A 71883-nucleotide genomic window follows, 5' to 3' on the forward strand; every position below is an offset into this window, starting at 1 on the left:
ATAAATCATTCTTTCCTATTCCAGAATTTTATGCAAACACAGTATGCATTGTTTAGTATAGGTGTCTTTCGTTAAACATAATGTTTTTGAAATTCATCCATGTTATAGTGTGTGTCAATAGTTTGTTCCTTTTAGAAAAAAATATTTTTACTGCAAAGATTTTCTAATTTCTTTTACTTTTTTTTCATGTAATTTCTATGTGAAAAATTCTAGCTTACCATGTGATTTTTTACAATTCTCATCCAATTTCTAATTCCTTTAATATTTGGTATAATTTTAAGTCTGTCCAGTTTTGGATCTCTGACTTTTCGGTTATTCCTGACTTTTGTCATTCGCATGTAGTTGCCTTCTAAAGTCCCCTGCAGATTGTACTATAGTTAAAGGTTATTTTCTTCTTTATTTCAAAGCTCACATACATTGTCATCTTTTTTACTAACTTGCTTATTTAAGTATTTACCCAAACATCCTACCTGAGATTATAGTCTTGCTATTGAGTTATTCAAATATGCACTTAGTTTAGAATACCTACTAGTTTCTGGAAATTTTGCCAGAATTATTCATAGTATTTGGGGAAACACTCTAGATATAGAAGAAGCTCAATTCCCTCTGATCTTTTTTCTTTTCTTTTCTTTCTTTTTTATTTTTTCAGGTGCATTTGACTTTGCAGATGACTTGGAAGCATTAGTTGCAAAGGTATACATTTACCTCTCTGGTTACTGAAAAGAATAGAAATGTACTGGATGAGCTTGTGCTGCCCCAGGGAATAACTTTCAAACAATCTGCAGATTCTAGTTCTGTCAGAAAGGTGGTACTCCCTCTCCACCCCCACTGCTGCCAGGAATTGAAGCCGCTGAAGAGGAGTGAGTTTTTGGTGCAGTGTCCCTACCTTTCTTACTTCCTTTACTTTGAACTCTCAGTTTCTGTCTTTATTGGCCTTTTATTTTCCCTGAATACACCCTGCCTTGGGTAGAATTGTCAAATCAACTCTTTTTGCTGCTCTTCTACCTTTATTCCTTCTGCAAGCCTCTCCCTGCCTATACCCCTAACCCCAGTCAGGGTTCAACCAGAGAAACAATGAATAGTTCATATATACTAAGACATTAATGCACAGAATTAACTTAGGACTATGGTGGCTGGCAAGGCACACTGCTAGGGTAGGCCATCAAGAAGGGCATGCTGAGGGGCGCCTGGGTGGCTCAATCCATTAAACATCCAGTTTTGGCTCAGGTCATGATCTCATGGTTCGTGGGTTCAAGCCCTGCTGACAGCTAGCTCAGCACAGAGCCTGGAGCCTGCTTCGGATTCTGTATCTCCCTCTATCTCTGACCCTTCCCTTCTTGCATTGTCTCTCTCTGTCTCTCAAAAATAAATTTAAAAAACATCTAAAAATTTTTTTAAAAAAATTAAAAAAGAAGGGCATTCTGAGATGCCTGGGCACCTGCTGAAGCTTTTATGTACAGAGGAATTTCTTCTTTAGAGGAACCTCAGTTTTTCTCTTAAAGTCCTGTAGCTGATTGAGTAAGGCTCACCTAGATTATGTACAATAATGTCTCTTATTTAAAATCTACTAGATTATAGCAGTACCTGTGTGGTGCAGTCAGTTAAATATATGACTCTGGATCTTGACTAAGGTCATGATCTCAGCTCAGGTCATGAGTTTAAGTCCCACACTGGGTTCTGACCTGATGGGGTAAAGCCTGCTTGGGATTCTGTTTCTCCTTCGATTTGCTCCTTTCTTACTTGTGCGTGTGCTCTCTCTCTTTCTCTCTTTCTCAAAATAAATAAATAAACTTAGGGGAGCCTGGGTGGTTCAGTTGGTTGAGTGTCCTACTTCAGTTCAGGTCATGATCTCACGGTTCCTGGGTTCGAGCCCCATGTCAGGCTCTGTGCTGACAGCTTGCTCAGAGCCTGGGGCCTGTGTCAGATTCTCTGCCACCTTCTCTCTGTGCACCTCTCCCATTTATTCTGTCTCTGTCAAAAATAAATAAATGTAAAAAGAAATTTTTAAAAATAAACTTAAAAACTTTTTTATAAAATCTACTGATTATGATTTTAATTCATATTTACAAAATACCTTCACTGTAGCACCTAAATTAGTGTTTGATTGAGTAACTGGGGAACTACAGTCTAACCAAGTTGACATATAAAACTAACCACCACACCCCATTGCTTTTACCCCTGGTTTAATTGGTAACTAAAATGTTGACCGATGGAAGCTAAATGCTTCCCAGGGCTATTTTCCTTTTATGTAGAAATATCCAAGAACCAAAGGAATAAAACAATAACAAAATAAAAATAGCTAAGTATGTGTGAGGTGAGGTTGGGCAGGGATTGAATAAAAGCCACTGCCTATTCAAAAGAACAAGATTGCTCACAGGCACGGTCACTGCCTCTCATTGTCCTGCATCTGCCCTTCAGCCTCCTGGTAGATCAACCATTTCTAATTCAGCTTTTATGTGTTTGGGCCACGCCTTTCTAGATCCTTTGGCTAGAGAGAGAATTGGATTTCTTTGGCCTTTTTTTTTTTTCTTTTCTGTGTCCACTGGCACAGATTTCTCCAACATCTAGTCTACAGTATCTCTGAAAAGTTTTTAATCAAGGGGCGCCTGGGAGGCTCAGTTCATTAGGCATCTGACTCTTGGGTCCAGGTCAGGTCATGGTCTCATGGTTCCTGGGATGGAGTCCCCCACTTCCAGTTCTGCACTGACAGGGCAGAGCCTGCTTGGGATTTTCTCTCTCCCTCTTTCTCTGCCCCTCCCCTGCTCATTCTCTCTCTCAAAATAAATTAAGCATTTAAATAAATAAAAACAAAAATAAAATAATAAAATAATAAAAAATTTAATCAATTTATTTAGGTATAATTGATATGCAGTATGGTATACTCATTTTAAGGATACAGTTCTGTGAATTTCTTTCTTTTTTTTACATTTATTTATTTTTGAGAGATAGAGAGAGACAGATCGTGAACAAGGGAGGAGCAGAGAGAGAAAGATACACAGAATCTGAAGCAGGCTCCAGGCTCTGAGCTAGGAGTCTGCACAGAGCCCAATGCAGGACTTGAACCCGCAAACCATGAGATCATGATGTGAGCCAAAGCCAATCGCTCAACCGACTGAGCCACCCAGGCACCCCTGTGAATTTCTTTTCAATATTTATTTTTGAGAGAGAGTGCAAGCAGGGGAGGCGCAGAGAGAGGGGGGCAGAGAGAGAGGGACAGAGGCTCTGAAGCAGGCTCTGCACTGACAGCAGAAAGCCCAGTGTGGTGCTTGAACTCATGAACCATGAGATCATGATCTGAGCCAAAATCAGACCCTCAACTGACTGAGCCATTCAGGTTCCAAGTTCTGTGAATTTTGAAAAATGATACTCTCATGTATCATCACAATCAAGATATAGAACTTTTTTATCATCAAAATTGTCTTTGTTTCGTATGTTAGTACAACCCTAAATAATGCACAAATTCAATGAAAGCCCTATCAAAATTTCAACATTTTTTGCATATACTGAAAAATCCATCCTATATGGAACCTCAAGGACACTGATTAGGCTAAAACAATCTTGAAAAAAAGAAGCAAAGTTGGAGGTTGCACAAGTCCCAATTTCAAAACTTACAACAAGGCTACAGTAATCTAAACTATGATTCTGCATAAACACAAACATGAATTAATGGACTAAAATAGAGAGCCCTTAAATGGGCCCTCATATAAATGGTCAAATAATTTTTTTATGGTTTTTATTTATTTTTGAAAGACAGAGGAAGACAGCACCAGCAGGGGAGTATCAGAGAGAGAGGGAGATACAGAATCTGAAGCAGGCTCCAGGCTCTGAGCTAGCTGTCAGCACAGAGCCCAACGTGGGGCTTGAACCCACGAACCGTGAGATCGTAACCTGAGCTGAAGTCAGATGCTTAACCAACTGAGCCACCCAGGTGCCCCGGGTCAAATGATTTTCAAGGACATCAAGATCATTCAATGGGGAAAGGGCAGTCTTTTTAACAAGTGGTATTGGGAAAACTGGATATCCAAGTAAAAAAAAATAAAATTGGACCTTTATTTTACATTACATACAGAAATCAAGTCAATATCGTTCAAAGACCTAAATATAAGAGCTAAAACTATAAAACTCATAGATAAAAACATAGGGGGAAAACTTCATGATACTAGTTTTGGCAATGATTTCTTGGATATGACACCAAATGCATAGGCAACTAGAGGAAAAAATATGTCAGTTCTACTTCATCCAAATTTAAAACTTTTGTGCATCGAAGCACACTATCAATAGTGAAAAAGCAACCCGTGAAATGGGAGAAAATATTTACAAATTATATCTGATAAGGGATTGGTATCCAGAAAATATAAAGGACTCCTACAACCCCAGAACAACAACAAAAAACAAACAAACTGATTAACAATTGGACAAAGGACTTAAATAAACATTTCTCTGAAGAAGATCTATAACTAATAAACAAATGAAAAAATGCTCAACATCATTAATCATTAGGGAAAATCAAATAAAAAACAATAAAATACCACTTCAGATCCATTAGGATGGCTATTATTAAAAAACACAAAACCATGTTGGCAAGGATGTGGAGAAACGAACCCTTGTGCCCTGGTGGTGGGAATGTAAGATGGCCCAGCAGATGTGGAAAATGCTATCGCAGTTCCTCAAAAAACTAAAATTATCACTTTATCCAGCTAAGAATAGCTGATCATGACCTGAGCCAAAATCAAGAGTTGGATGCTCAACCAACTGAGGCACCCAGGAGCCCTTTTATTGGAGGGATAAATGAAGCTTCATGGAAGAGATTAATTCTGACGGTAGTGTTAGGAAAGATTTTGTAAATCAAGTGGTATGTGACTTGGGATGGGGACAGTAAACTGAATTCTGATAAATAAAAAAGGCTAAACAGAGCATCCAGTCAGAACGAACTGTATGTATATCCAAAAACTGACCAGCAGAAAGGGCAGAATGTCAGTGAATGTAGAAGAGCAACAGCCCAGTTAGATTGGGAACAGATTGTGATGGGCCTGGAATGTTCTATTAAGGAATTTTGTTTTGGGGCGCCTGGCTGGCTCAGTCAGAAGAGCATGTGACTCTCGATCTCAGGGTTGTGAGTTCAAACTCCATTTTGACCGTAGAGATTACTTAAATAAATGAATAAATAAAAACCTTTTAAAAAAAAGGAATTTTGTTTTTGATGTATTGGATTTGAGGTAAGAGAGAAGGGATGACCAGCAGGAATACAGAGTCTGAGCTCAGAAGTGAGGTGAGAGCTGGAGAGGTAGATCTGGGTGTCCTTTGCACCTAAGGAACAAAGTGAAATAGACAAGGAAGGAAGTGCAAAGCAGAGGGCTGAGGAGGACACCTAGGCCACATCTTCAGAGGATTGGGGAAGATGTTAGAAAAGGAGTTCATGGAGGAAACTGGGGAGTGATCAGATAGAGATCAGGGAAAGTTGTCATCAGGAATGTCAAGGAATTCATAAATGACCTCAGTTTATTTCCTTGTAATGTCACAATTATTCTTTCATCATTAACCCATTTCCCAGCATTCCTATCTCAGAAGCAAATCCTTTTAAGAATACAATAGTTGTCTAATCTCTTTTGGACTGCTTCAATACATCTCTCCTTTCTCTGTCTTGTGAATCTTGTGAACAGAAACTAACTATAGTAGATGTTGTGGTATGCTTCTCGCTCCCTCCTTCTGGACAGAGATGCTAATTCTCTCAGCTGCTGGGTATGTTGACGGCTGATGGTACACACAGCTGAGGTCCTTGCTGAAGGGCACTAACTTGCCTAGTTATACACCTCTTCCCAGGGGAATGATTAATTGATGCTGGTGTAAAAGGTCCAGCCCATGCCTCTGTTTGAGACAAATCACAGGATCAATTGAAGCCTCTGATGCAACTCCTAAGCAGTTCAACTCATCTTCTTCTAGCCAATCCCTCTACCCTCACTTCTTGACAGGTATTGTTCCTGAATGTACCCTCCAATAACCCTCCTGTAGACAGATCTCTAATCAGAATCTATTTCCTAGGCAGTCCCAGGTAGGAAAGTTGGTGGCCAAGCTGTCCTAGCAATGAAGCCTACTTTAGCAATGAGGATCCATCATTGGCAGTAGGTGAAGTTCTGGTAGTGCCTGGCATGCTGCAGCTGTGTTATTACTAAAACTTTCACTGGTGGTAGTGGTACCTGGGTGGCTCTGCAAGTTAAGCATCATGATCTCATGGTTTGTGGGTTCAAACCCTGCATCGGGCTCTGTGCTGACAGCTAGGAGCTTGGAGCCTGCTTCAGATTCTGTGTCTCTCCCTCTCTCTGCCCTTGTCCACTTGTGCTCTCTTTCTGTCTCTCAAAAACAATAAATAAACATTTAAAGAAAGTTATTTAAAACTTTCACTGGTGGCAAACTGGGATAGGGCTCTAGTAGAAGGGATGCAAGGTGTAATAACTCAGTTCTTTAAGATGTTTGGGAGAAATAGTAATTATAAGGACTATGGAATTTAATGGCTCTTGCTGTATGCTACTGAAGCATTGAAGAAAAAACCCCAACAAAATATTGAGAGCAGTTAACTTTCAATTCAAGATGAAGTATGAAAGCCAGAGGACCTTCTTGGCATCATATAAGCAGACTCTCAAATCCTGCAGCCAGATGGAAGCAAAAGTTGAAGATCAGGTCCAAGACTTTATAAACAGTAGCACAACTCCATAGTGAATTCTCAGCCATGCCAAGTCTGTTACACCAAGGTTAGGGTCTTGAATGGGAAGAAGTGGAACCCTGAAACTTGAGATGGGGATATCTTATCTCTGTTGATGAAGTTGAAAATATGGAATCCTTGGAATTCCCTGGTCCCCCTGGGCCTGAAGCAGTAACCCATTTCTTCCAGTTAAAGGCCACTTATCCTCCGTTACTTGAAGAGGATGTAGAGGCCTTCACCTTATTCTACAGCATGTACTTGCTCCCCACAATCAACCCCCATCTCACCCCCTGGCCATCAGACGAATGACTAGGGTCAAGTAACAATATAACCTAGCACATTCCATAGCTGCTAAGGGAGGAAACAGACCATAGCTAAAGGAGCTGCAGGGTCTAGTCAACATATATTGGCAGGAGCTGAGAGAATGAAGGGGGACTGGATCCTAATAATGTTAGATTAATGGAGGGAAGGTATAATATTGGATAAAGAAGAATTTATGGCTATGAGACTATTCTTCATAGCAGAATAGTATTAATTTGCTGCGGGAATGGGTTTTGAGAAAGCATTGAAAAAGTGAAATAGAAAATTCAGACCACTTTGGAAGATAGTAGAGGATTAAAAACCTTAGCGAAATGTGTGCTCTAAAGTGGAAATATTATATGAGTCTGAAAAACTCACTTGCTGACTATTTTCTGCAGAAGAATCTAGATGATATTCTATTTACTAAAGTGATAAGGAATGTGCTGGTAAAAGGGCACCAGAATCCTTGAGAAAGTCCATGGTGCCTACCTTCTGCAGGCCAGGGCTTCAGCAGTAAGCCCTGTCTTCATACGACTGAGCTACTTGAGAGCCATGGGGATGATAGGATCCTAAAGTAACAGAGGATGAGTGTTAGGACTAAAACCATCAGGAGCAAAGTGGGGACAATTATCCTAAGAAAAAAGTGTGGGGTTATGAAGGAGTTATGAAGATGGTCAGGAGATGTGTGTCTAGGGGTACCAGGCTGGCTGAGTCGGAAGAGCATATGACTCTTGATCTTGGGGTCATGAGTTTGAGCCCCATGTTGGGTGTAGAGAATACTTAAATAAAAACAAACAAACAAATCTCTCTCCCAAAAGAGATGTGTGTCTAGGATCAGGATGAATGGACAGTCAATAGGCTGAGTATTACTGAATCTGTAAAATAAGAAATCAAGAATGGATGATCAGGAGGCTGAGAGCAGCTACCCCCAAAAAGTCAAGATTGCTTGCCCAGTTTCCATATCAGAGTCAGCTTTCAGATCCAGAGCTCAGTGGGTGACGTCTGCTAAAGTCCTTGCCAGAGGAGATTAATATGGTCCCAGGCACAGACTTCTGATATGATGACTGTATCTTTGCCATCCTGGTAAGAAAAGAAAATAAGCAGTTTGTATTCCTGTGGAATGGACACAGCAGTACACATTTATGTTGTTGTCCTAGAGCCATGCTAACTTTTTATCCTCAGCCATAATATAGCACAAAAGGTCCTGGACCACCTGGAAATGCAGAATATCACACTGGTCTATTATATTTACGGATGATTTCATTAGACTAGATGAGTTGTATGTTGGGGCACCTTGGTGACTCAGTTGAACGTCTGACTTTGGCTCAGGTCATGATCTCATGGTTCGTGGGTTCCAGGCCCGCGTTAGGCTCTGTGCTGACAGCTCAGAGCCTAGAGCCTGTCTTCAGATTCTGTGTCTCCCTCTTTCTCTGACCCTCCCCTGCTCACACTGTTGCTCTCGCTCTCTCAAAAATAAATAAAACATTAAAAAAAACTTAAAAAAATAAAAAAGAGGAGTTGTATGTTGGCAAACTTGGAAAGACACCTGTGCTCCAGTCAGTGGGAGATAAAGCCCTATGAAGATTCAATGGCCAAAACATCAGTAAGGTTTTTAGAGATCCAGTGGTCTGGGTAGGTCAGGACATTCTCTTCTAAAGTAAAGGTCACCTTGTTGTAATTGTGTCAGATAGAAGTTAGACTAGAGCAATGAAGGAATGCCCTGAGGGCAGAGTCCCATGTCTTTGAAGGAGAGTGATAGAGACAGTGAGCTGGAGGCAAGGAAGGTGATTAAAAAAAAAAAGTTACACATTAAAAGCCTGGGAGCTCAACATCTTGATCTTGTGGCTTTTAAGATGATGGGCCTCACAGATAAAGAGGCACAGGTGCAGAACGTGCACCCTTCTCTTCCACTTTTGCCCTAGGGTAACCACTAGGTTCTTTATAATGCATCTGCATTGTGGGATCAGGCTCCCCACCCCATTGAGCCCCACCCTTTTACCAGGCTACCATTACAGTTCTGGTACAAACCTTGTAGGGTCAAAAATTCCCCCTCCCAACCTGTGAGAGGAGTGTCTCAAATAATCGGAAGCAGACTCCATTAGAGACCATCCCTGTATCTCACAGTTCCTCCGAGCCCAGAGATACCCAATAATATCCAATTAGAAAACAACCTAGGGTCTGTCCACTCTCCCACCTTGAGAGTATACTTTCACTTTAATAAACTACATCTGCTTGCTACTTTCCTTCTGACTGTATTCTGAGCATGGATCCCCATGAAAATCTTCTCATGGGGAGTCCCAGGACTGAGACCTCTACTCACGCAACACAGACACAGTCTCACCCCTGACAACTGTACCTCCCACCACTAAAAAGGAAGCACAACACCTCATAGATTTCTTTGGGTTTTGGAGACAGCATATTCCACATTCCAACCCACTTACTGAGTAACATGGAAGGCTTCCTGGAGCTGATGGAATAAGCAGCACCGTTGCCTGGAACTTAAGTTCTAGAAGATTTTATGATGTTGGAAGTATGTATGTATGTATGTATTTATATTGAGAGAGAGGCCACAAGTGAACAAGGGCAGAGAGACAAAGAGAGAAAGAGAGAGAGCGAGAGAGAGGGAGAGAGAAATGGGGCTCACCCAATGAGGGGCTCACATTCATCCGAAGCGGGGCATAAGCTCACCTGATGTGGGACTCCAACTCACCTGATGCGGGTTTTGAACTCTCGAACTGTGAGATCATGATCTGAGCTGAGGTCCAATGCTTAACCGACTGAGCCACCCAGGCACACTAATTTTTTTAATTTTATTTATTTATTTTGAGAGAGAGTGTGTGAGCAAGGGAGAGGCAGAGAGAGAGAGAGAGAGAGAGAGAGAGAGAGAGAGAGTGAATCTCAAGCTGACTCCACACTGCCAGTGCAGAGCCTGATATGGGGCTTGAACTCATAAAACAGTGAGATCATGACATGAGCTGAAACCGAGTCAGACTCTCAACTGACTGAACTATGCAGGCACCCCAATGTTGGAGGTATTGATGGTAGGAAAGACTGCCTTGTGTAGTTTATGGCAAATCCCAATAGAAATATTACCATGTAGACTCTGGGTTCTGGAACAAGGTCCATAGTCTGCACAAAACCTAAAACAGTTTTGAAAACCAGCTCCTATTATGCTACTGAGACTTGATAGAAATGGAGCATCTCAGGGCGCCTGGGTGGCTCAGTTGGTTAAGTGGCCGACTTCAGCTCAGGTCATGATCTCATGGTTTGTGGGTTTGAGCCCTGCATCAGGCTCTGTGCTGACAGCTCAGAGCCTGGAGCCTGCTTCTGATTCTGTAGCTCCCTCTCTCTCTGCCCCTCCCCTGCTCGCACTCTGTGTGTGTCTCTCTCTCAAAAATAAATAAACGTTAAAAAAAAAAAAAGAAATGGAGCATCTGGTTATGCAACATCGTGTATCAATATGGCCAGAACTGCTATGAGCTGGGTTCTGGAAGACCCACGAAGTCATAAAACCAAACGAACCTAATAACCAACCATTGTAATCTGGGAGTGGTGCATCTGAACTGGGTATGAGCAGGTCAAAAGGCACAAATTAACTGCATAAGCAGGTAATCCAGACCCCAGTTCCATTTATAAACTTTGCCACTTTTATGGTTTTACCCAAAGTTGCCTGAATGCAAAGACACCAGCAAAACCTTGTCTTAATAAAAGTCTAACTAGAGAAAAAAACAACAACCCTATCCTGAGTATTTGAAACAAAAAATTTAGTACAGGGAGTCATAACATATGGACAAGGAAGCAAACAAAAAATCAATGTGGCAGCGGGACAACTCATAGATTAGCAATGGCTGACAGTTGCTTTCTTCTTGGCTGGAGAGGAGGTGATATTTCTGGAACCCTGGAGGTAGGGTAATTCCACTCCACATTTACCCTTCATTGCCTGTAATTCTCAGATGGCACCCAAGATTTCTACCTCACTGGTATACATACTGTATAATCCCTTCCTCTTAAGTGTGGGTAGGACTGTGATTGTGATGGATTTCATACTCATGATTGGATTACACCAGATGACCAAGGTAAAGGACTTCTGCAAATGTAGTTGATGTCTCAAATCAGGTGACTGAGTTAATCAAAAGGGTGATTTTCCTGGGTGGACATGGCACCAAGGTGGTCCCTAAAAAGGGACTCTATCTCTAAAACAAGAGATTCAAAGTTAAAGAGGTCCTATGAAGGGGGCCACTAGTGGCCTCTAGTTGTTGAGGGTGGTCCCCAGTCAACAGCCAACAAGAAAACAGAGACTTGAGTCCTCCATCTGCTAGGAGCTGGATTCTACTAGCAAGGCCAATGAACTTGGAAGTGGACCATTCCCTCATTGAGCCTCCAAATGAAGAAGCAGCAGCTGAAACCTGGATTTCAGGCTTGTGAGATCCTAAGCAGAGGACCCAGACAAAATGCAGCAGATTCCTAATTCACAGAAGGAGTAAGATGATAAATTCATATTGTATAAGTTACTGACTTTGTGCTAATACATTATGCAGCAGTATAAATATTGCTCCATCTAAGTATTTCTCCTTTGTCAGTTGGCATAATATTAAACTTTGTCAGTAGGAGGCACTGGAAAGACATTTCAGGATGAGTTTAGTCGCCCCCCCCCCCCCCGCCTTTTCCTGATTCCCAGGTGCTGCTCTTACCAGTGCTGCCACAGTTATGCCTCTGCAGTGCCTTCTGCAGCCTGCATGGTGTGTGCGGTGTGCAGCCTCTGCAGTGTCCCCTAGTCAGTACACATGGGACCCCACCCCCTCCTGCAGGCAGTTTCTCCCAGCATTCCCTACAGTGGCTTTGCAGTGAGTTACAAGGTGAGGCATCTGCCTGTAGCTGGCTTCCCTTGGTACCTCAGTAAGTCCTGCTGCCATGGCACCTTGGCAGACCTCTCCACCACCCAGTGAGTCTTGACAGTTCTGTCTCCAGTAAGATCTTTGTGAGGTTGGGAAGGTTTGTACTTGGATTCTCTATCTCAGCCCCAAGGTTGTGACTGTTCCTTATATCTGCTATTTTTAGATTCTTTAGAGTTCCCTTTATTTCTTACTGGCCAATCCTGTATTACTCCAATGTCTGTTATAGTGAATAATTTTTTATACTAAACTTCCCCCATTCCTATTACTATGTACGTTCTCTCTCCTGTAACTGGGCTGTGACTGACATCCCTGATAAAGTTGAAATCATGGTAGGACTGTCCAGTGGGAAACTAGGGCCAGCTAAGGGAGCCAGTCACTACTCAAATTGCTTCCTAAGTCAGAGAGGAAGGAGGGACAAAGACCCTAATTTCTCTTTTACTCTCCCCTTCCATTGCACCAAAAAATTTCTCAAGAATTCTTTCTTGACCGTCATGCTCAACAATCCTGTAATAAAAGTATAAAAGTACCAGAAGTGGAACTTGGTGACAACATGACTAGGTGCAAAGATTTGCATGTGATAAAGGTGTGGAGTGCTGCATTCGGGGTTGGGCGGGCAGTGCCTCACCACCACCTTGTACCCCCGCAGTGTGCCTGAGGCCTTCATGGCTCACTCTCCACTCTTGCCATCACCCACGAAAGGGCATAAATAAACTTTTAAAAAGCTTTAGCCATCTAGACCAATAACCTTAACTTATTTCATCCACCAAAAAACCAAATAACCCCCCCAAGAATTCAGATTCAATCTCTATAACTAGTAAATTTTATACCTATTTCATGGCAGAATTTTCAAACAGAAGCTATAAGGTCAAGGTCTATGTCTATCTTACACATTCACATGTGTCTATATATGTATTGTAACTGAGTTTCTACCTCCGGATGATACTGCTAAAACTAACTTATAAACGGGTTATATTTGTTTGGTTTAAAGACACATGCCTGTAAGGATTGGGCATTCAAAAATTCAAAAAGATAAAAACTAACCTAAGTGCTTTTCAAGTCCATGTGATCTAAAAATTTTTATTTTATATAAAAATTAGTTTGGGATTGATGGTTAATTAAAATAAGCATGTCCTTAGAGTTATCAAGATTAAATATAAAACTTATCTATATGAGTTTACTAGCCAATAATTTTGTTATCTCTTATAAGATCTATCAACAAAAAAGTAATGGCTTAAAATAATGGCAGCCTTGTCTAGTGTTTCATAAAGTTTTTGTAAGTAAGTAATCTAAATATAATTGTTAAAAACAAGTAGATTAAAAATAACGTTTTCGGTAAGGGGTCAAGGGCCCTCCCCAACAATAGTTTCCCCCAATTTTTTGTGACTTAAAATATTAAAGACAAAATACTAGACACTAATTACTAAACATAGATTTATCTGCTTCTTATTAAATAGAAACTAAAATTATTTGGATATGCTGTTACATTAAAATAAATTAATAAATTAACAAGACATATACTTCTAAAAATTTAAGATATTCATTAATTTGTAAATGTAAAAATGACATGACAGTTTATAAATGCTTACTTAGTTTTCACTATGTCAGGGAGGAAGAATTTTCTTTACCTTTCAAGGTCCTTCTATCTGGACTTAGAATCAAATTGACATGTGGGCGCACCTGGGTGGCTCAGTCGATTAAGCATCTGACTTTGGCTCAGGTCATGATCTCACAGTTTGCGAGTTTGAGCCCCGCATGGGGCTCTGTGCTGACAGCTCAGAGCCTGGAGCCTGCTTCAGATTCTGTGTCTCCTTCTCTCTCTGCCCCTCCCCCCTTCTCAAAAATAAACTTTAAAAAGAATCAAATTGACATGTGACAGATAAATAGGAGAAAATCAGATTTAATAGTATATGTACAGGGAATCTACACAGACATGGAAAGTTCAAAGAGAGTGAGGCAAGATGATGCTTATATGAGCTAAGTGAAGGAATAGGAATCTGAAGATACAAAGGGAGAAAGACCTTTGGAAAACAAAGTTTGCCCTATTATGTAGATAAGTTAATTAGGTAAAGAGGAGTCTGTTAATAGCTCTCTTTGTAGCACAAGCCGGCAGGCAGTCGAGGGGGTTATAAAGAGCTTTTCTTGAATCTCTTGAATTTTAATTGCTTTTAACTCAAAATAAAGTTCACGCCAAAGTGGCCCATGTAAAGGCAACACGCCCTTGGCCCTGCAACTAGACACCAAGTTTCTAAGGGCTAAAAATTCTAATATGTAACTAAAACTACTAAAAATAATAAGATAAACATTTCCCTATCCCAGGAAAATGAGATATGTATTCAGTAACAACACCAACAATAATTTTTATTATTTATTAATTATTATTCATTTATTAATAATACATACTACTTATTAATAAAATAATAATTGCTATTTTATCCTAAAGTGAGTCTGGTTTAAAATGAAACCATAATGTAATGCCAGCAAGTCTGCTTGACATCATATTGAAAGTGTTTCCCCCACATGTTGACCCTCACCTCTTCCCATACCTTCCCTTTGTATAAAACCCCACTTTGGGGTGCCTGGGTGGTTCAGTCAAGACTTCGGCTCAGGTCATGATCTCAAAGTTCATGGATTCGAGCCCCACATCAGGCTCTGCGCTGACAGCGCAGAGCCTAGAGCCTGCTTCCAGTCTGTGTCTCCCTTTCTCTCTGCCCCTCCCCCACTCATGCTGTCTCTCTGTGTCTCTCAAAAATAAATAATAAACATTAAAAATTTTTTAAATAAATAAAAAATAAATAATTTAAAAAGCCCTGCTTGGTCCAGGACTTTGGAGATGGTCTTTGACGTTAGTCCCCCATCTTTCTAGGTTTCCAGCTTTTGCCTCTCAAGTATTGACTTTTGAGTGTTAAGCAGTGGAACTTGAGTTTTGATAACAATAGGACAAAATCAGAATATAGGAAAAAATTAGAAGTTTATAAAAAGAGCCTTCAATAAATTTTAATATGTGGTTAATCTATGATTAAAATAAATTTATTAAAAGTAATAAGTTTTAATATAAAAACTAAGCTGGCACAAAGTTAAAATTTGGTCTTCTCTCTGCTAAAAGAACAAAGGTTTTTGGACTTTTAGTCTGCTTTTGATAAGGTGGTGTAAGTTTCCTTATTTTTTAAGTATCAGATTTCATAATGATCCATGATCCTGTTTAGATAACATTCTTTGGACATGTTTGACAAACTCCCAAAACCAAATTCTTCAGAAAAGTCTTTTTGACCTGAAATATTCCAATAGTTGTAAAACTAATTAGGCTTATGTACTATGTAAATTACATAGATAATTTTGTCAAATAATTAGTACTAAGCCTTCTTTAAATTATATTTGTAAGAGGGACACTGGGTGGCTCAGTTGGTTGAGCATCTGAGGGCTCAGGTCATGATCTCGCAGTTCATGGGTACGAGCCCTGTGTCGGGCTCTGTGCTGACAGCTCAGAGCCTGGAGCCTGCTTTGAATTCTGTGTCTCCCTCTCTCTCTGCTCCTCTCCTGTTTGCACTGTCTCTCTCTCTCTCTCAAAAATAAATAAACATTAAAAAATGTTTTTAAATTATATTTGTAAGATTGTGGCACATGTAGATAAAGTCTATCTGCTGTAAAAATGGCCCCTCAATGTCATACTTTTGCCACCTTAATGTCCTTGTGACATGGCAACAGTCTGTGTCTGAAAAAAAATAGTACTAAAATAGACACATAGTGGTTATAAATTCAACAAACAGGACTATGGGAAGCCCAAACAGCTGGTTGCTTCTTCCTGGCTCCTTCACAAAGCCCATGTTTTGGTTTTTGCATTTATTCACCCACTATAATATATTTAAAATGACTCAGATTATAAATAGACATTAGTGTAGAGATTTCTATAAAAGTTTAACACCTGTTAGGGCACCTGGGTGGTTCAGTTGATTAAGTGTCCGACTTTGGCTCAGGTCCTGATCTCGTGGTTTGTGAGTTTGAGCCCTGAGTTGGGCTCTGTGATGATTGCCTGAAGCCTGCTTTGGATTCTTTGCCTCTGTCTCTCTCTGCCCCTCCCCTGCTCGTGCTCTATCTCTGTCTCTTAAAAATAAATAAAAATTTAAAAAAGCAAAAAGAAAACTTTAACACTTGCAACTTTATTTTATTAAGCTGCCACCTAGTAGGAAGTATCAATATGTACTTGTGATATATGTGTTTTCTGGATGGGTTAAAATCTTTCCTTGCTACAAGGCTGATGCCCTCATAATAATGCAACAAAACAAAACAAAATGAAACTGTTAAAAAATAATCATTCTCACCTGGGGTATACTTTCCACTATCTCCAGGGATCAAGACACCCACTTGACTGGACAAATCATAGGAGCCTTAACAAAACCTTACAGAATTTTAGAAATTGTATAATATATAACCTTCTACTGATCACAGTTGTTTTATGCTAATATGATCAGCTACTCTAAGTCTCTAATGTTTTTATGCTCAAGACTGTCATCAGCAGGTTAAGAAGCCTTCTTGGATCCTAATTCAAAGAAACCTGTTTGTCACAGTCTAGAACCTCGTAATTTGGTGTTCTAAAACATCATCAGAGGAAAACAGCCCTCATGCCGTTAAAAGGACTTTACCAAGTGCTCCTGCCCTCTCATGCTGCTACAAAATGAAGAGATGTTAGAGCCCTCTAAATCAGATTGGCCAGGAAGAAAAGTCACTGACATTGAGATAGAGACTGCTTCCTCCCAAGATGCTGGATCAAGACATCACACTTTAAGCATAAAACCCTTTCTCCTTCTCCTGTCCTTTTCTGGCACTTGGCCAAAAGGATGGCACGCTCAGCTGTATCTCCCAGGTCATTGCTAAGGGGAGGGGTGGTGATCTCTTCCCTTTCAAGCTAGGAAAAATTCTAATTGTGCCTCTAATTTTTCACAAGCAAAAGAAGACATCTTATAGTTGAACAAACATGAATTCGCTTCTTTGGTGAGTCATAGATAGAAACTGTATCAGGTGGAGTTGTCACATATAGTAAACTTGATTTTCAGCAAATAAGGAGATCATGGGGATCCCTACATGGAGAGGTGGGCATAAGGTTGAACATGTGCTTAAGGAAACATGCCTCTACATACCCTGTGTGTTGTGTTGAGGTTTATGCTCCTCCACGGGCAGAGATTTTGACTTTAAAATGAGGTGAAGGTGACTGTCATCACTCCATGGCTTACTCCATGGTCCATCTGCACAGGGGAGTTGGGGGTTGAGCTTGAACTGGTCTGGGTGGTCTAGGCCAGCTAGAGGTCTTGTCAGGGCAGTTATTACTGATGTAGAGAACAATGGCGAAAGAAACGTAGATAAAATTAAATTTCCCTATAACCCAAAGCCCACTGACAAATACTTGAGACAGGCTGAGTGTGACTTTGCTCCAGGAACGCCCAGGCTTAATGCCTTGCTAGAGGAAAATACCAACCTTAGCTTGACAATAGCCAGGCCTCCAAGATCCTGTAAGTCTTCTTTAAAATATGAAAATTCTTTTAGAAATTATAATTGTTTTTACCTCCCTGTCCCTGTGCTATATAATGGAAACATCTTTTATGCACCAAAAACATCTCAAGAATTCTTTCTAGGCTGTTGGCTGCTGAACCCTGCTTCAGACCACAGCAGTTATTGCTTAAGGGGTAGTTTCAGTTTCTATCACGAGACGCTTTGAGCCTCAGGTCTCTTGCCTGCATTAAGAGATAAAGGCGGCAAGAAGAGCTTGAGGAAGAATGTGGGACAAAGGTTGGTGAATATAAGCAGGTGGGCAGGAAAGGTCAGGTCTTGGGGGTTAGCTGGTGACAACCTCATTGGTCACTTGTCTAAAATCACATTGTTTAGTTAAAAAGGACACTTCTTTCTGGCATGTTCCTAGTTCCCTGGTTAGGGGAAAATGTAAGTGAAGCTTTGATCCAAAATTTCTTCTTAATTCTTAAAATCCTCACAAAATCTGCTGCTAAAGCAATAGCAGCCAATTAAAAATCTTTAGACTCTCGGGGCCCCTGGGTAACTCAGTTGGTTAAGCATTTGACTCTTGATTTCAGCTCAGGTCATGATCCCAGGGTCATGAGATCAAGCCCCACATTGGGCTCTGTGCTGACAGCATGGAGCCTGCTTGGGATTCTCTCTTCCTCTCTCTCTGTGCCCTCCCCTTAGAAACATTAAAATATATATATGTAGTTTAAAAATATCCTTAGACTCTCTGGTTAGAATTGTCCTTAATAATAGAATAGCTCTTGATTATCTTTCAGGTGATCAAGGAGTTGTCTGTGTGATGTCCAACACCACCTGCTATGCCTGGATTTACTCTCCTAGGGAAGTTAAAACTGCTTGACTTAAAAAAAAGTGAACTCCTTCGACGGGGTCTTTCTTTGGCTTATTTGATTTTGATTGGTTTAGCTACTGGGAACCATGGCTTGTAAGGTGCACTCCAAATATTGGGAATTATCCTGTTTGTAGTGTGGTAGGGTCCCCAATATAAGGAACGTGGCGAGAAGAAACCTTCAAGATAAGGGAAGGCAACCTGGCTGCATGCATACGTGACATCCCTCACAACTCTGTAACATGAAACCATCCAGTCAGACTGTATGTCTATATGTTACCCATATATGGGAGACAAAGAAGTAGAAAATGTATAAAAGGTTACCCCAGTCTGGTGTTCCGGGCTCAGTTTTTTGGGTACAAACCCAACTGAGGCCGTGCTGGCATGAGTAAAGTTGCTTTCTGAAAAGAAAAAAAAACCCGGTGTCACAAGTCTCTGTGTGAGAATCTTGCTACAGTAGTAATCCTGATAATTTCCCCGGCACATTGTATGCTCTCATAAGCCTTAAATATATGTTTATAGCTGCAAACCACCAAGTAAATGATCTCCTTAAGACTGGAACTTCCAAGGAATGAGGAAAATAACCAACTTGAAGCATGTGAACTAGAAACCATGACCTATACCACAGAGGCTAAGTAAAAATGTTAAGAGCTATACACGCCATAGAAAGGAGCAACAGAAATTACGGCCTGCAGGGCAGAAGCTGAGAGAAGCGCTGACGCCTGACAATTTGATCACATCTCTCATTTAAACTGAGAGTCTGATTGAATGGGAAAAGTCGTTAATAATAATAATAATAAAAAGAGTAAATCACAGGCCCCAAATGGTGTCACTTAGAGTTCCCAAACGGGCTTCATACCCAGTCTAAATGCAATTTCAACCTCCCAAAGAAAGGTGGCCTCAGTCAGGAAATGTTTCTTTCCATCAGTGCCCATGAGTCTGTCACCTGGGTCCTCTCTATCCACCAAATAAAGAGGAGGTGATGTGCATGGTAAGATCCCTTGCTTTTCCTCCTAGCAAACAGCTTCCTCTGGGATAATCCTTTTCCTTTGCTACTTTCTTGTAGCTACCCCCCATCTATGAAAACCTTCCATTTTCTGCAACTCCTTGGACCACCTTTCTACCTTCTAGCTGGGATGCTGTCTGATTCATGAGTTGTTTCATCTTCAATTGTTTCATCTTTAGATCTTCAAATTTACTTGGCTGAGTTTTGTTATTTAACAGGTCTGAGGGCAACCAGAGCTGGCAAAATCCTGAAGTAGTGACATTAAGGAATGAATTCCACTAGGTTTAGGATGAAATATAGACAGATTCTATTTATCTCTTTATGTAAATCAGAGTTCCATTTATTCCCCTGAGAATACATAATAGAGACTTTTCCAAAACCTTAAAAAGAAAAATGACATTTTGAAATCTCCAGTCGTGTTAAAAGTTAAACTGAGGCATATTAAACTTTATTTTTAAAGTTCATTTGAGCAAAGATAAATTTGAATTGGGCAGCATCCAGTCTAGCAGACAGAAAGGAGCACCGAGGAGCTGTGCACAGTGGAAGACTTTTATAGGCTTTTATAAAGGAGCAGGCACTAGAAATTTATACTGGCAAGAATCAGATTGCTTATTGCAAAGCTACTTTCCTTTAGGAGATGGCAGGGGTCTCCTGTGTAGATTACCTTACTAGTGCAGATCAGGTGATTTCTTTTTTAGTGGGTTTATTTATTTTTGAGGGGGGAGGGACAGAGAGAGGTCGGGATGCAAAGTAGGTCCTGCACTGACAGCAGAGAGCCCGATGTGAGGCTCCAACTTATGAACCATGAGATCATGACCTGAGCCAAAGCGGGATGCTCAACTGACTGAGCCACCCAGGCGCCCCCAGGTGATTTCTGATTGACTCGTTTCAGATTCCATTTCCAAGAGAGCCAAAAGTTTAAGTCTGTTTTGGTGACATGAGGCTTAGTATAAATAACTCCGTTTGGGGCCTGTTGTCTTGTTTTTAATAGCTGTTTATAAAAATTCATGCTTTTAGAGGCTCTTGGGTGGCTTACTTGGTTAAGGGCCTGAGTCTTGATTTTGGCTCAGGTCATGATCTCAGGGTTCCTGATTTGAAGTCCTGTATCAGAAGCAGAGCCTGCTTGGGATTCTCTCTCTCTTTCTCTCTCACTGCCCCACCCCCACTCATGCTCATGCTCACACTCTCTTTAAATTAATGTTTTAAAATGTGCTCTTTCATTTGAGTACATTAATGAGCAATTTAGAAAAAAATACTTAAAGATGATGGTAAGTGAATAATTAAATTTAAAAATGTCACTTTCATAAAATAATTCAAAATACGTTGACAAGGAATTTATAGGAAGGCCAAAGACTAGGGCAATAATTTAAAAATAACTCCATTCACTGGAATTTTTAAATTGAAAAAGGAATTAGAGATTGAACTCTCTGTGTTATTGACCTCAACACATTACAAAGACATCGAATTTTTATATATCATCTCACCACCTTGTCTGAAGAATCTTTGAAAATTATTCATAAACATTTTGAAGAGAACATTTTGAGTTAGAAAAGGACTTTTATGGAAAGCTAATGCATGTACTACTTTTAGCAATTTTGAATGAAGCGTGATAAATATATCCTAGCTAATTTACATAAATCTACCCTAAAAGGAAAGCTGAGTACTGGAATAATTTATGCTGCCTGTAGTCATTAAAATCCCACTTTATACATCACACAGAAAGAGACTACAGCAAAAAGTATTGGTGTCCACTTTGTTCTTTTTTTTTTTTGAATGTTTTATTTATGTTTGATACAGAGAGAGACAGAGCATGAGAGGGGGAGGGGCAGAGAAAGAAGGAGATACAGAACTGGAAGCAGGCTCCAGGCTCTGAGCTAGTGGTCAGTACAGAGCCCGACGTGGGGCTCGAACCCACGAACGTGAGATCTGACCTGAGCTGAAGTCGGAGGCTTAACCGACTGAGCCACCCAGGCACCCCTCCACTTTGATATCTACACACTAAGATTTAAAAATGAATTTTGGGGGTGCCTGGGTAGTTCAGTTGGTTAAGCCACCAACTCTTGATTCCAGCTCCGGTTATGGTCTCATGGTTTGTGAATTTCAGCATCTCATTGTCAGCACAGAGCCTGCTTGGGATTCTCTCTCCCTCTCTCTCTCTCTGCCCCTCCCTGCTTCTCTCTCTCTCAATATAAATAAATAAACTTAAAAAAATGCCGCCCCTAAAAAAATCCAAATGAATTTTGGGAAACCCCAGAGTAGAAGAATTATTGTCTTTTGAACCATTATAAGCATATGAAAAAAAGAATTTTAAGATGTAAAATTCTTTGAATGAATGAAATTTCTGCCACTAGGTTTACTAATAATAGTCCCAAAGCACTAAAATTTCAAATGATTACCAGTCAATATTATGAATATTCATTTACTCATGAATAACATCATGAGTCAGACATCAGAAAGCTAACAAAAATAGAAGAAGAAAAGAAGACACTTTCCCCTGCCCCACACTAAAATCAGAACATTGAAAGAGCTAAATCCAAAGAAAGCCTTGGCATTTGTGGTATTCTCTACAAGACTTGGTCTTTTAACTCATACCTCTGGAACTTCAGGTGCCACTTAGTCAGTAGACATTTATCCCCCACCCCAAACTCCCTTATTATGTGACATTGATTTATATAAAAGAAGTAAATTTTTAATAAAACATAAATTTGTCAAGCCCTCTGATATTTATGTAAATCATTTAGTCTCTTTTATCTCACCATGGAAGTCTAGTTAAGAAATCAAGTTAAGGGTGGTAAATATATGTAACCAAGGCATTAATAACAGAAATAATACTTCTTCTGGCATATAAATACTTAGTCAAGGGCTGCTATTATTTCCCATAGTGTTTTACGGCTTACAGATCCTTTTGTATGTTTTATTGAGTGTTTGATTCTAACAAAAATTGTATCAAGTAGAGGGTCTGGTATTATCATCTTCCTACCTCTTTTCCTGATAAAACAAACAAACAAATAAACAAACAAAAACCCAGAGGCACAGAGAGATTAAGTGCCTTAATTCACATCTCATAACTGATACAGTTGACATCTGTTGCTTTGGTTGGGCCAATTTCCTTCCTCCTTTTGATAACGGGTCCCTGATTTTCCTTTTAGAACTCCTTGCAGGACTGTCATTCAAGAGGCTCTGCCTCTCTCCAATACATGTCACCCTCATTGGCCTATCAGGATCTTCTATATCCCCTGTAGGTGGAGACTAGTATACAGGTAGGCATTGTGATCTGAGTAATTTAAGGTTTTTGTTTTAAGAGATTGAAGTAAGTGAATGCTAGGAGTGAGTTGGCTTCACTTGAGAGCTGTAAGAAGTATGAAAACCTCAAGCTGGTTTCCAGAGAGAAAGCTGCTGGACTGGAGCCAGTATGGAGGAAAGTCCAGTGGAGAATGAAAGACAGAGAGAGAGAGAGAGAGAGAGAGAGAGAGAGAGAGAGAGAGATTCCTGGTTTCATTTGAGGAAATGGATATAGCTGATGTAGTTTGAGGTGGGGGGTTTGGAGCCAACAGCCAAGAAATCTTCAAACCTTTTCAGTACAAAAAGGGTGTTTTTATTATAGTACAGAGAGAGGACTCAAGAGGAGAAAGAGCTGCTCTGGGGTCCCGAGGAGTGACTGACTTTGGGGCTGGAGGAGGTAAAAATAAAGGAAGCTTCCAAAAGGATTTTCATATGTTAAAGAAGACTTACTGCATCCTCTGGCTACTGTCAAGTTAAGGTTTTCTCCCCCCACCTCCCCACCAGTCTGCCAGCAAAGCCATTACCATTAAGATAGTTGGAAGTTCCTGGAGGAATGTCATACTCTGTCTGTCTCAAGCACTCTATTTGTCAATGGACTGTAGGTTATGTGGAAACTTAATTTCTTCTGCATTTCCTCTTGTCTTCATTCTCCACATCACCGCTATCTCTGAAGGCCAGTTCAACTCCTGGATTTTCAAGTTCAGTGAGTTAATAAATTCCTTGTTTTGCTTAGGCAACTTTGGACTTCTTCATTTGGCAATTAAAAAAAATCCTAGTACAGCTAATAAAAGCCTTAGTTATGGGGTGCCTGGGTGGCTCAGTCAGTTAAGTGTCTGACTTTGGCTCAGGTCATGATTTCACAGCTTGTGAGTTTGAGCCCACATCGGGCTCTGTCTGACAGCTCAGAGCCTGGAGGCTGCTTCAGATTCTGTGTCTCCCTCTTTCTCTGCGCCCCCCTTGCTCATGCTCTGTCTCTCTCTCAAAAATAAATAAACATTAAAGAAATATTTTTAAAAGTCTTAGTTATGGTTGAAACACATGTTTTGACATTAAGTCTTTTGCTATTTCCACTGCTACATATTCCAGAAAGGTTACACTACCTATAAATGCCACAGCTGATTAGGAGCCATTGTGGGAGACTTGAGAACCTGACCTCTTTTCAAGGAGACAACCTGCCTTCTATTCTAGGTTCTGTTCAAAGTTTCATTTTTAAAATAATATCAAGAGAATGAGAAGACAAGCCACAGACTGGGAAGGAGAAAATATTTGCAAAAGACATATCTGACACAGGACTATTATCTAAGATATACAAAGAACTCTTAAAACTCAACAAGAAAACAAACAACCTGATTAAAAAATGGGCAGAAGATCTGAACAGGCATTTCACCAAAGAAGAGAAACAGATGGCAAATAAGCATATGAAAAGATCCACATCATATTTTATCAGGAACTACAAGTTGAAACAACTATGAGATACCACTACACACCTTTTAGAAGGCCAAAATCCAGAACACTGATATCACCAAATATGTGAGGATATGGGACAATAGAAACTCTGATTCATTGCCAGTGGGAGTGCAAAATGGTACAGTCACTTTGGAAGACGATTTGGCAGTTTCTTAAAAAACTAAACATACTCGGGGTACCTCGGTGGCTCAGTTGATTGAGAGTCTGAGTTTTGATTTTGGCTGAGGTCATGGGCAGGGGACCAGCCCACGCACCATCACTAGATCCTATGAGTAGGGGGTTGGTGTTGGCGAAGTATCTATAAGAAAGAACACAGACAATGTGAATGGTGGAAGGGACCACACTTTACTGTGAAACTTAGTGTCTTATATACCATAGGTGATTACATCGTTCTTTTAATGATTACATTATTTGTAACTCTGAGGTTTTAGGTAAGAATCACATGTTCCAAGAAAAGATCATTATTCCCATGGAAAAGAGAACAATAACATAATTTATTACAGAGTTTCAAAAACAGGAATGAAATAAATTAACGAGGGTCTTGTTCTATGCATATAGTATAATATTAACCAAAGCTTAAGAGAAGGCTATTTTTCTTTAAAGGTGAACATGATGACTTATGGGTAAAGTGCCCTTGACCAGGAAAGGAGTTTCAATCTGAAAATTTGCCCACTCACCGAAACTATAATTAGAGGTCATAGAAAAATCACTCCAGTCTCTAATCCATCTTGATCAAGAGGTCATGTGCACATTCTCTAAAACAAAGGAAAGTAGGACCTAACAAGCCATATGACACTGTACTCTCAGTCTCCCAGGAGAGTGACTCAATCCTGATCCTCAACTGAGGGACCCTACTGCACCAGGGGCACACCCACCAGCTATGCTAGGGATATGTGCCTTCCTCCTGGTAGTTCACAGCAGGATCTCAACAGGCCTTTTGGCTGAATAGGCCCCTACAGTCATGATCTCATGGTCTGTGATATCGAGCTCTGTGCCAGGCTCCGCACTGACAGCATGGATCCTGCTTGGGATTGCCCTCCCTCTGCTCCGCCTCTGCTCACGTGCACATGCACACATGTATGCTCTTTCTCCCTCAAAGAAGTCAACTCCAAAAAAACCCCAAAAAAGCAAAACCCTCAAACTAAACATACTCTTACCATGCAATCTTTCTCCTTGGTATTTACCCAAGGGACTTGAAAATTTATGTCTGCACAAAAATCTGAACATGAATAGCAGTTTTATTCATAATTTCCAAAACTTAGAAGCAACCAAGATGTCCTTCATAAACAAACTGTGGTACACCTGAAACTGTTTAAAAGTATAAAGTTGAATAAAAATCAAAATGGTTGCACTAATGCTTCAGCAAAGCTGGGTTTTAAAGTAGATGTTTCCTCTCTTCTGCAACCCTCTGCTCCTCCCATCTTAGATTTTTTGTTTCAGGAACCTGGCGTGACTCCTAAAGATATGACAAAGGAGGGTAGGAGCAGGTATACAATGGTTTCCCTCAGAACCAGATAGATCCTGTATTTTCCTCCAAAAACCTCAGCCCCTTTCTCTATGAGGGCTTGCAGTTTTTGAAAGGCCTTGGCTGCTGCAACCTCCTTTGCCTAGCAAAGAAATAAAGCTATTATTCCTCTTTATCCCAAACTCTGCCTTCGCAGTATATTTTTGGCTCCAAAGCCCAGTGGTTGTTTTTTCACAACACATCTACACAATGGAATATTACTCTCTGTCAAAAAGAAATGAGTCACCAAGCCACGAGAAGACACAGAAGAACCTTCAATGCATCTTACTGAGTGAAAGAATCCAATCTGAAACTGCTACATACTGTATGATTCCAAATATATAAACATTCTGAAAAAGGCAAATTATGGAGTGAAAAGATCAGTGATTGGCAGGGATTAGGGGGATGGATGAACAGGCAGCACATAGAGGATTTTTAGCGCAGGTAAACTACTCTGCGTGATACTAATAGTGGAGGCTACAGGTCATGGTACCTGTGCACTCCCATAGCATATACAACACGAGGAGTGAGCCTTAATGAAAACTATTAGGTGGGGGTAAAAGGGACATAGGAAATCTCTCTACTCTTAATTTTTTTAATGAGATTCATTTTTTTAATTTTTTTTTTTTTTTGAGAGAAAGAGAGACAGAGAGCAAGCAGGGGAGGGGAGAGACAGAGAGAGATTAGGGAGACACAGAATCAGAAACAGGCTCCAGGCTCTGAGCTGTAAGCACAGAGACCCATGCAAGGCTCAAACTCAAGAAGGACAAGATCATGATCTAGGCTGAAGTCAGAAGCTTAACCAACTGAGTCACCCAGGTGCCCTGAGATTCATTTTTTTAAAATGTTTATTTATTTTTGAGAGAGAGAGAGAGAGAGAGAGAATGTAAGCAGGGAGGGGCAGAGAGAGAGGGAGACACAGAATCTGAAGCAGGCTCCAGGCTCTGAGCTGTCAGCACAGAGCCCGATGTGGGGCTTGAACTCACAAACTGTGAGATCATGACCTGAGCTGAAGTCAGATGCTTAATTAACTTAGCCACCCAGTCACCCCATCTCTACTCTTATTTTTGCTATGAACCTAAAACTGCTCTAAAAAATAGTTTAGGGGTGCCTGACTGGCTCTATTGGTGGAGTGTGCAACTCTTGATCTTGGGGTTATGAATTCAAGCCCCAAGGTGTAGAGATTACTTAAAAATAACATCTTAAAAAATAATAAAAATTAAAAATAGTCTATTTAAAAGATTTCAAAAGCCATTGCTTTTGATCTCTGCATATATTTTACAAACCTTTTGGTGGCAAGGTTAAGAAAATGTGAGGGATGCCTGGCTGGCTCAGTCAGTAGAGCATGTGACTCTTGATCTCAGGGTTGTAAATTCGAGACCCATGTTGGGTGTAGAGATTCCTTGAAAAAATAAAATCTTAAAAAGAGAGAGAATGTGTTGGTGAAATAATCCATGTAAAAATATGTTTTGATTTTTTTTTTTTTTGAGAGAGAGCATATGTGTGTGACAGCAGGGGAAGGTCCAAGGAAAGGGGGAGAGAGAGAATCTTAAGCAGGTTCAAAGACCATGAGATTATGACCTGAGCCAAAATTAAGAGTTGGATGCTTAATGACTGAGCGACTCAGGCACCCCAAGATATGTTGTTTTTTTTTTTTTACATAGCGCAAGGAAGGAATTGTTAACCTTAAGAATAAAACTGTCAGATATTTTACCAGCAAGATAGGATTATTTGGAATGGCAAAGAATTGCAATTCAAGGTATACAAGCTTCAGCAAAACCATAGGTAAATCTAATGAAGGAGAAGAATGTTACTTTATGAGAAGGAAGTTAGATGGGGGTATTTTCAATGAAAGTCCATTGAAGGAAAGCAAAACTTCAGTGTGTGATGAGTCACACTGGCTGAATTGCAAAGGTAATTGAGTTCTTATAGGAGATGCAACGTACATCTTTCTCTGTTGGGGTGTCTAACATGATTTTCCTGTTGAAGATTCTTCTGTTGGGGTCTGTAATTGGTAATTCTTCCTGTAATTGAGTGGAACTGTGATACTGTTTCCCCTTCTAGCCTCCTGACCCTACCATAGTGAGGTTTTCCTTTATTAATTTTCACAGAATGATGGAAGGAGTGTTACATTGAGTGAAATTATTTTGGCACTTTGCAAATGTAAAAGAATATTTCTCATGCAAATGTATTAGAGAAAAGTGGTTAAAATTGCTTGAGCAATCCTTTTAGACTGGTATCCATAAGTAAAACCGTAGGCTGTTTTGTCTTAGTACCCCAACTTCTCGGATTTCCTATCTTTACTTCCTTCTTTCCCTTTTTTAATTTTTTAAAATTTTGTTTATTTTTAAGTAATCTCTACACCCAACATGGGGCTCGAACTTATAACCCAGAGGTCAAGAGTTGCATGCTTTACCAACTGAGCCAGCCAGGTCCGCCCCTTCTTTCCTTTTTTAAAGCTTATTTATTTATTTATTTACTTACTTACTTATTTATTCATTTATTTGTTTAAAGATCAAGCAGAAAAAAAGCAGAGAGACAGAAAGGGGACAGAGGATCTGAAGTAGGCTTTGTGCAGACAGCAGAGAGCCCAATGGGGGCCTTAAACTCATGAACTGTGAGATCATGACCTGAGTTGAAGTCAGATCCTTAACTGACTGAGCCACCCAGGAGCCCCCCCCATCTCCCCTTTGCCCCTTTTTTTATTATTTGTGAGCACAACCCTATATGAATGTGTTCAAATTACCAACACTTTAATCCACTAGAAGCTTAGGGTCGTGGGCTGTAATGTCTTTCTCCTGTTCATCTTCCCCCTTTCCATCCCTTCTCTTTACAGTCTCTAGTTCCTCTTTTTTGCTCAAATCATCTTGTCCGTTCTCCCTCATTCTTTCTTCTGTTTTTGGAGAAAGATGGAAAAAATAAAAGGAAGGGTGAAGCAAATCCTGTGAAAAGAGTAGGTCAAACTGCAAGTAGATTTATCAAATCTTAGCACATTCTAAATGTAGGACATCCTGATCAATAAAAGAAAGAGAAAATCTTCTTATGTTAACATTTTTTTCCTTACTTAAAGCCCCTACATACCTACTCATTTTCAGTTAGCACAAATAATGGATACAGGGAAACTTAAGGTAAACTACAAAATTGAGGTGAATAAATGATTTTGGTGTATTTATTACCTTATATTTCCTCCTTCTCTTTTGGAATTCAAGGACCAGTGGACTTGTTTTCCTTTTGCCATGAGTAAATGTAGTGTTTAACTCTTTCTGGACATCGTTTCTTTGCACTAACTTCTTCAGAGCTATGTGACTATCCTTTGTGTTATCTTTTGTCTTAAGTTATTTTGGATGAAAAGACTATAGAACACCTTTTATTTATTTTTAATTTGTTTTATTAAAACTTTTTTTAATGTTTATGCATTATTGAGAGACAGAGCATGAGCAAGGGAGGGGCAGAGAGAGAGGGAGACACAGAATCTGAAGCAGGCTCCAGGCTCTGAGCTGTCAGCACAGAACCCCACGTGGGACTGGAACCCATGAACTATAAGATCATGACCTAAGCCGAAGTCGGACGCCTAACCAACTGAGCCACTCGGGCACCCCAATATCAAACACCTTTTAATTGAATCTGTGTTAGTTTTGTCTTCCCCAAAAGGCAACATCTTGAGGTCCCTGAGTCTGAAGTATTGTTTTGCTACTTGCAGTGTTTTTTTTTTCTTTTTTCCTGTCGGAAGGCTTTCCTACTTTTTCCTCTGCATATTACATTTGACCTGAGCTTCAAGGTTTGGCTTAAGTTCATTTCCTCTATTAAGTTTTTAAAAAATTTCTCCTGTTACTTCCCTATTGTGTACTCTACAACCATGCAATTGTGGTTGGCTGAATAATGGCCCCCGCCCCTAAACATGTCCACTTTCAATTCCCTAGAATCAGTGAATGTTACCTTACATGGCAAACAAAAATACTTTGCAGATGTGGTTAAATTAAGGACCTTGAGAGGGAGGAGTTATCCTGGGTTATGCAGGTGGGCTTAATGTCATCACAAGGGTCCTTATACGAGGGAGGCCAGAGGATCAGAGTAGGAGAGAAGACGATGTTACAGTGGTAATAGAGGGAGAAACAGCAATGTGCTGTGGGCCAGGAGTCAAGTAATGCAGGCTGTCTCTAGAAGCTGGAAATGGCAAGGAAGCAGATTCTTCTTCAGAGCCTTGGAGTAAGCAGCCCTGTCAACACCTTGATTTTAGCCCACCAAGACTGATTTGCAACTTCTGACCCCCAGAACTGCCAGATAATAAATTTGCATTGTTTTAAGCTACCAAGTTTGTGGTGATTTGTTATAGCTCAATAGGAAACTAATATGACATCATTACACCTTTTACAATTCTCTAGGTCTGTTCCACATGATTTAGTATTTTATACTGTCATGTTCTCTAATTCTCCTGCAGATAAGTGGTAGAATACAAATTCTTGGCAGACGGTACCAGAAGTTTTACCACTTTTTAAAAAATAATTTCCTTTATTACTTAATTATTTCATTTTTTAATACAATGCTTTTATTTTTTTAAGTTTATTTATGTATTTTGAGAGAGATACAGAGAGAGAGGGAGAGAAAGAATCCCAGGGAGGCTCTGCACTGTCATGGAGCCCATCGTGGGGCCTGAACTGATGAACCATGAGATCATGACTGGAGGCCAAATCAAGGGCTGGATGCCTTAGCCAACTGAGCCACCCAGGTGCTCCTATTAATTAATTAATTAGAAAGAGAGCATGAGCTGAGGAGAGGGGCAGAAGGAGAGACAAAGAGAGAAAGAGAGAGAGAGAGAGAGAGAGAGAGAGAGAGAGAGAGAGCGAGAGAATCCCAACCTGGCTCCATGATCAGTGCAGAGTCTGACATGGGGTTCGATCCAACGACTCTGGAATCTTGACCAGAGCTGAAATCAGGACTTGGATGCTCAACCCACTGAGCCATCCAGGTGCCCCTTTACCCCTTTACTTCTTCTTCTTCTTCTTCTTTTTTTTTTTGACACCCTACAGTGCCTAGTCCAGTCTTAGGAACTCAAGTATTTGGAATGGATTGATGTGTGAAAGAGAATGACCCCTACCAGTAGGGAAATAAAGTTTTAAAGGGTATTTTGAAAGACATGTGACTCAACGAATTGTGTTTACTTCTTTGGCATCAGATTCCAACCTTGAGTTCTGAGCTCTTTGTCACATGCAGTGTTAGGTGCACAGTACCTGCCTACGGAGGCTGGACCACAGTGAGTCCTCGACAAAGCACTTGATGCACTGAGCTGAAATCTGCAGGGGAAAGAAGGAAAAGGGACAGAGAAAGCAAGATGGGTCTGGCAGAAAATATTCCCTTGTCTATTTAGCTGATACATTTTTTATCACATTAAAATGTAGAAAAAGAACATTCATCAAAATTTCTAATGTGAATTTTTGCTGAAAGCAAAATAGAGGAGAGGACAAGATAAAAATAGGCAGGGCGTGATAGACTAATTTCATCCTATTAAATTCAAATAACCAGTATTTTAAAATCCAAGTAATATGTCTAATACTGTGCATTTACCATAAGAGATAAAGAGCTTACAGACAACACAGAGGACACGGATCTATTCTAAGGAGCTTTGATATCTAGTTGGGATAAATACTAACAAATAACTGGGGTTACCAGGCAGCTTATAAAATGCCATCCTGTGTGATTCAGACTTTGTAGATTATAGGTATTTGGAATTTGGCTCTGGAGAATCAATACTTCATTCATCCAGCAAATATTTATTGAGAGCCCATTATGGTTTTCTGTGAATAAGAGTTTCTGTTTGGAGTTTAAAATCTAATAAAGGAAGTCAAGGGACATAACTAATACAAGAATGGATTAAGTGCTAAATAGCAGGAGGATGCTTTGTAGTTGAGAAAAGATTATTACTATAATTTCTGGAAGTTGAGAGGGGAGGCGGGATTGTGAATCATTTTAAATTAAAGGTATTATGTAGGTCAAGTCTTGGAAGATGAATAGGACTTTGAAAAGAAGGGAATATTCTGAAGCATGAACAAGAGTACTGTATACATCAAAGGGCATAGTTTTAGCCGTATGCGGGGATGCAACAAAGGATGTTTGAAGGGTAGTGCATTACTTTATTGCCATGGTAACAAATTACCACAAACTTAAAACATTACAAATCTATCTTCTTAGAGTTCTGGAGGTCAGAAGTCTAACACAGGTCTCACTGGGATAAAATTAAAGTGTCAGTAGGGCTGATTTCCATTCTAGAGGCTCTATCGGTGAATCCACTTACTTGTTTTTTCCTGCTTCCAGAGGTCACCACAGACCTGGCAAGTGGTCTCCTCTTCTGCACTCAAAGCCTTTCTAACCATTCTTCATAGTCAAATCTCCCTCCCTACTCTCCTCTTCTGCCTCCCTTTTTCAGTTTTGAAGGCATTTGACTGATTGATTGCATTTGAGGATAATCTATTTTATAAAGAGTCAAGTGACTAGCAACCTTAATTATTCTGTGGGTGAAATATTCACAGGTTCTGGGGGTTAAGACCCTGGACATCTTTTTCTTTCTTTCTTTTTTAGGGGGTAGGGTACATTATTCTGCTTACTACAGATAGTAAGGAGCTAGCTAATCTTGAGAGGAAAGGAAGCCAAAAGGGGGTGAATGCATTGATACAGGGCAATGGAGAGCAGGTGCATATTTCTGCGGCTTGACATAAATTCTCACTGTTTTGAAGACAGCTTTGGCTGCCCTATTAAACACTGAACAGGCAATTTTGGAGTGCAACATTAGGATGCCATTATTTCACTCAAGGTGAAAGCATCTAAGGGAGGGAAAAACATATTTTTATTTGGTCTGAGGCCACTTCTGCCCATTTCTTTAAACATTTTTTAAATGTTTATTTATTTTTGAGACCCCCCCCCCCACACACACAGGGCGCAATCGGGGGAGGGGTAGAGAGAGACTGAGACAGAATCTGAAGCAGACTCCAGGCGCTGAGCTGTCAGCATAGCTGACAGGGGCTTGAACTCAGGAACGGTGAGATCCTGACCTGAGCAGAAGTCCGACACTTAACCGACTGAGCCACCCGGCGCCCCTGCATCAGCCCATTTCTAAGCTTTTCATCAAAATCATGACAACCTCCCACAGGATTGCTGCATGGGCAGTTTCCGATAATGTGGCTGAATTTATCCAGTAGATACTTCAACCCAGGCCTTGGAGACTGGAATCCTGGCAAATCCCCAATGAGTAAGGCTGAACCTCAAAGAGCTAAACGATATTTTTTAAAAATGTTATTTATTTATTTATTTTTATTTTTGAGAGACAGAGGAGAGATAGAGCGAGCAGGGGAGGGTCAGAGGGAGAGGGAGATACAGAATCCCAAGACGGGCTCCAGGCTCTGAGCTAGCTGCCAGCACAGAGCCCGACGAGAGGCTGGAATCCACGAACCTTGAGAGCAGGACCTGAGCTGAAGTCGGACGCTTAACTGACTGAGCCACTCAGGCGCCCTTGTTTGTTTGTTGAATAGTCCAAACCGAAGGGAAAGCACGCAGTCCTTGTTCTTAAAGTGTTTCCTTAATACGGACAAGAAACTGAAAACCTGTGCCTGGCTTCGGTGAACAAATTCTGACTGCACTGTCACGTTCAACACAATCGCAACCCACCAGGGAGCGCCCTCTTCTCCACCCTCTCCCTGACAATCGCTCTCCGGAAGTCCCGCACAGCTGCCTCTACGGACGCCACGCCCTCCACCCGGCCATGACGTCAGCGCGGAGTCCCGGGAGCGCGTGGGTGTAGTGGTCCGAGATGTGAAGGCGGAGGCAAAAAGGGAGCGGTGGTTCGGCGGTCACACCGTCTTCCGCTTCCGTCATTTCCGGGTGTGACCGCCGCTTCTGTCCGGCGTGGCGCTGGACGCGTAAGGTACCCCCTTACTGCCTCTGACCGTTTGCACAACTGCCCCTTTCCTGTTCCCAGCGGGAAGGACATGAGTGTTCCTGGGCCGACGTCCCCGGACGGGGTCCTGGCAGGGCCACCCCACGGCCTGGGGCCCGGGGAGCCGACGCCGGGTACGTGCTGTGGGGCGGGGCGGAAGGCCGGGACCCGGGCCGCTCCGCCGGAGAGAGCAGCTTGGCCCCGAGGTTCTGGCCCCGCGCGGAAGTGGGGTGCGCGCCGGCCCCGGTGCCCCGCTGAAGGAGTGGGAAACGAAGTTCGGAGGGGAGGCGGTGTTTGGGTGGCAATTGATGGTGAAGTCATTCTGCGACTGTCTTGACTCCACATTGTTCGCTATGGTACGATAGTGGCTGAAGATGAATTTCTCAGAAAGACGATCAGTTTGTAATTCAGAGAATTGACGTATTCAAGTATTATTGACCACTCGCTCATGAAATGCCCTTTTACTAATTGACAGTCCTCCAGCAGTTTTCTCATCCCGAGTTCCAAGAGAGATTTAAGTCCTAAGACCCTAAGACGTCCATTGAATGCAATGAATTGACTTGCAAGGCATCCTGAACAGTACTATTTATGTACTGTCCTTGGGAGAATTGAGAAAACAGCCCAAGAAAATAGTTTCTGTGTCGTCTGGTTCATGTGGGGAACCCCACATGAGAAAAGCTGCAGGGCTTTCGATGTATCGTTTCTACCTCCTGTTCTAGGAATATAGGGGTTACTTAACAATAGTGCTTTCAGCCCTTTCTTGATCATTCTTTTCCTTAGTGATCGCCCCGTTTTTACACTTGCATAAGCTGCTTCTATAAATACGACTTCCTTGTATATGTGCAGCTTGGGTCCTTGTCCACTTGCCTTTCAGTTTGCTTGCTGGATACTTTGACATGGTTGTTTTGTACCAACCTCACATACGGCGTGTGCATGAATAAAAGTAGATGTCTGATTCCGTTAGTATCAAGTCACCCTCAGTTGAAACTGACTTACTCTTGATTTCCTTCTCACTTGCCTCCTACTTCTATTTTGGTCTAGGGGATTCCACTATGCGATTGCCATCTCCTCTGTAGTTTCGCTCTTCCAAGAACAGTTGTAAGGGTGTCCCACCTCCAGTCTCTTACTCTTCTGTTGTGTGTATCCCACTGTTGTCATATCACTGCCCCAAGATAAAGCTCCAGTCACGTCATTTTCTTGTTGGGAAACCGTAAAATGGCTCCTTACTACTTACTACCCAAAAGGGCAAACTCCTTAGCTTAACACTCAGCAATCCTCAGAGGCTGGCCACATGGCCTTGGTGCTCCGTGTTGAGTGCTATGCTCCAGACCCCCCAAACTACCTTGTCTTTCCAGAGCAATCCTATAGTCCCACTTCTCCTTATACTGCCTTTTTTTTTTTTTTAAACCCATATCTTATTCCTCCCACTCCTTTAGAGTTCTTACCCATTTGGAAATAGTGGCCCTCAAAGGTTGTTCTGGGAGTGTAAATTGGTGCCATCTCTTAGGAAGGCAGTTTTGCTGTGTCTGTTTAAGAAATGCATAAACTCTGTCCCATGATTCTAAGAATTTATCCTACAGAGACATTGACATGGATATGCAAAGACACGCCAGCAAACTCATAGCAACTTTGTTTGAAATAGCAAAAAGTGAAAACAACCTAAATACCTGTCCTTAGGTATCTTAGTCTCCATGGGCTCTTACGACAAAATACCAGGCCAGTTGGCTTAAACACCAGGCAGTTTATTCCTCAAAGTTCTGGAGTTCTGCAAAGTCCAGGATCTATGTGCAGGCCGATTAGGTTCCTGGTAAGAGCCCTCTTCTGATCTTGCAGACATCTACATTCTCCCCTCCTCGATACCTCACATGGTGGAGGGAGAGGGTTCTGGTTTCTCTTTATCTCTTAAGGAGAGTAACTGCGTCATGGGGCCCTTTCTTCATGACCTCATCTAAACCGGATTTCTTCCCAAAGGCTTCATCTCCAAATGCCTTTATGTTGGAGGTTGGGCTTCAATAAAATAGTGTAGGAGGGACACATTTAGTCCATAGCAGGGAACTAGTTAAACAACATATGGTATAATTTTATTCTGTTAAAAGAATGTTGTTGATGCATATATGCTCATATGGAAAGACAGCTAAGATGTGTAAATTAGAGTTGCAGAACAATATGAGTAATATATATGATTAAAAGAGGGTTTATGCATGGGTATGCAATGGTAATATTTTTGAAGGCTATATTAGAAAGTACAGAGTGACTGGATTAAGGGAGTGAGAAAGAATATTTTAAGATTTTATTTACTTTTACATAATCTCTGAACCTGTTGTGGGGCTCAAACTCGCAATTCCAAGATCAAAAGTCACATGCTCCGGGTGCCTGAGTGGCTCAGTCAGTTAAGCGTCTGACTTCAGCTCAGGTCATGAGCTTGGGCTCCTGGGTTAAAACCCTGCGTGGCGCTCTGTGCTGACAGCTCAGAGCCTGGACCCTATCTTGGGATTCTCTGTCTCCCTGTCCCTCTGACCTTCCCCTGCTCACACTGTCTCTCTCTCTCTCTCTCTCAAAAAAAAATAAAACATTAAAAAAAAAAAGTCGCATGCTCTACCGACTGAACCAGCCAGTGTATGCTGAGGAGTATTTTTACTGTCAGCTTATACCTCCCCCTTTTGTGTTTTTAGTTTTTACAATGAGTAATACTTCTTCTTAAATGTCTATTTTGAGAGAGAGCACGAGGGAGGAACAGAGAGAGAGAGGGAGACAGGATCCAGAGCAAAGCAGGCTCCATGCCGACCACAGACAGACAGAAGATAGCCGGAGACGGGGCTTGAATTCACCAACCACGAGATCATGACCCCGAGTCTGAGCTGGAAGTCAGATGCTCAACTGACTGAACCACCCAGGCACCTCCCCTTTTTTCTTCTTATTATGTTTCCCTCTGAGTTCCCATAACAGTTTCTGATTCTCTAATGCCGCTTCTCATATTATGATTATGATTCCCCTGTATCAAACCCTTTGTGTGTGGGGAGCCTTGCTTAATTTATTCTTGTAACTTTGGGAACTCGTACATAATACAGGTGTGCCACTAATGCTTCTTGTATGAGTAGGGTGAGGACCCTTTCTTTTAAGCTCCCCCAGTAAAGTATCTTGAACTTAGTAACTTAATGTATGTAGAGACGTGAGTAAATTAGACTTCTCCACTTATTAACCAGAATATTGGGGTAGAGTCGGAGGAGGATTGTGAGTTAAAATGTTTATATATTGTAAGGGAGACATATTAGTTATCCTTAAAGTTGAGATCTTTACATTTGGGTGTTTCTGTTGTTTATCTGTAATACTTGTTTTCAGTATTTCCTTAAAGAGAGTTGCTGTTGTTGACACTGTTTACTGTAATCAAGCCTTAAGCAATGGCATTAATTTTCAGATATTCTTTATTCACTTCCCATCCAATGGTACATCGGTGGCAATATCTGTAAATATTCTACTTTTTCCTGTTACATTTTTATTGCACTTGTGGAGTGCTTCAGTTTCTAGTTAGCTCTTGTCTGTTTGAACATTGCCTTGTGACTTAGAGAATTCCAGGGTTTGTTCATAGATTTCTCAGAATTAAAATAGAAACCATAGTATTTATTTTATCCATAAAAACTTACTGGAATATGACAGCATGTTGTTTTCCTCCATCTTGCTAAAATGTAAATCTGTGGTAAAAACTATACTTGGACATGAGCTATAAGGAATGTGGCATGATAAATGTATTTTACATAATGATCTAATTGATATTCCTGAGTACTACCAGATTATGATTAAAAGGAGATGTTTCAGAGTTTTAATACTTAAAAATGCTCTTAAAGTGCAATTTTAGTAATGTCACTATCTCACTTTTTTTTGTCATTAAATAAATTTTTCTTACTGTTTAGTTTTGAGAGAGAAAGAGAGACGGAGCATGAGTGGGGGAGGGGCACATAGGGGGAGACAGAATCCGAAGCAGTCTCCAGGCTCTGAGCTGTCAGCAGGGCCCAAACCCATGAGCTGTGAGATCATGACCCAAGCTGAAGTCAGACATTTAACCAACTGAGCCACCCAGGCACCCCTTTTTTCTCATTTTAAACTAGTGATTCTAAAATCTTAAAAACCACCCATTGAGCCATGTTTAGAGATTGTTTTGTACTTTTCTTGTGGGAGTAGTGATTGATGGTTATTCATTTTAGACATCTTTTGTACAGGTTTTATTTTTAAGTAGTCTCTCCAGTCAATGTGAGGCTCCTGTTTATCTCACAACCCCGAGGTAAACAGTTGCATGCTCCACTTCCTGAGCCAGCCATGCGCCCCCATTTTAGATGATTTTGAATGCCTGACTGCTTACACTGTTATTATTCAAAGGAAGAGTATGAGGCATAGTTCCTGGCATACGTCTAGATTTACATGCAATTATTATACACTATTTTCTATGGTAAATTAAGGTGCTAAGTCTCAAGGGAAGATAAATCCTTTGAAAATCTTTAACAATGATAAATCAGCCTTTCTTTTACATATAAATAATATATCAAGCTTTATGAAAAGTAAATATCAACTCACATTTTTACTTACATTGAATTGAAAGAAACTTTTTTTTAGGCATTGCGTTTATGTATCCATATATAAAAATTCTGTATGCTTTTGAAAGGAAGAATTTATTGCTTTCATTCAGTGACTTTTTCCTACTTTTAGGCCTCAGACTCTTAATAATCCATTGAAAACTATACATCCTCTGCCCTGAAAAATACATAAACGTCTAGAATTTGTTTTGCATATGTGAATGTTCTTTTAATTCAGACTTTACCTTATACTAGTAGCTTAAAAACATTTTTTTGGGTGTGCATATCTTGTTTATTAGAGGACACTCAGAAGGTAAAGCTAAAAGAAGAGGAAGGGGGTACCTGGGTGGCTCAGTCAGTTAAGTGTCTGATTATTGATTTGGGCTCAGGTCATGATATCACAGTTCGTGAGACTGAGCCCCGTATTGGGCTCCAAGCTGGCCACGCGGAACCTACTTGGGATTCTCTCTCCCTCTCTCTCTTGCCTTCTCCCACTTGGCGTGCACGTTCTCTCTTTCTCAAAATAAATCAACTTAGAAAAAGAAAAGGAAGGATGCCTATAGTGTCCTGTGTGTGTGTTCCGTGCCCCACGGCCCACCCCCTCTCTCACTAATATTTCACTTATGCCTGTGTCCATTTAAAAGATTCCTACATTTGATTTTGTCTTGGGGATAGGTGTAAGTGACACTTCTCCAGATGAAGGGTTACTAGAGGACTTGACTGTAGAAGACAAAGCTGTGGAGCAGCTGGCAGAAGGATTGCTTTCTCATTACCTGCCAGACCTGCAGCGGTCGAAACAAGCTCTTCAGGAACTCACGTGAGCTAACAAAACCCTGGGCGCACTCATTTCCCCTTTGGCATGGTCACAATATACTGTATAAGTGTGTGCTATATGGAGGTGTCATATTTTGTAATACGGAATACAGTTGAGTATTTCTGTCTTTAGTGGTAGCGAGTGGGAGTGAAGGAATACTTAGTAATCTAAATGTAAAAAGTGAAATGAATACTCCCTGAGTGTGTCGTCTCTTATAAGAAGAGTGGGCGCCTGGGTAGCTTAGTCCGTTCAGCATCTGACTTTGGCTCAGGTCATGATCTCACAGGTTCATGAGTTTAAGTCCCACATCAAGTGAGCTTGAGCCCTGCTTTGGGTGAGCACGAGACCTGCTTTGGGTGAACGCGAGCCCTCGCTGAGCCCTATTTCTCCCCCCACCCCCCCACCGGCCTTGGGAGATTCTCTCTGCCTCTCTCTGGCCAGTTCTTATTCATGGTCACTTGTGCCTGCTTGCTCTGGGGGGAGAAAAGAAGCACCCCTGCATTTTATCTAGACTCTTTGATTAGTTTTGGCATTTTACCATTATTTTATGGAAATATCGCCTCTTGGGGGTATTGTAGGGTACGGATACACCTGTTTCCAAGTAGTGTTGCAAAATTGCCCCCGTGAGAGTCACATTTGTTTTCAGATGCTGGTTTACATGAGTTGCCAAAATTCTTTAAGTATCATTTTTTGGGAGGACCCATTTCATTTCTGGTAGATAGTCTACAAGCTAAATAAAGAATAAGAGAATACACCAAGAGAAGAACAGGATAAGGAAGAATGGAATTCATAGAGTAGGATCAGTATGCAAAAATACACTTTGTCAGCTCTCACTCAGAAAGAGCAGACTGAGCTTCTCCTTTTCTTGGGGTAGGACCACGCTTGGGTGCGCAAGCTGGCATATCATTTCTTTTTGTGGTGGTCAGCCATAAACGGGCTGTGAGCTGCGGCTGCTCTAAGGCCTACCCTTTGAAAAGTTCCCTTAAAGGCCTGTATTAGGGTAAAAGGAGAGAAACAATCAACCGCTATGTCCATTAGGTAACTATCAGGAAGTAGTGTTATAACCCTTGGGTTTGGAGGTGATAAAGGGCTATAACAGGGGTTCTCTGTTCTCTTGTATGTGGTGCACTGCTGTGGGGAGGGGGCTGGCAGCACTCGGGTCTCTGCTGGTTCCGATGAGATTTTTTATCCCAAGTGTGTGGTACACCTTATATTCTAAAGCCAGTCAATTCTTGTGGCAAAGAAGTCATAAAGATTCTGTAGGGGAGTTTGGATGAAGTATGATCGACTGAAGGAAGGTAAGAGCCTCTGCAAGCAAAAGATATCTGGATATGTTTTGCTGGGAAGGAAGCTGGGACCCACAGTGTAATTGCAGCGTTTAATTGATGACATTGGCTAAAATTTTGTTTATTTATTTTTTTATTAAAATTTTTTTTATGTTTATTTTGAGAGAGAGAGAGAGTCCTAAGCAGGCTCTGACCGTCAGCTCGGAGCCTGATATGGGGCTCGAACTCACAAACTGTGTGATCATGACCTGAGCCAAAATCAAGAGTCACATGCTAAACCAACTGAACCACCCAGGCACCCCTAAAAATTTTTTTAATGTTTATTTTGAGAGAGAGAGTGAGTGAGCAGGGGAGGGACAGAGAGAGACACATACACATCCAAAGCAGGCTCCAGGCTCTGAGGTGTCAGCACCGAGCCCGACGCACGGCTCGAACTCACAAACTGTGAGATCATGACCCAAGCCAAAGTCAGACGCTTAACCAACCAAGCTACCCAGGTGCCCCTAAAATTTAGTGTTTTAAATAATCCCACTTATCTTCCAAGGCACCTGGACAAGCTTAACAACAATGACGATGATGATGATGACAATGATGATAGTAAAGTCAGTTACTGTTTATTAGTATATGTTCTCCTTGCCTGGTACCTTATATACCGTATCTCAATCCTGACACCTACTTATGAAGTATTAATATTATTCCTGTTCATAGTTGAGGTTCAGAACGGTTAAGGAAATTGAAAAAGATTACACAGATTTACACAGATAGTGGTAGAATTAATAATTGAATATGATGAATAAGTAGTTATACCTCTTTAGTAATAAGGAAAGATAAGCAAATTTCAGAGAAAGGAAAGAGAGGTGTTTTCTAGCAGCTGCCTCTTGCATCCATCTCTTTACAAATCCCGCTGCTGGTAAAGATTTAGGGGAAGGAGTACTGGGTGGAGTGAGGCACCTGGGTTCTAGTCCTGACTCTGTTGTCTAACGGTTTGATTTTCATTAAGCCACTTGAAGTTACAGAAACAGGCCCACAGAGGTGAAGAAGGTTGTGGTAGATACAAGTTAAGTGTACTTTGTAGCTAATAATGGGTAGGGAAAACTAAGAACAAAACTAACGTTATGTATAAGAAAGGCTGTGAATGTTCATTTACATGTATTTGTCATTTTAAGAGCCCTAGGAAAGAAAGAAAAGAGAGATTCTGGGATTTAGGCCCTGAAAGTCTCTGGCAAGGTACAGTTGTAACTAGCCTTAGTGGAGTTTCTTAGAGATAAGCCACACTTGGACCTTCTAAGGAAATAGCTTTTTTCTCAGAGAATCATTCTCCAGATACGGCATCGATGCTTCCCGGTCATTCCCCACATATTTACTACAGATTATACAGAACTCTAGGGGAAAGGAAGGCCAGTCATTTGTGCCTGATACTGCCTCTAAGAACATTCTGTGGAACCTTCTCCTAGAGTGTCTAGACTTAGGGACCATGAAAACACTGTACTTATGATTATTGGTTAATTGTCATTTTTTATTTTAGAGAGCAAGAGAGACAGGGAGAGAGAATCTTAAGCAGGCTCCACGCTCAGCATGGAGCCCAACACAGCTCAATCCTATGACTCTGGGATCATGGCTTGAGCTGAAATCAAGAGTTGGACACTCCACCGACTGAGCCAGCCAGGCGCCCCTAATTACTGTTTTATTATAAAGAATACAGATCAGGACCTGCCAAATGAAGAGACACAAAGGGGAGGGTTTGGGAGTATGTCCACCACAGAATTTCTGTGGCTTCTCCTAGTGAAATTAGGGCACGTTACCCTCCTGGTACATTAGTGTGTTTACCAACCAGGAAACTGTATTGAGCCTCAGCGTTTAAAGTTTTTGTTGAGGCTTCTCCCTGTAAGCATACTTTAGTGAACCATTGGCCATGTAATTGAACTCACTCTCTAGTCCCCCTCATCCCATCTCTGGAGAATGGACTGATACCACATGGCTCAAAGCCCCAGCCCTGTAACCACATGATTGATCTTTCTGGCATGACCAGCCCTCATCCTGAAGCTCTAGGGACCCACCATAAGTCACCTCATTAACATAAACTCTGGTGTCCTTGAAGAGGGGTTCTTGAGTAATGCAGATACTTCTGTCATTTGAGAAATTACAGGGGTCTTAGACATGCCAGGAACTGGTGACAAAGATCAGACAGATTCATGATTGTACAATAAGTATCTATTCAGACCTTCTGTCGGCATAGAGCCTGATGCTGGGCTTGATATCACAAACTGAGATTATGACCTGAACCAAAATCAAGAGATGGACACTTAACTGACTGAGCCACACAGGTGCCCCTCTTTTGCCTATTTTTAAACTGTTTTTTTTTTTAATGTTTATTTATTTTTTGAAGAGAGAGAGAATGTGCATGCACATACGAGTTGGGGAGGGGCAGAGACAGGGAGACAAAGGGTCAGAAGCAGGCTCTGGCTATCAGCACAGAGCCTGACTTGGCTTGAATTAATGAACCATGAGACCATGACCTGAGCTGGAGTCGAATGCTTAACTGACTAAGCCATCCAAGTGCCTCAGGTTATTTATTTTCTTACTGTTGAGTTTTAAGTGTTCTTTTTATACTTGATATAAGTCCTATATATGTCTTAGAAATGTTTTCTCCAGGCGTGTGGCTTGTCTTTTAGTACTTTAAATAGTGTCTTTTACAGAGCCGAATTTTTTAATTTTAAAAGTCTGATTTACAAATTTTTTTAAAGTTTATTTTAATGTTTATTTTTGAAAGAGCTGAAGTGGGGGAGGGGTTGAGAAAGAGGGGGACAGGATCTGAAGCAGGCTCTGTGCTGACAGGCTGGTGTGGGGCTCAGACTCAGGAACTGGGAGATCATGACCTCAGCAGAAGTTGGACACTCAACCAACTGAACCACCCAGGTGCCTCATAAAGGTTTTTTTTAATGTTTATTTATTTATTTTTGAGGGAGAAAGAGAGAGAGAGAGTGAATCCCAAGCAAGCTTTGTGCTGTCAGCTCAGAGCCTGGCATGGGGCTTGATCCCATAAACTATGAGATCACAGCCTGAGCCTAAATCAAGAGTCTGACACCTAACCAGACTGAGCCACTTATTTTTTTTTTCATGGATCACGATTTTGATATTTCATGTAAAAATTAATCACCAAACCAAGGTTGCTTAGATTTTCTCCTGTGTTTTCTTCCAGATGTTTTGGAGTTTTACATTTTATGTCTAGACCTATGGTCCATTTTCAGTTAATTCTTATGAAATTGTAAGGTCTGTGTTTAGGTTTAGGTTAATTTCTTTGCAGGTCAGTGTCTAATTGTTCCCTCACGTTAGTTGAAAAGACTACCCTGTCTCCATTGTTTTTGCTCTTTTGTCAAAGAGAAGTTGACTATGTTTATGTGGATCTATTTAAGAGTTTTCTTTACCATTGCGCTGATCAATGTGTCTGTTCTTTTACCAACATCATGCTGTTTTGATTTCTGTCATTTTGTAGTAATTCTTGAAATTGGGTAGTGTAAGTCTCCCAGCTTCATTGGTATGTTGGCTATCTTTGGTCTTTGCCTTTCTATGTGAATTTTAGAATCAGTTTGTTGATATCTCCAAAATAACTTGGTGGGATTTAAATTGAGTTTGCATAGATTCCACAGATGAAGTTGGAAAGAACTGGGAAGAAAATAATACTGAGTTTCTTATTCCATGTGCTTGCAATATCTATCTATTACTTGGATCTTTTAAAATTGATTTCATGGGAGTTTTATTGTTTTTGCATATAGCTCCTATACATATTTTGTTAGATTTATATCAAAGTATTTTGTATGAAGGGAGGTATTGGTTTTTCTAATTCTTCACTGCTGACTTTTATACCTTAACGTGATATCCTCCTGAAACCTTCTATACTCATGTATTTTGTTGATTCTTTGGGATTTTCCACATAGGTAATCCTCTGTGGACAAAAACAGTTTTATTTCTTCCATTCCAGTGTATATATCTTTTATTTCCTTTTCTTGTCTCATATTATCTAGAACTGCCAGTACGATGTCGAATAGGAATAGAGAGCAGACAGACATCCTTTCCTGACTCCTTATAAAGGGGCTAGTTTCTCACATGTGTGATGTTAGCTGTAGTTTGTTGTTTTTTTAAGTGTTCTTATCAAGTTGAAGAAGTTCCTCTCTCTAATTTGTTGAGAGTTTTTAATCATGAATGGGTGTTCAACTTTATCAGATATCTTTTCTGCATCATATAATAGAACCAAATGATTTTTCTTCTTTAGTCAGTTGATACGCTGATCACACTGATTTTCAAATGTTGAACCAGCTTTGAATGCTTGGAATGAATCTCGATTGTAGTGTATAATTCTATTTATATATTGTTGGATTCATTTTGTTTCTTTTGTGGAGGATTTTTTACATCTCTGTTCATAAAAGATCTTGGTCTAGGGGCGCCTGGGTGGCTCGGTCAGTTAAGCATCTGACTCTCCATCTTAGCTCAGGTCTTGATCTCAGGGTGGTGAGTCCAGGCCCTGCTTTGAGCTCTGTGTGTGGAGCCTACTTTAAAAAAAGATATTGGTCTGTGGTTTTCCTTTCTTGTATTAGCTTTATCTGGTTTTGGTTTTGGTGTAATGTTGGCCTCATAGAATGAGTTAGGAAGTGCTCCCTCTGCTTCAGTTTGCTGGAAACTGTTGTGGAGAATTTGTATAGTTCCTTCCTTAAATATTTGGTAGAAATTAAGTGTGAAGCCATCTGGTCCTGGCATTTTCATTTCTGGAAGGTTATTACTTACTGATTGTTGTTCCTTAAACAATGTAGGTCTATTTAGATGATCTCTGTCTCCTTATGTGAGTTTTGGAAGTTTGTGTCTTTCAAGGAATTAGTCATTTCCATCCACGTTATCAAATTTGTGGACAGAGTGTTGGAAGTATTCTTTTATGGTCCTTTTCATGTCCATGGTGTCAGTGATGATTTCTCTTCTATAAGTCATGTTAGTAATTTGTGTCCTCTCTTTTTCTTTGTGAGTGTGGCCAGAGATTTATTCATTTCATTGATCTTTTGAAGAACCAACTTTCAGTTTTACTGATTTTCCTTGACTGTTTTCTAGTTCTAACAGTGTCATTGCTTTCCTGCTTATGTGGGATCATTGACTTGCTAGGTTCTCTTCTTGTTTGTTCTGTATTTCACTTTCTGTGGTCTCTAGTCAGAGCTCAAGGGACAAACTTGTGACCTGTGGGGTTTGCCAAACTTATTTCTGGATGGTGGAGATGTTGTAACTGCTCTTCATTGCTATTTCTTTTTTTTCATCATTGTTCTCTGTTTAGCATAGTTTTGCAAGCAAATCATGTCATAGTTTGCTTTGCCTGTAATATTCTTTAAAAAATGAGCCTGGGTGGCTCAGTCAGTTGAGCATCACGATGTGAGCTCGGGCCATGATCTCACAGTTTGTGAGATCAAGTCCTGAGTCAGGCTCTGTGCTTAGAATTCTCTCTCTCTCTCTCTCTCTCTCTCTCTCTCTCTTTGTCCCCCCCAGCTTGTGTATGCATACACACTCTATCTCTCTCAAAATAAGTAATTAAACATTAAAAAATTTTTTAAAAATGTTTAATTTCATGGCCCCTCAGTGTTTACTTATCCTGTGAGCCTAGGATTGGATGATCTGGAGAGGAACATCAGGAAAGTTGGCTTCCATTCCTCAGTAAAAGGTTTTGAATCAGAATTTTAGTGACGAACGTTAGAAGTTACCTAGTGTGAGCTTCTCACTTTATAAACAAAGAAAGTTAGGCCCAGAAAAATAAACTAAATTTCCAAGATTATACTACTGGTTATTGGTGGGGAATCTTGTGATTCCTGGTCCTGTGTTTTCATCTTCTTATTAACCTCTTTTGATTTAGTATAACTTGATGCTGCATTTTCCCCCACTCTAATCTAAAAGGTCTTGGCTCCCCGGAGCACCTGGGTGGCTCAGTCAGTTGAACATCAGACTTCAGTTCAGGTCATGATCTCACGGTTCATGAGTTCAAGTTCAGGCTTGCTGTGTCAGCATGGAGCCTGCTTTGGACCCTCTATTCCCTCTCTCTGTTCCTCACCTTCTCACAGACTCTCAAAAATAAATAAACCTTTAAAAAAATAAAAGTTGTTGCTCCCCATATCCTTTATGATAGTGTGCAGTTTTATATATATAAAACATCACGTTTTTTGGGCAAGATAGTATATAAAACTTTTTTTGGATAATTCAGAGTTATTAGAAGTAACAAATAATAAAATGATATGAAATGATTTCAGTTATTACAATCAGATTCAATTATTAGAATTATTGCTCATTTAGGGAAGAATAAAAGACACAGTTGTCAGAATGTGGCTTTGAAATCTTATTTTTAAAAAGATTTTGTTTGACCAAATAAGCCTTGGAGAGTTAATAAATTATCCACTGAATTTTTACTTTTGACATTAACCAAGATGAAATGTGATTCTTCTTTTTTTAAAAGCTCTGTGTGTCAGCACAGAGCACCATGTGGGGCTCAAACTCACAAACTGTGAGATTATGACCTCAGCCGAATTTGGATACTTAACCAACTGAGCTACCCAGGTGTCCCAAATGTGATTCCTTTTTAATGAACCAGCACTTAACAGTATGTGTAGTTTATTTTGGCTATGTGCTTTTGTTTCAGACAGAACCAAGTTGTATTACTAGACACACTGGAACAGGAGATTTCAAAATTTAAAGAATGTCATTCTATGTTGGATATTAATGCTTTGGTAAGTATGATGTAAGTTGACGCAGCTTACTGACATCTTGGCTTAGAAATAGCTAGATTTTTCCGGTGCGACTTTGTGCTTAGGTATGTTTAGGATCTTTTCCTCTAATTTCTTAAACATTTTTAACAGTTTTATTTATTTATTTTGAGAGAGGGGAGGAGGAGAGAATCCCAAGCAGGCCCTCCAGGGGGAGAAAGAGAGAGAGAGCAAGCAGGGGAAGGACAGAGAGAGAGAGAGAGAGAGAGAGAGAGACAGAGAGACAGCGAGAGAAAGAATCCCAAGCCAACTCTGCATCAGCAGCACAGAGCCCAGTGCAAGGCTTAAACCTTTGAACCGTGAGATCATGACCTGAGCCGAAACCAGGAACTGGATGCTTAACCAACTGAATCACTCAGATACCTATTTTCTCTAATTTTTAAATTTTAGAATTTGTCTTTTAATGGGAAACCTTGATTTACTTTACTAGAACTTCTCTTATCTTGAATTGTTATCTTTCAAATGTTGAACCTATAATAGAAAAAGGAACTTATTTTTGAAAGTCTGGAATAGATGTGCACATAGTTAAAAACTTCTAAAAGGGAACTAAAAGTAAGGACCTTTTGGGGCGCTGTTTTTCCCCTTAAGGAAAGTGCAGCTTTCCTAATCATTTACATGGCTTTTTAAAGTCAGCATTTTATTTGATTTTATGGCCTATTCATAATCTCACCACAAATTAACACTGAAATGGACCCTTTGGGGGTCCTTTTAGACCCTTTATATCTTTCAGTATATGTGAATAGTTGAGTTTCATCCAAAGCTTTTTATCTTTTTGATGAGAGGAACTGCTACTCTTTAAGAAATGGGGAATTAACAAAAATAAGGAACTTGTGGCTACCTTTCTGTTCACCTCAACATGAAGCAGTAACTTGGTTTGCATGCCTTTGTAGACTTTTATATGAATGTCAGAAAGTGAGCTTTCCGTTGGACAAATGTGGCTCATTAATTTTTCCCTTTGTTATAATAAAAAACAAGTCCATCTTCTCTTACATTAGGCAGAAGCCTGGGGTGGTAAATGCAAAGTTTTCTGTCTAATGGTTTTCTTACTTGTGAAGGAGGTGGACAAGGCCACGCTGACCTACTTGTGTCTTCCCCACTGAGTTCATATTGCAGCAGAATGAGTATTTGCTGAGTGGATGAATGATAAACGAACGAACCAAGCGGATGTAATAGTGTTTTTTCATTCTGAAGGGGCAGAAACTAAGTCTCCCTGTGTTTTCCTCTCTCAGCCCAAGTGGTTTGATCACCATTCAGGAACTGAAAAATGTGAGGCCCAGAGAGAGAGGAAGAGGATCTGGAAGCTCTAGTGCTCGTTAGACTAAGACTTTACTTGTAGATACATGAATGCTGCTCATTTCTCTCCTGACACTCCTCTCATTCTTGTTAACCTGGTCTTTTCTGTCTGTTAACCTTGGCTTCTGAGAATGAGGTGCTTTTTTCTTTCTCTCCCATCCCTGGCTGAGATGGAAAAGTCTATACATACCATGGGTTGGGAAGAAAAGTGTCCTTACAGAGGTGGTTCTGCGTGGTCTCACTTTAGAAGCCCAATGACCAGATTTGTCCACAGCCCTCTCAGGATTTTCTGACCACAGCTTGGTGTTTCCTGATGGGCACACCCTTCACTTCCATTGCCCCATATACCCTGGCTCAGGTTCTCCTTTGTAAGGATAGTAGAGTGTAGTATTGTCTTCTCAAATGAAACTGCTAACATTATTAGACAGTCTTACTAAAATTTTAGGATTATATTGCATATTTTTAAAGTATAATGTTACCTGTACACAATATAAATATCTATTTTATGTTTATGTTTAGTAACTTTTTTTTTATCAATTAGAGTGGAACCAAATGTTTTCCAACACCTACTTAAGACTTAATATAAGTTTGAATTTTGGAATTAAAATGTGGAGATAATTAATGCTTTAAAAATATGGCCAATTTAGGTGGAATGAATAGTAATTTATTATTCATCCATTTTACTCTTTCAGTCTATTTTTTTCCCCTTTTTAAAAAACTTCGGCTTAATTTATTAAAATTTATTTAAATTATTTTAATTTCCTTTTCCATATTTAGTTCACGGAAGCTAAACACTATCATGCTAAGTTGGTGAATATAAGAAAAGAGATGTTGATGCTTCATGAAAAGACATCGAAGTTAAAAGTGAGTTGAAAATTGCTTCACATTCTTTCTGGAAGTGAATGATTATTTTTTCAAGTATTTATTTTCTGACTTCTTATATATCCATTTACAGTAGCATAATTCATAGTACATTGTTTTCCTTTAAAACATATTCTTTTGAGCCCTGTTTTGGGGTTTTCTACTAATAGCTGGGCAAAGGAGCTCATATTTTCGTTGTCTTTGGAGTTCTCATTCAGTAAGAGTTTGGAGTAAAAAATTTAATTTTTTTTGTATTAAGGAGGATAGTAAATTACCCCGAACAAACTTAAAAGTTAGATATGAAATTTAGTAGTGCCTATGGATTACCTCAAGTCAGAGCACTGCTACTTTTAAATGAGGCCATAAAAGATAAGCCTTGATTGTTCTTGGTTTTAAATTTGTTTGATGTAGAAAAGAGCACTTAAACTGCAGCAGAAGAGGCAAAAAGAAGAGTTGGAAAGGGAGCAGCAACGTGAGAAGGAACTTGAACGAGAAAAGCAGTTAACTGCCAAACCAGCAAAGAGGACCTGAGAAGCGGAGCGGGTCTGTTCTTCCTCCCCCGCCCCCATTGCTGGCTCATGGGGCGGTGAAGGCAGTGCCTTACACCATCGGCTCCGCTCGGCTCGGCTCGGCTCGGCTTGGCTCGTGTTGTGCAGGCCTTGGCCCAGCAGTGCTGTCTCCGCATCTTCATTTCCGCCATCAAGAAGCTTTTTTTCCCAAGTAGAAGACATAATGTCACTCAGTTTGAATCTTTGAATGTGGTTTTTCAACTTCTGTTTTGCATCATTTTTAAATTTGTTAATTTGGCTTTGCGTCATTTATCAACTGGAAAATGGTTTGTTGTTTTAATAGTCTAGACTGTAAGTGATTAAAAACTACTATGAAGTCTTTAGCTTCTTGAGAAGTGTGGATTGAAAAGATTCCACTTTTTTTTTATGGAATGACCTGCCTTTCTGGCAGCACAGTGCTGGTTTTTGGTAGTTGCTTTTTCATTGCTTGGTTTAGAAGAAATGCCAACTGTCTAATCACATATGCCCATAGAGAAGAGGAGGTGTAAGCCTTTGTGAAGAACATGACGGAGAAATGCGTCACAGGAAATAAGAGCATCTTAGACATCGGACAGGTGGGCAAGATTCCAGATAGATTCCGCTAACTATACCCGGTCGGCTTCCTAGCATTGTTGCTCTGTAGTTCTTACGTATTCTCTGCATTCAGAGTAGGTTATCTGTGCTCCTAAAGTGGGTTTGGCAGGGGTGGTGGAGCTGTCACACACGCAAATATGCGTAAGTATTTAGGATACTTAGTAAGAGTCATCACACACTGAAATACAGTTCCCAAATCAATAAGATAGGAGTCCAACTTTCCAAATGGAGGTTCTCACTGCTAGCTCTGTCTATCCACTGATTTGCTGTGTGGCCTTACATTTGGCTACTTTTTCTGTGCTTTAATAAAAATTCTTAAAGTAGAATGATATCTATACCCACTACCCATGTTATAGATAATGACAAGAATGATGGAAAATCAGCAAATAGCTTCTTCACAAAAGAGGCAGCATGATACCTTTACTGTTTTCTAGATTTTTACCTTCAGTATTTTTGGTAGGAACTTATATGTGGGAAATATTAGGAAATTTCATTTTCTAAAACTGAAAATATATTATTAATTGTTTTAGTATTGTTTAAGATCCAACTGGTCTCCAATATGTATTACACAGAAACTGTACAGAACCTATGAAGGTGTATGCTTAGAATGTGTATCTTTTATAGTCTCTATTACATTTTTGGTAAGCTGGAATCACTACCTCTGATCTCATAGTGGCTAATTAATGATGGAGAGGGCATTAGATTTAAGCTAATTGCTAAAGTAGCAGGAAGACTGGTCTGTTTGAAGGTTTACACATTTGTTGGAAAGCTGTTCTTTTCTTTAATGAATGAATTATGATCTCACAATTTACTTGATTTTGACCTTATATTAAGTATAGAAATATACTTTGTTTCAAAAGCTACACTTGCCCTTCCACGCTGGCTACAACTGCCGAGGGCAGGATTCATTAGCACCTGCAGGACAGTGTCACCTAAATTGCTGAATGAACTCCTGTGAAGGCTGTGCATGGTCTCTCAGAGTGTTCTGTGGGCCAGCTGCATTGATTATTTGTGATGCTGGTTCCTGGACACAACTCTCAATCTGCTGGAGCAAATCTGTTTCTTTGTTTTGTCTGTCTTTCTTTTTTTTGTTTCCCCATATGATTCTGATGTACCTTAAAAGTTGAGACCCACTGGTCTAGTGGCCTAGGTCAGAGGTTCCCACACTAGGCTATATGCCACTCTGACCTGGGAACTTAAACAAAGCAGACATTCTGGAAGATTCTTACTCATTAGTTCTGAGGTGCAGCCCAGTCACATTTTAAAGGGCTCCCCACGTAATTCTGATGCAGGGAACCACTGCTCTAGACTGTCTAGTGATTTATATTTATAAGGAATGAAATAGCTTAAAAGCTATCCAATAACTCTTGGGATTAATCTTACAAAATACATTCTGAACTGCTTTTGATAGAAAGTCAGATTTAAGACTGAAATAGATAGCAGGCAGGAAATAGATATAGAATTCTGGTTAATTAATTGAATTTTCATGACCCGTATTAAAATAAATCATGTTTATTGAATGAGTGACAAGGCACATATACTTTTAGAATTGTATCTAAGATTTGAAGATTTCTAAAAATGTCAAGGATATATATTAGCAACCAATATTTTTAGGTCAGTTGTAAATCAGAAGTACTGTTAATGTTGATAATTACAATCTAAAACTTGAGCTGTATTTCAGTAGCATAGAAACATATCTTACTGACTAAACCTAAATGGAATCTTTCTAATAGTTTTGCTGTATTTTTGCACAGTATAATGAATTAGTACTTGGGTTAGTTTTTTTGGTTGAAAAAAAAATTGCCTTTGTTTTGAACTATATCACATATGTGCTGAACTAAAATGATGAGAGTTAATTTTATATTTACTTTGCAGTAGGTATTATGTGAAGATGCAGACATTGAATGTAATACGGATTTTGTCTGCAGTGAGTTTTTGGGTGGATACAATTTATAAATATGCCAGTTATACACCCTTGTACATTTGTCTGATTCTGAACTTGTACAATGAGGATTACTTTTTACACATTAAAAAAAAAGGTCTCTGAATTATCCCGTGTCATTTATCCAGCACTGTTTTGTACACAGCACTGTATACTTCCCTTTATGTTTGTTATTTTAAACATATCACTTCTTTGCTTTCCTTTCCTGTCATCTTCCTCTTAATGTTCTCTGTAGATTGTATCACAAAGTGAGTAGTCCACTCATGAAATCCTCTTCAGAAAGGTGATAGAGAGTGTTGTGAAAGAATCTGGGTGAAATAACCCAACTTCATAAAGTTATTATTATTTTTTCATGTTAATTTATTTTTGAGACAGAGAGACAGAGTGGGAACAAGGGAGGGGAAGAGAGAGAGGGAGACACAGAATCTGAAACAGGCTCCAGGCTCTGAGCTGTCAGCACAGAACCCAATGCGGGGCTCAAACCCACCAACCATGAGATCATGACCTGAGCCGAAGTCGGGTACTTAATCGACTGTGCCACTGGTGCCCCAAGTTATTTATTATTTGAAAATAGAAGTAATAACTATGGCTTTCAGTGATTTGGAAGGAAGCAGTTCATAAGGACCCCTGGATGATTTGCCTATAAATAATGGGAATTTACAACTGATAGGATATTTTAGGTCAGGCTTAAAATTTTTTTAACCTGGGGGCACCTGGGTGGCTTAGTCGGATAAGCATCTGACTCTTGATTTTGGCTCAGATCATGATCTCACGGTTAGTGGGTTTGACCCCTCTCTGTGCTGACAGTGTGGACCCTGGTTGGGATTCCTCTTTCTCTCCCTCCCTCTCTCTCTGTCCTATCCCCTACGCCCTCTCAAAAATAAATATTTTAATTTTTTAAATCTGTGAGTCTGTGGACTTCTGTGGATGGTGTTTGGAGGGGACATGAACTCTCAGAAATCTCTCCTAGAATTTTGTATGTGTTTCCCAGGATTCAGTCCATAGATTTCATTATATTCTTTTATATACTTGTAAAATTTCCTTCAGAGCAATGATCTTAGTCATTAAACCTCCAAACCTTACTGTGCATATATTAAAAAAAATTACTTAGTTTCTAGGTTTTCCTTTTGGATGAAATAGTTCACTTTTTTTTTTTTTAAACTCACTCAAGACCCAGAGATCAAGAGTTGCATACACACCAACTGAGTCTGTAAGGCACCCCAGTCTTCCTGTATTGTGTATTTGTTCAAAGACTGTGTTTATATAGATTACTCAGATATTTAACATTTGTTCTGTTGTGTGTTCACGTTGTTTAGCTCTGTTTTGCATGCGTGTGGCCAGATGCCATCAAGTCTTCAGGTTAGCATTTGGGTGAGAATAGGTTTGTTTCAAAGCCATTAAGAGAGTGAACAGAGTAGTCAAGGTAGACAGTTTTAACGGCTAGTTTAAAAAGCACTAAAAGCAAAAATTTCAAAAACCAGTGTGAAGGAAGGGCAAAGAAAAGATCAGGAAAATTGGGTGAGTGTGTGAGTGGTAATCAAGAAAGAAGATTGTTTTGAGTAACTCTGTGTCAGGAACTGGAAAAAAAAAATACAGAAAAGGAAAGGCCACGACTGAAGTAGAAGGGGGAGGTAATGTATCTTTTGATGACCTGTGTAGCCTGAAAATAAGGGAAGTTGATAGGCATGTACAGAATAATAAATTAATAATATCCATCTATTTAGGAGAAGGTCGCCCCCTACTGTCACTTCATTGTAAATTGGAGAGAAGGTTCTAGCTAGCTGTTCATTCTGGTTAGATCATAAAGGTACTCTATTCTCAATGTGCTTCAGGAGGCCTGCCCTGCTCAAATCTGGATAAGGACGGGACTGAAAATGTCTGAGCGCGTCTGAGTGTTCTTCACTCCTACTCTAGGCTTGACTTTTATTCGAACTTTGGAAAGGACAGACAAAAAGTATATTGAACGCTGTGCAAGGGAATACTAAGTAAAAATTTGATGTGTATGTAGACCTGAACTGTTCCTGGCCTCTGCTTTGATCCTAAAACGTTCAAGTATGGAAGGCCTTAGGAGTACAGTGGTTAGGTTTGTAGACTCTGAAGTCAGACTGCTGTGGTTTATATTTCTGATTGTTTGGAGGGCCTTGGTGTTACCTAACTCCTGTGTGCCTCAGTTTCCTAAGCGATAAGGTTGGGATAGATGTTTCTGGCTTTATAAGTTTTATGATGTCCACATGAAAACAAAATAGAGCTCATGAACTGCTGGATGTTGTAGTATCTTGATGTCACATATCCACATGGGGGTCCTGGTGCTTATTTTGCCCCTTTTTTAACATGTTGGTTTTTGCTCACAGGGATCCTTCATACTGTAATGTTTACCTGTTCAGACACCTATTTGTTCTTTGCAACTCAAACGTCACTTGTTTATGGTTTTTCAAACTGCTTCCCAAAGACTTTCTTTTTTCTTTGTGTTCTGTAGTAGTTAATAATACATTTAGCATTTTCAGTATTAATTATGTGCTCACAAGTCTCTTCAAGATCAAGGATACTTTGTGGTCCTCTTTTTGTTCCATGGTGGAGTAGTGGATCATGATCTACAGTTGGTGTATATTAGTCCGGGTGCTCCAGAGAAACAGAACCAATAGAGTAGGTGTGTGTGTGTGTGTGTGTGTGTGTGTGTGTGTGTGGAGAGAGAGAGAGGAAAAAGAGTTTGTTTTAAGGAATTGGTTCATATGATTATGATTGTTGGGGCTGGTAATTCCAAAATCGTCAGTGCAGACTGGAGGCCCAAGGAAGAGCTGATGTTGCAGCTCGAGTTCAAGGGCAGCCTGGAGGGCATTCCCTCTTCCTCCGAGGATCTCAGTGTTTCTCTCTCAAGGCTTTCAACTGATTAAGGGCCACCCACATTATGGAAGGTACTCCTAGATCTACACTGGCATTTGATCAAGTGTCTAGATACCATGATCTAGCCAAGTTCTCACATAAAATTAACCTCAGTTAAGAGCTAGAATTGCGTCTAGTAGGAGAGAGAGATGCAGATATTAAAAATGGCCATAATAAAAAGCTTAACTGCATAATGTAAGATAATATGGAATATTATAATAAAAAAATTAAATTCCTGCAATCAAACATGCCTTGGGAGCCTGTAATCCTTGGATAATCCATGGTACCTGCTTCCATTAATTCATTTAGACTAAAACAAGTGATAGCCAGTTTTAAGACCTTGGAAATCAAATGAGCTCAGGGATCATGAATGTATCGTTTAGATTTGTACTTTCCCTGTCAACTATGGGCTCTTCCAGTCTCTGAAAAATAGCTTCAAGGAAGGAAGTGGTCAGTTTTAGAGCAGGCTCAACTCTGAGCACATTCTTAGATTTCTAACCCGATAAGGCATAGATGGGATGATGCTGCCATCTTGTGGTACTCTTTGCTCTCCTAGTTCTGTAAATTCTAGTGTCTCAGTCTGATGAAATTTGGCCTAAGTGTTTTTGACTATAGTTTTAGGTAAGTCATGATTTTCTCTATGGTCTGAACTTTTGTTAAACAGTGAGGTGTTTCAAAGTAATCTGTGATAAAGCTGATAAAGTTTAAAACTATATATTTTTTTTTAACTTTTTGAGTCTTTTAGTTTAGGTTTGTTATTTTTTTCTTAAGATTTAAAGAATTATTTTAAGTACAATCCACTGTCCTATATGGGGCTTGAACTCACAGCCCCAACCTCAAGAGTCACATGCTCTACTGACTGAGCCAGCCAGGGACCTGAGTCTTTTAGTTTGACAATACATTGAGGACTTTTTTCTTCTCCAATCATGTAATCTATCATCAACCATACTTCAGCGTCCTGTTCTGAGAAAAACATTCCAGGCCAAAGATCTTCCCCTGAACCTCTACATGGGGGCCTCAGCTGATAGGATCTGGGATGAGCACCTGATCCAAGGGTAGAAAACCTATAGGGCGGTTGGTGAAAAATGAACCTGGCAGTAAAAACATTGCCTAAATGGGAACTACATAGACTCTCATTAGCTTAGTGGATTATTGTCTTGGGAATATGCATTAGCATACTCAGAATCAGCCCTCTAGTAATTAATAAAAAGGCACACAGAAGCAGAGAACAGCCAAGTGTCAAATGAGCAGGAGTAGGGAATCATGAGACTCTACTTGAAAGGGGACGAAGTCATCAGAGCCCTCAGCATGCCTTGGATCCTGAGCATTTTCCTGCAGAAGGCTCTGTGTGACCTAGGTTCTTTTCTTGGCTTCCTACAGGATTTGATTACTGTGCTAAGTTTACTATTTTCCACAGGTATCTTAAAATACCACCTTCCCTTCTACCTTTCCCACTTATGAGGTAACCTTAACAAATCTCTATTGCAACTAGAAGCCCCTAACATTGTCATTGTCTTTCAGGTTGCTCTAGCATTTTGTATTTTTCAAAGCGTTTTAATATGCATTGTCTACCTTAATAATAAGGGTTCTACTTAGGAGTGTATGTTTCTCCCTGCCTGCTTATCCAGGTATTCAAGGAAGAAGATGACGATGACCAGCCCCCAGATGTGGTCGCACCATCAGCCGTACATCTGCTCTCATTGCTTATTGTTTTTTTTTTTTTTTCCTGTTTTGTTCAGTTTCTTAGAGTAGTCTCATCTCTGGCTGGATTGCTAATCCCAGTATATTTGCAGCTTATTCTCAAGCCTAACATTCAGAGCCCCAGTTCTGTGGAGCATCTGGTACATGCCAGGTGCCTTAGGACACATGTTGTAACAGCAGTGGCAGAAGGGGATCACCATAACGCTGTATTCTTATCGCTGTGTTGCAGATGAGGGCAGGTGGTGGAGCCAGGGTTTGGTTCAGGGAAACACCAAAGCTACCCCACTGCGGGGGAACTTCTGTGGGCTGGTGACCCTAGAAACAGGGATTAAGTGCTAGAACTTAAGGGTTTTACTTTAACTCTTTTGATAAAACTATACCAATGATGGGGAGTTCCATGGATGTACCACTTCATCTGCTGATTCCCTTAATCGATTCTGACAATCCAGGAAGAACAGAAGCGGAGGAGGCATGAGTTCCTCCACTGGGAGCGAGCCGCGTGAGAAGAATGCACAGAAGTCTTCCATTTTCCTGCAAGGCCATTTTAAATCGAGACTGACCGTGAAGTTCCACACCTCTCAGATAGAAACAAGCAGCAGAGAAACTGGAACTGGGTGGATTGTGGCTCAGGAGCCTTGTCTTGATGTGATAACGATGCTGGAGTTGACAGAAGACAAGCCACGCTGCTAGGAGAAATGAACAACTCCAGTGTGGCCAGGATATTCCCATTATTGCTGTTCTGAGACACGTTACCACCACCACCTCAAGAAAGCTTTTTTTTTTTTTTTAATGTTTATTAGTTTTGAGAGCGAGAGTGTGCACAAGCCAGGGAAGGGCAGAGACAGGGAGATAGAGGTTCCAAGCGGGCTCTGTGCTGACAGCAGAGAGCTGGATGTAGGGCTCGAACTCATGAACCATGAGATCATGACCTAAGCTTAAGTTGGACGCTTAACTGACTGAACCATCCAGACGCCCCAAGAAAGCTATCTTTGGCGTGGCCTTGCTGAGCCTGCATTTCTGGAACTCCAGCCTACCACTCAGGTCCATCTGTTTTGTACCTTAATAGCTTTGAGGGAAGAGCAAAGCTAGAGTTAGAATCCCCATTTCTCACCAGAGGCCCTAAGTAATTCAGTTTCCCTTGGGGGTGAACATGCAGTCAGAGGTGACCCCTAACACATTTCTAACATTGATTAACATTATAAGACACTGTATATTCTGTGACTGTCAAGTAGCATTGGCTCTTGGACCGTCATTTTCGCTCAGTAACGGCACCAGTGTATTTGTTGAGTGTGGTGGCAGCATCCAGGCAAATGAGTTCATCTCAGATGAGATGTTCCTGGCCATGAACTACCTCACAGTCTGGGCCTCACGCAAATCCTATCGTCCGTAAGTTTTCCCTCTTAGGATGGGGGTGGGGGCAGAGAAGATACTGCTTGTTTGCTTGTGACTAAGGGCGGATGCCCCCTTCCTGTCTGGATTATGAGGGTATAATGGTATAAAAGTCTAATGGGAAAGAGAAGAGGTGAGACACGGTGAGTCACCTTGCCTCTCTGCAGTCCACCCTGGAGTTTTCTTATCCTGTGGACTCACCTCCTCACCCAGGAGATCTGTCACATTCAGCAGCTTGTGCTACCTTACAAGCCAGACCTGATGTTAAGGATGCAGACTGGCAATTAAATCAGGTTGTGTGACATCTGCCTTAATCGAGGGTTCCCATCGTGGCCACGAGAATGCACCTCACACGCCTCTACCTATGGGGACTATCACTGACCCAGGGCCCCAGCTGTGGTGTTCTGAGGCTCATCTGCATTTGTACCAAGGCAGGCTTCCCAAGGGCAGCTCCTTGCCCCTGGTCTGCTCCTGGGAGACTTCTCTGAGGGTCAGCTTTAGCTGAAGGACTCCCCATGGGCATCACTGAAGTTCTGCTCAGTTCTGAAGTTTAGGATCCTCCCCACCCTCCCCCAAATGCCTTCCTTTTCTTCTTCATCCTGATAGGCAGTACAAGAAGGAGTAGAGGGTGACGGAAGTGGGCGTGCTGGAAAGGCTGTATTACGTAAGGCCAAAAGATGCAGCAGAGAATATGTGCCACGAGAGAGCACAGGACGTGCCACCGTCATCAAAATGCACTGGTGAGAGTTGCACCAGCATCACTAAGGTTTTGCAGGCCAGGGATGGTGGAGGTTCTGAGAGGTGATTATAAACTGAGCATGTTAGCACATGGGAGGATTGATAGAGGCCATGGGGTGGCCACTGCCGAAAGCCCTGAGGCCAGACTTCCCTTACTCACCAAAAGGCAAGGTTGAAGGCAGTCCATGGGTTTACCGGCAGAGTGTGGTAGAGATAGAAACTTAATGGATCTCAGTGTCAATTTTGCATCTGGAGGTAAAATAGGCAGATAGTCAACAAGGGTGCAGCTTGTTAGCGTCCATAACAGGAGTCAGCAAACTCTGTGGGCAACGGGCTATAGTGTAAATATTTCAAGTTTTGTAGGTCACATCAGCTGTTGCAGTACAAAAGCACCCGTAGGCAATATGTAAACAAATGAGTGTAGCTGTGCTTCAATAGAACTTCTTTACAAAAACAGGCGGTTGGTTTGATTTGGTCCATGAGCCATTGTTTGCTGATCCCTTATTTAATTTTTTTTTTTAAGCAAATTGGAGGAGCAACAAGCTGGTGGGAGTCACTTCGATACGAAGTCATGATCTCTTGGAGTGCCTCGGTGGCTCAAGAGGGTTGAGCGTCTGACTTCGGCTCAGGTCATGACCTCACAGATCATGAGTTCAAGTCCCATGTCGAGTTTTGTGTTGATGGCTTAGAGCCTGGAACCTGCTTCAGATTCTGTGTCTTCTTTTCTCCTCTCCCCTCCCCTACTTGCACTCTGTCTCTCTCAAAAATAAATAAACGTTTAAAAAAAAAAAAAAAGGAAGAAGTCCTGATCTCTCACTCAGTTCCCAGACTGAGTCAGTTTTGAGATCTGGAACCCACTGACTAAAGAGGTGTGTGGAGGAAGGACCCCACAACACTCGGGCTTGTACAGACTATGAGAATTCCCCTGTCCTTCCTCAAAGGAACCCATTGCTATTTACTTGGGTGACTGTCCCCTAGGACTGTTGGACAAAGGTTCTGAGTCCACACTGATACATAGAGACCCAAAGGAGCATCATGGCCCCCCTTTTGGAAAGGGGGCCTATGAGGACCTGGTAAAAAAAATTAGGCCCTGCATGAAGTTTAGTTTACAGTGGGTCTGTTGGAGCCACAGCCCTGTCCAGGAACCATGCTAAATCTTTTCCTACCATTGACACCCCTAACGCTGAGGGGGCAGCTAGCAGGGGTGATAGCACTGGGTTGAACCTTTTGCAACACCCTTTCCTGCTTCAGATCCAGTTGAAGCTGGCAGCCTTCTGTGTCACCCAATATATGTGCCAGAGAAATATCCCTGGGGTGCAGTGTGTTGGTTGCTTCTAGAACACAAAGAGGTCTGTAAGGCACTGTACTTCCTTCTTTATGACGGAATTGTATGAGGCAGCAGTTTGTCTTTTATCTCATAAGGGGATGTCCCAGAGTACCCCTGGCCGCTGGAACTCTAAAAATGTCACGGAATGGCCTGTTCCTGACTCTTCATAGAGTTTTCTCCCATTCTCTGCAGTGCATGCATCTTATTGAGACTTGTAGCATTCTAGCCTCTCTTACTCAACCTGTCCAGTCAGCAGGGTGTCATCAGTGAAGTGGATCAGTGTGATCTTCTCTTATATATCTAAGACCCCCAGAGCTCTCAGACTGTTTAATGATAGGAAGTGGGAGTTTTTTATTTTTAATGTTTGTTTATTTTTGAGAGAGAAAGACAGCAGGGGAGGGGCAGAGAGAGAGGAGGGGACAGGGAACCGGAAGCAGGCTCTATGCTGACAGTAGACAGCTCAATGTGAGGCTTGAACTCACAATCCATGAAATAACATGAGCCCAAATTGGACACTTAACCAACTGAGCCACCCAGGCAGCCTGCAAATGGGAGATTTAACATAACCCTGAAGCAAACTGTACATTGAGTGTTGTCTGTTTTCCCTGCCCACAAAGTCTCAGCCAACACTTGTCTCTGGAGGCTTAAGAAGTGTCTCGAGGCACCTGGGTGGCTCACTGGGTTAAGCGTCTAACTTTGGCTCAGGTCATGATCTTGCAGTTTGTGAGTTCAAACCCTGTGTCAGGGTCTGTGCTGAGAGCTCAGAGCCTGGAACCTGCTTCAGATTCTGTTTCCCTCTCACTCCTGCTCATGTTCTCTCTCTCTCACTCAAAAATAAATAAAACATTAAAAAAAAGAAAAGAAAAATAGCCTAATTTGAAAAAAAAAAAATGGAGCGCCTGGGTGGCTCAGTCGGTTAAGCCTCCGGCTTCAGCTCAGGTCAGATCTCATGTTCATGGGTTCGAGCCCCGCGTCAGGCTCTGTGCTGACAGCTAACTCAGAGCCTGGAGCTGCTTCCAGTTCTGTGTCTCCTTCTCTCTCTGCCCCTCCTCCTCTCATGCTCTGTCTCTCTCTGTATCAAAAATAAATAAAACATTAAAAAAAAATAAAAAAAAAAAAGAAGTGTCTCATCCACAGGTATGGAATCCCATTGAGCAGAGCATCGAACCAGGAGATCTACATGAAGTGGGGGAGGTGTAGGAGTGGGTCGTAGCCATGAGGTCATATACTGCACCACCCAGAAGTAACTGGTCTTACAGCTTGTGGGAATGGCCTTCTAAAAGCAAACTGAAGCTCCAGCTGTGAGAATCCACTCTGAGAAGGTGGAGTCCGGTCCTTCAGGACACGGTGTGTTTATTAAATCAGAGACCTCCATGTGGTACTGTGTTCTCACTAAGAAGTATACAGGGTCTGAAACCCAAGGGGTTCCTGGGATGGAACCAGGAATGGTGTAATTTACCATCATCCCTAATGACCCACAGGGAATTTGTGCTTCCTTTCCTTGAAACTCTGGGCTCTGCATGGTTGGGGTTCCTGGTCCTAAAGCATGGGTCCTGGGGGTCCTGGACCCAAGTGCTCTGTGGTTGGAGCAGCCTTCTCAGAGGCACAGTGAAGGTCCCATTGAATGAGAAATTATGGCTGCTGATGTTTGAGTTTTGTGCCCAGGGACAAGCAAGCAAGTGAGGAGTTGCTATACTAGCAGGAGTAACTGACTCTCACCATCAGGAGGAGGGAGCTGCTTTTGCACAGCAGGGGCCCAGAGGAATGTGTGTGGGACTCAGGTGATCCGTGTGGGCACCTCCTATGCTCCTTTGCCCTATGAGAACTGTTAATAGGACACATGCAGCAGCCCAGCCAGAAAGGGAAGGTGCATTATCAAGTGTTCAAACCCCCTCAGGAAAAAGGTCTGGTCACACCATCAGGGAAGCCCCAGGGCCTGTCAAGGTGAAGCTGAGGCTGAAGGGGGTTTAGAATGGATGGTGCAGAAGGGAGAAGGTGAGTGGTCACTGTACCCTTGGGATCAACTGTGATGGTCTTGGGGGACTGTAGTTCACACAGGAAACGCCTTGGAAGAGCTGCTCTTTGCACCTCTGTGGAGAAGTAGATCTGTGGGGCCAGGAGACCATGCCTCACAGCCCTCCAACCACAGGGAACATAACTGACCAAGGGCCCCAACTACTGTCCTCTGAATTCTACTACCACATTTTTGTAATGGGCTGCTCCTAGTCAGTGAGTGAGCTCAGCAGGGATATTAAAGCAAGCCCAGGCCCGTTGTTCAAATTTTGTTAAGAATTTCAAAATGGAAGGGCACCTGGATGGCTCAGTCGGTTAAGTGTTTGACTCCTGATTTCTGCTCAGGTCATGATCTCACGGTCCGTGGGATCGAGCCCTGTGTATGGCTCTGTGCTGATAGTGCAGAGCCTGCCTGAGATTCTCTCTCTCCTTCTCTCTCTGCCCCTCCACCCTCAAAACAAAAAAATAAACATTAAAAAATAATTTTAAGGTGGCAGCAGCATAACATTAAGCCAGGTGTGGGCCCTTTGTGACTGCAGGTCATGTGCTCAGTAAACTGGCTTTGCCCAGGAGATACAGGTGTCCTCTAATGGCTACCTTTGGCCTGATAGTTTTGTTGAACCTTCTTTAGACTATACAGTGGCCAGAAAGTTTCCACTCAACTTGCTTCCCCCTTTTCTTCTTTTAGTGTCAGACTTACATCATACTCTGATGGTTATCCCAACCTTCTCCATCTCCCTCCTCATTTTTCCTCCCAAGAGTTTCCTAATAAAATCTTTGCATGTCTAATTTTGTATTGGCATCTGCTTCTCACACTGCCTAGACTAACAAAGCCCCTTAATCCTGCTATCCTATCACATTAGTATGTAACAGACCCTTCAACAGGACTCTGAGGGCTTTCTTCCCAGCAACAAAAACCATTTAGGCCCCCCGTCTTCTGGGTCCCAGCTGGATGATACTGCTTATGCACAAAATGACCTGATTTCAACATTTACGCATTTTTGAGAGATAGAATTAGAGTGTGAGCGGAGTAGGGAGAGAGAGAGGGAGGCACAGAATCTGAAGCAGGCTCCAAGCTCTGAGCTGTCAGCACAGAGACCTACAAACTAAGAGATATGACCTGAGCCAAAGTCGAATGCTTAAATGACTGAGTCACTCAGGCGTCCCCAAAATGACCTGATTTCAAATGGGCCACACAGGTTATACAGAGGCTAAACTTTTTAAAATCATATTTTCATCATGACTTCTCTCCTGTTTGACAAGGCTGACTGTATTTTGGGCATGAAGTTATAGTAGGAGGTTAAAACTCCTGCGTGAGAAAGAGATACCAGAGAGAAAAGGGAAAAATCAGGAGAGAGAATGTATGTAAGGAAGAAGTTGAGAGAGTTGAGAGAGAAAACAAGCCCAACAGAGAAACAGAGGGGACCCCTTGGACCTTGGATGTTGGCAGCCCCACCAGTGCCAATGCCATTGGCTGCTGGAAAGAGGTTGCTTACTTTCACTCACTCACTCACTCACTCACTCACTCACTGCTCTCTTCGGGTCCCCAGCAACTTTTTCAGGGTTGTGTTAGTCGCCCAACTTTAATAGAGTTACCACAAACCAGACCCAAGCTCCCTCCATTCTTCATGCTCCATCTGGAGCTAAGGGAATCCTCAGGCCCTTCAGGGAGATGCTTGTTGCAACTTCATAGCCCCTAGAACTCCCTTCTAGATGGACTGCTCCTGTGTTAATCAAAACGTGTAGAGAAGTGGTAAGTGACCAGTCAGAGAATTGCTACCCACTCCAGGGATCAGGAAGACCTTAGATCCCCATACTCTCCCCGAGCCCTGAGTTTTTCATTGAATTACTAGCCCTCTGGGTGCTTGTCAGTTATGAGTTATAAGTTTACTGGATTTGTAACCCTCCTTTGAGGCAGCCTGTTTGAACTCTTTTGGTGCTTCTACTCTTACCTAGAAACCATTCTGCTGAACCCAACACTCGCTTATTGTATAAAAGACATAGTGCTGAGCCCTGGGAACAGGAAGATGAAGACACAGTTCCTGTCTTCCGTGGGTTTATATCTTTCTTGGAGAGACACAATTTGTCACATTGTACATAACTTTATTAGTGGGAGCAGTGAGTGACTATGAACTAAAAAGTATCAGGAACTGAGGCCAGGAATGAGGAGACTCACTGCTGGCTCTGAGGCAGGCTTGGGGAGAATGGGATCTTTGACAAGGAGCCAACCATCAACTCCAAAGAAACCCCTTGCACTCAGCAGCTCTTGCCCTTGCGGCAGAAGGAACCCCCCCTGCATGTATGTGCCCTCTGAGGGTGCACTGGGGCTTCTCCCCTTTGGTTCATCTCTTGGGAGTATCACTTCCACACTCAGGTTCAGTTTTATATCTAAAGGGCATTTTGGGTGCAGTGGATCTGCCTGTAGAGCAAACAGCTTTTCCACATCACAAATCACTCCCAACTTTGAGAAACTAGGTTTTAATATTCATGTACCAGGACAATATTCATACCATCCCATTTGTCTTCCGGCAGGCATGTTCAACTTTTTCTCTTCAGTACCCAGGATAACACCCCCCTGAGCACTGGATAGCAACAATAAGAAACACTGTGATAGTATAGTTACTTTAGTAACCACTTACTGAATACATATCCTATGCCACCTATGGTACCAATCACTTTATTAACTCTTCTAATTTTCATAAGGATATGATGAGGTAGGCACTTTAAAACATACCCATTTTACTGATACAGTTAACTGAGGCATTAATTAATAACATTTTCTTTGAGGCTGGTGGTGTACAAACACAAAGTATATGGGTCCTCAGAATCCCATATACTCTTAAGTATTCAAGGCCCAAGAGATAATACACAGTGTTTATTCTTCTAGTAATATCCTGGAGATAGGAGGGCAGATTTTATCTCTATTTGATAAATGAGGAAGTTTGGGCAAAAAAGAATTTCCCCAAACTGAATTTGAGACCAAGCCTCTGAGAAAGACTTCACTCCAGATCCAGTACTATTCGTACATCCTAGGAGACTCCCGTGGATGGAGAGTCAGATCCCACCGGAGCCACACCTTCACTCCGCAGCATTCGAACACAGGATTCAGCCGATTCCTTTGTCGCTGTAGGACTGAGGGTTTTCCCTGTCATACCACCTGCTTATGTGTGTAGAAGACAATCTATGTGAATAAGATCTTCTGTTTATGGAACTGACTGTAGACAGCTTTTTTTTTTTTTCTGTGCAGTATTCACCCCATGTATTCTGTGCAGCATTTCCCCATGGCAGGGGGCGGGGTGCAGAGGGGCACGCCCTTCATAAGAATACAGAGGGCCCGGATGCGCTAGCTCTCTGCTTTGATAGCCACCACGCTGGCCTTTGACATAGATTTGGTTAGTGGACACTCCCACTGAGGACGGGGATTCTCATTCCCTTTATATTTGTGTCATTTATTGAAGGCAGCAGGAGCATTCTTGTGGCGCCAGATGGTGTTGTGCTTTCTGTTTTTTGATTCTGCAGAGCTCTCTTGATTCCTGTCCACTTTTCCTGCCATCATTACTTTATCATTTTGGTGGTTCTGTGAACCCCCTGAGAGCCTTTTTTATTTAAAAAAATTTTTAGGGGCACCTGGGTGGCTCAGTGAGTTGGGTGTCTGACTTCGGCTCAGGTCACAATCTCTTGGTTCATGGGTTTGAGCCCCACATCGGGCTCTGTGCTGACAGCTCAGAGCCTGGAACCTGCTTCAGATTCTGTCTCCCTCTCTCTTCCCCTCCCTCATTTGTGTTCTGTCTCTCCCTCAAAAATAAATAAACATTTAAAAGTCTTTTAAATGTTTATTATTTTTGAAAGAGAGAGAGAGAGAGAGAGAGAGAGACAGAGAGAGACACAGAGAGACACAGAGAGACAGAGACAGAGACAGAGACAGAGACAAAGTGCCGGGCGGGGCAGAGAGCAAGGGAGACACAGAATCTGAAGCAGGTTCCAGGCTCAGAGCTGTCAGCACAGAGCCCAGAACCAGGCTGGAACCCACAAACCATGAGATCATGACCTGAGCTGAAGTTGGGACGCTTAACCGACTGAGCCACCCAGGCGCCCCCCTGAGAGCCTTTAATATCCCTGTTCTAAATGAGGTATCCAATCTCCTGCTTGCGACCAAGAATGCCGACTGAGATAGAGCCTGGGTAGTGTGTGAAGTGCTTCTGGTCTGAAAAACAATTTCATCTTCCGTGTAACAGGTGAGGAATCTCCAGCTACCCTGGAGCCTGAGAGCAATTTCAGTTCTTATTTGGTACGGAGGAAGGCTCTGAGAACAGCACATTCGGGAGATGTCGGGGCGGCTTGTAAAAACCTCGCATGACACTCTATCATTATGCCCCGTTTGCCGCTGTGGTTCTCTGGCTGCGGGCTGGTCTGGCTGGATGACTGCTGCATGTGCCGCCCTGTCCCAGCAGTGGGGACCTGGGAGGAACCCAGCCCCAGCTCCCCTACGGGTCTCACTGTAGCCCCTAAGAAACTGACGTCACCGTCACCTCCCACCTCCGGGGCTGCTCTCTCAGCTGGGGAGGGTGTGCGGGGGGGCGGGGGGGTGGTCCGGAGTGAGGCTTTTCTCTGGCTACTCATTCACCCCAGGAGGAACAGGAAGGGATGAGGGTGGGGCTTGCAGAGGGGCTGACCAGGGAGTACTGGGTACAGCTGCCGGGTTGCAGGGCCCCTTTAGGTGCCCTTCCTTCCCACCTTCCCTTCCCTGTTCTCCAGAGGGTCCCTTTCTCAGTTCCATTCCCAATTCCCGCCCATTCCCTTCACTGGCCCTTCCGGCTCAGGTGCCTGCACCGACTTCCCAGAGCCCTGCCAGTTTCCTTTTCCTTCTCCTAAATGTGCTTGGATTGGGTTGTGTTCCTCTCAGTGCCAGCCCTTCTTCTTCCCACCCTTTAATGATGCTTTTGCTAGATCCCCATCTCCACAAGCGCACTTTGACTACTTCACAAGCCCCACGTGGGGAGGAACCGAGTCTGTTTTGTCAACAGTGTATGACCAGGCAGCAGGCAGAGGGCTGCGTGACACTTCACAGGCAGGGACTGGGGAGTATCCATCATACAAAAGAACGATTGCATGAGTGAGTGAATAAACTCGTAGCCCCTTCCTGGATGTATAATGTTGCAGTCCCTGGTCTTCCTGGAAGAAGAAGGAAGGGTCTTAGGTGAGGCATGATGCCTCCAGCTTTGTTCTTTTTCTTCAAGATCACGTTGGATATTCTGCGTCTTGTGGTTCCACACAAATTTAGGATTGTTTTATTTTATTTCTGTGAAAAGAAATGCCATTGGAAGTTTTATAAAGATTGTATCAAACCTATGGATTGCTTTGGGTAGTCTGGCCATTTTAACATTAATTCTTTCAATTCATGATCATGGATCATATTTCCATTTGTGTCTTCATCTATTTCATTCATCCGTGTCTTATGGTTTTCAATGTCTTATAGCTTCAAATTGCAGTAAGACTTTTGGAGGACACCCTATATTTATCATAAAAAGGTGCTGCTCCGTCTGATTTGGTGGAGGACCACTCATCTACCTTTGCAACCCCTTTGAAAGAGCAGCCAGTTATGAAAGTAGGATGGAAGACCGTGTGAAGGCCCGTGGCTGAAGCCAGCGGACCCCAGCCTGTGCCTTGAGGTAAGAGCTCGGCTCCAGTGTTTACCAAAGCGAGCCTCTGGGCTTCCTGAGCCACGGTGGCTTTATCTGTGAGGTGCGCGCTAGGGTAGCTGTTTTCCTGGGACGTCCTGGGAACCGGGCGAGAAGCACACACCCCAACTGGCCTCCGTCGACAGCCTGCCTCCACTTTTGCCCCTCTCAGTTACGCAGCGCAGGTGGCACTGGCCGGGAGAGTGGGTGGGGAAGGAGGACTGGGGGCGGGGGGGTAAGGGAGTGACAAGTGGCCTCTGCGCCCTTCGCTGGCTTGCGCTAGGACGCCCGCCAGGCTCCAGAGTGCCCCAGGGGTAGGGGCGAACGTGCCCCGCGGGCAGTGCTCTGGGCCGGCTGGCCCACGCGTCGCTGGCTCTGTCCTCTGGGCGCGCTCAAAGCCCGGGGCCAGTCTGCACTTGGCCTCGGTGTCCGGCTGCGGCGTCGGGCGGGGCAGCGGCAGGACCTTTCCGGGCCTTCCTTGCGGGGAGCCCCGCTCTCCCCGCCTCCAGCAGCCGCCAGGGGGCCGGGCAGGCGGGCGGGCGGGGCCCCAGCCGAGGCGCCGAGCCCGGGCCGGGAGCGGCAGCTTTTGCTGCGACAGCACTGTGGCCGGAAGCTCCGCTCGCCCCTGGGTAAGAGGCCTCTCGCGGCCGCTTTCGGGCCCTCGGCCAGGGAAGGGGGACCGGGCGGGGACACACGGGTTGTAGGCCCACCCCCTCCCACGCAGCTGCCCCTGTGCGGCCCCGGTGCTGCGCGGTCCGTCCCGCGGCACACCCTGTCTCCACCCGCGACCCCCGCCACTGTCGCTGCCCTTGTCTGGAACTCGGGGGTTGGGACTCGCGCTTCCCTCCCAGAGTGTCAGGTTTGGGTTGGGGGGGGGCGCGTAGAGGCCCACGTGAGAGGGGAGGCTGAAAACCGAAGTATCCGTGGGTTCGGTGTGTGGGAATTTCTGGAGCCTTCCACTTGTAGAATGTGCCACTTAGCACCGTCCTGGGACACCAATAAGTGCTCAGCTTGGGGAATCAGAGGTTGACATCAGCCCGTCCGCCCGCAGCGGGGACCCATTTATGCAGTGACACTGCGCGTGGGACGGGGTGGGGGAACTCAAGGATCAGCTTCGCCTGGAGCAAGCGGAGGAGAGCATTTAGGGGCGCGTCTGAACGGGAACTAGCAGAAAGAAGAGAGAGGGTTCTTGGGTGGAATCGGGGGTCTTAGCATTTGCTCTTCATCTCTCTCTCTCTCAATACTTTATTGTCAATTTGGTTTCCATATAACACCAGTGCGTTTCCCCACAAGTGCCCTCCATCTCTCTCTTAATGAGGAAAATTCCGACCTAGCCTCTTGATCAAAGACATAGGAAAAGAGCCTCTGCATGTGCCTCGATTTCTCATTGTCGTAAGGTAGGGTTCTGAGCTGCTTTTGTGCCTTGTACCTCTTTGGCAGTTCTGAGGAGACTAAGGATGCCTTCTCAGAACAATACTTTTTAAAAGTTTAAAAAAAGTTTTTTTAATATTTATTTTGAGAGAGCGAGAGCGAGCGAGACAAGTGGGAAAGGGGCAGAGAGGAGAGACAGAACCCTAAGCAGGCACATCATCAGCACAGAGCCCGACTAGGGGCTCCAGCCCACAAACTGTGAGATCACTACCTGAGTCAGATACTTAACTGACTGAGCCACCCAGGCTCCCCTAAAAAGCCGAGCATTATGAAGAAAACTCTTTCCAAAGCATTTGTCAAAATATTAAAAATAATTTACAATGTAGTATTCCATGTGCCTTAAAGAAAATCAAATGCATTGTGGTACCTGGGGGAGTCCAGTCGGTTGAGTGTCTGACTTTGGCTCAGGTCATAATCTCGCAGTTTGTGGGTTCGAGCCCTGTGTGTGGCTCTGTGCTGACAGCTCAGAGCCTGGAGCCTGCTTCAGATTTTATGTCTTCCTCTTTCTCTGCCCGCTCTCCTGCTCTTACTCTCTCTCTCTGTCTCAAATATGAAATAAACATTTTTTTAAAAAACCCTAATGAATTAAAGATCTAGCAGTGGATCTAACAGCTACCATAATTTTGAGGTAGGAATGAGCATAAACTGTATTTCAAGATATAGGCAACCCCTGTAATAAAACAAAACATCTGTGATTTCTTTTGGTGACAATCCTAGGTACTGATAATACTGCTGTGGTTTTTGCCAACATGTATAATTGAAGAAAACGTTAAATTCCAGTTAGACATTAGTGAAAATAAAGATGTGATTTTTTTATTCCATTCAAGTTCACACCTCAGGTTACAATACCCCCCTGACAGTGGGAAGGGCACTGCCCAGAGGTCAGGTAACATGGCTGTAGTCTTGACACTTCCATTGACTAGCAGCATGACCTTGGCTGTTGAACTTCTTTGCACCTTAGCTTCTTCACTGCTTGGTGGAGATAGTCATGTCTCCCCAAGTATTTGGAGTACCCAGCACTGTACCTGGGACAGAGATGCGAAATAAATACCAGCTGTTAGAAGTTATGTGTCTCCCTCACTGGACTACAAGCTTATGGCCGTCACTATTGGTGTCCCCAGTCCTGGTACATGGAAGGTACTCACTAAATATTTGTTGAATGAATAAGTGGGTTGGAAAAGGTTGCTTATGATTACATCTGAAAAAACCAAAATTCATTAAGGAGACAGCTGCTGGTTTGAGATATGACTAAAATTTGGACTTCTCCTCCTCCTCCTCTTCCTCCTTCTTCTTTTACTGGCTGAACCAATATGTATAAACCCATCTGGAGTTGGCAAGCTTGAGATATCAGTCAGGACCGATAGGTTGTGTGTGTGGGTCTGTGCGGCCGGTGTTCTGCCAGAGAAAATGAAATTGAATGTTGATAGGAAACCAGGAATAGTTTCTCTTCCATCTCGCCTGTGTCTAGGCTTGTTAATCCTATGTGTTGCAACACAGGAAATGTCTAATAGGGAATGGAGACAGACCCATGATGAGGCATTTCTGGGCATAGATGCACATTTCTTTTTCCTCTTTTCTTCTTACCTTTCCCTGCCCCACACCCATTAAGTACCCCCTCTGTGACCCTGAAGATGTGGTGAATAGCAGCAGGGGGGTGTGTTGCTAGAAGGTGCCCAGACTAGGTCTGAAACAAACTAGTTGCTTCTTCATTCCCAGCCTTAAAAGTCTACGTAACGACAATTGTGGATGGTAACAGGAAGAAGAAAAGTAGGTTCAGTCGGCCAGCCCTGAGGTTTACTTTGTAAAAGTGCTAAATTGGGTCAGGAAGATGGGGAGGGAACCTTGAGAGGAAGAAGAAATCTAGAACACACTGGGGCTAACTATGTCTATAACTTTGGGAAGGGCAAATAGTGGTGTTATGGACTGAATTGTGTCCCCTCAAAATTCATGTGATGAAGCCCTAATCCCCAGTGCCTTGGAATGTGACTGTATTTGGAGATAGGGCCCTTAAAAAGGTAATTAAGATTAAATGAGATCATAAGGGTGGGGCTTAATCCAATATGACTGATGTTCTTATAAGAGGAAGAGACACTGGGGCCTGATTATACCTTTGTATTCTCTGCTGCAGTAATTCACAGCTCTGACCAGTCCAAGGAGTTATTAGAACAAGTATTCCTGTTTGATATCTTTTTTTTTTTTCCTGAGAGAGGGACACAGAGGACCGAAGCCGGCTCTGCTCTGACAGCACAGAACACAATGCAGGGCTCAAACTCATGAAACCCTGAGATCATGACCTGAGCCCATAACCGACTGAGCCACCCAGGTGTCCCACGAGTATTCCCAGTTGAGTACCTGCTTGTGCACCTCCATTTCCCTTTCTCCTTCATTTAGAAGATCACAGAGTTTTAGAAAAGGAAGGGACCTTTGAAGCTTCCAGTCCAGTCCTTTATCTGTTACTGAAGAAAGTGTGGCCCAGAATGGTTAAGGATGAGCCCCGCCTGGCCCTGCCTGGAATGTGGACCCAGGCTCCCAACTCCCTGACTCCTGATATGCCCTCAGACGAAGCTTCACCAGGATGGGGAACTATGTCATCTGGTCAGACAGAGGACAG

General features: G+C 42.0%; 2 protein-coding genes across 4 annotated transcripts in view; both read left to right on the forward strand.

The window, feature by feature from the left end:
• The first annotated feature begins 33310 nt into the window (after nucleotides 1–33310).
• On the forward strand, nucleotides 33311–52221 carry BLOC1S6 (biogenesis of lysosomal organelles complex 1 subunit 6). The gene is made up of 5 exons (XM_029950865.1): nucleotides 33311–33564; nucleotides 38671–38812; nucleotides 46754–46841; nucleotides 48948–49034; nucleotides 49443–52221. The coding sequence occupies exons 1-5, from the start codon at nucleotides 33483–33485 to the stop codon at nucleotides 49560–49562; spliced, it is 519 nt and encodes a 172-aa protein (XP_029806725.1). The 5' UTR covers nucleotides 33311–33482; the 3' UTR covers nucleotides 49563–52221.
• Nucleotides 52222–68386: 16165 nt separating this feature from the next.
• SQOR (sulfide quinone oxidoreductase) overlaps nucleotides 68387–71883 on the forward strand; it is a 50067-nt gene continuing 46570 nt past the window's right edge. For 2 of the 3 annotated variants that reach the window (XM_029950462.1, XM_029950465.1), the window contains exon 1: nucleotides 68393–68470. The gene's annotated coding sequence lies outside the window, so the exon portion shown is untranslated. Of the gene's footprint in view, nucleotides 68471–71883 lie in introns of all 3 variants that reach the window. The other variant, XM_029950464.1, reaches the window with a different exon arrangement.

Source organism: Suricata suricatta, chromosome 9 (assembly GCF_006229205.1).
Source record: "Suricata suricatta isolate VVHF042 chromosome 9, meerkat_22Aug2017_6uvM2_HiC, whole genome shotgun sequence".
In the NCBI taxonomy this organism is placed as follows: Eukaryota; Metazoa; Chordata; class Mammalia; order Carnivora; family Herpestidae; genus Suricata; species Suricata suricatta.

Bases quoted from the DNA above. Each gene is read 5' to 3' on its own strand.
- BLOC1S6 (XM_029950865.1), top strand. From the start codon at position 33,483: ATGAGTGTTCCTGGGCCGACGTCCCCGGACGGGGTCCTGGCAGGGCCA. The intron at 38,813-46,753 runs GTGAGCTAACAA...CTTTTGTTTCAG, and splicing joins CAAGCTCTTCAGGAACTCAC to ACAGAACCAAGTTGTATTAC. The intron at 46,842-48,947 runs GTAAGTATGATG...TTCCATATTTAG, and splicing joins TGTTGGATATTAATGCTTTG to TTCACGGAAGCTAAACACTA.